This window comes from Trachemys scripta, chromosome 5 (assembly GCF_013100865.1).
Source record: "Trachemys scripta elegans isolate TJP31775 chromosome 5, CAS_Tse_1.0, whole genome shotgun sequence".
In the NCBI taxonomy this organism is placed as follows: Eukaryota; Metazoa; Chordata; order Testudines; family Emydidae; genus Trachemys; species Trachemys scripta.
This window is the reverse complement of record NC_048302.1, coordinates 125,669,785-125,727,505: the sequence shown is the minus strand read 5'-3', so window position 1 is coordinate 125,727,505 and position 57,721 is coordinate 125,669,785. Positions and strand designations below refer to the sequence as shown.

Below are 57,721 nucleotides of genomic sequence, written 5' to 3'. Positions count from 1 at the left end.
TTAATGCAGTAGAAAAATTTTGCTATCTTTCTCTTGTTTTTAATATACACCTCTACCCCGATATAACGCGCCCCAATATAACACGAATTCGGATATAACGCGGTAAAGCAGTGCTCCGGGGGGGAGGATCAAAGCAAGTTTGATATAACATGGTTTCACCTATAATGTGGTAAGATTTTTTGGCTTCCGAGGACAGCGTTATAGCGGGGTAGAGGAGTATTTATAAAACCTCTTTTTATTGCCTTTTATGTTCCTTGATAGGTGTTAACTCATTTTGTGCCTTAGCCTTTCTAATTTTGTCCTGAACATGTTTCAACACGAAAAAGGTTTTCAGAAATGCACCATCTATTAAAAAAACTAAAAACCTCATGACAAGAAAGACAGGTCTGAACATGTTGAAACATGTTTGGGCTTTTCTGGACGTGCCTGCCTGGTTTAGGAGGTACATTTCTGAAATGAAGCTACACCATAATTTTGTGGGGTAGGTAAGCATTACTACTGCCTTTACAGACTATATTTTCCTATACTGGTTTGCTTGGTGGGGGCTGTGCTTTGATAGGCTTTGCCCAAGATGAGGTTATATAGCTGTTTATTGATCTGTTTGTATGATACCGGGCCCACTACTAGGGAGCTCCATCAAAACACACTTCCTACAATCATTTGCAACTGACATTTATGACACTTTCTCATTCCTTCCTTTTCTTGACATTTATTTAAACCACATACTTTTATTTTATTATTACAACATACCCCATTTTGTTCCCAAACCACATCTAACTGATTTTTGCTCAACAGGATTTTGTAATTTGCTGAATGGAGAAGCCTCTTTCCCCTTGAGTTGAGTGCTCCTGGGTTAAAGAGAGGCACTGCAGTGCATATCCCAAATGTGATGATATTTAAAACACAAGTTACCACTAATTTCTTTTATTTTTACAGTTCACTTCATTTACGGTCTAGTTCACAAAGTCTTGACTTCTCTGGACGGGGTCATTAAAGATGCACCCTGGGAAGTTCTCAAATTGTTTCTGTCTCAGGTAGGGCTTGATGATTCCGTGCACAACAACTCATACCATTGAATGCAGAACAGTTTTACGGTTACAGCCTCGCACAAACTCGATACCATATTTGTTCCTCAAAATTAGATAGTACAGGCCTAGAGAATAAGCATCTCTTTTGGCATCCTGTTGAATATCTGGTTTTGAGCCTGGGCAAAACCAAAATTGGCCCAATTTGTTTACTTCTTCGGAGCTGTCAGTGTTCAGATTCCCTCAGTCCTCTGAAGAACAATCACTCAGCAGCTGAAAAATGTACAGTAAGAAATATGTGAAAGGCACCTTTGTATTTTTTTAATCATGTGCTTTTAAAACCTTTTACTTTGTGTGGCAAGAGACCTCTTCAGCTTGCAGCTTTAAAAAACACCAAATTGCCTCTATATGGGCTCAATCCAAAAGGCTCTACCGAGTTGAACTACAGTGGTCAGGTCCCCTCCAAGCCCCTACATATTCTTACATACAACATACCTGTGACTGGTCTCTGTATAACTCTCTCCATTGGAATTACTTGGGGTCTCCTGGTTGGGATGTGTGGGAGTTGCAAACAAAACTTGGGTCAGTGGTCTGGCCTTGTATTTCTCCTCTGCAGTGTCCTGCAAAAACAACAAGGAGTCTGGTGACACCTTAAAGACTAACAGATTTATTTGGGCATAAGCTTTCGTGGGTAAAAACCTCACTTCTTCATGCATCTGAAGTCTTTAAGGTGCCACCAGATTTCTTGTTGTTTTTGTAGATACAGACTAACACGGCTACCCCCTGATACTTGACACCTTGCATTGTGCTGGTGACCGTATTCTTTGGCTGCTAACGTGTCTCAAATACCATTTGTGTCAACAATATATTTGTTTCTCCAATTCCCACAACTTTGCCTGTATAACATCTCTTCATAAGCCACTTGACTGCGGGTGTTGGCCAGGGACTTTAAGGCTCTTCCATCTTTAATCAGAAGTTGAGTTTAAATGGCCCATCCTCTTTTATACAATGGCTGCGGAATACTCTTAGCCAAAAGTTTAGGGCTAATGTTTCAAAAGTGCATTGTTCTCCCTCCCTAAGTAAGGAGGGACTTCTGTTTTAGGGCATAGGAGGATGGGCACTGTTGCACCCTTACTATTGTATTATTTGTACATCTTATACTTTCCCGAGTCAGTACTCTTACCGAATTAAAACCCAAACCAAACCAAGTTATGTGATAAAAAGGTGCTGAAGTTAAACAAGTGGTTAATGCTTTTCCCTATGATTTAAAACCATAAAATTAAAAAAATTGTATCCTAAAAAGCCATAAATTGACTTCGCCTGACTGCATTGGGCTGAATAGGCGAATCTCTGGCCATGCTGTCTTCACTAGACAACCACAAACAAGACGAAAGAAAACCCGCTGCATTTCTTTGCTGGCCATACTGTAAATGTTGATATTCAGAGGAGAATTAACAACCACCCAGGCAACGAAACAGTCAGCCTTACATAAAATGGCGCATACTTTTATTTTGCAGGCTACCTGTACAAGCCACAAAATAAACAATGAAACCAACAAGCAATAAATGTCCTAAGCAGTGTCCTAGATCTCTTTGCGTTTTCATGCTTAGCGACATTACATTTACTGGACTTTACCAGTGTAAATATTTACCAAAATAAGCCAACTTGTACCTATAAGAAGGAAGCCCCTGTACTTTTTATTTGCATCATAAGGCCTCCTTTTAATCATAGTCAAACACCTCTTGATGGCTGTGGCTAACAAACTAAATGTGGAAGCCTCTAGGCCCACAAACATACTGCCTTCCTGAATAACCATTTGTCAACCACAAAAAGCATATGGATGCCCTGTTCCTCGGACGACCCCTGTGTGCTTGTGCATGAGGAATATAGGCAGTGGGGTGCCTGGGCTATTACAGAGTAGCCCAGAACCCCTCTTAAATCATACCCTCTTTCACTTCAGCTGTTGTGATGGTGTAAGGAGTATTAACCTGGTAATGTTGCGTGGGAGTTTTACTCGTGTACTGTCTTCTGCTGACATGGGGAGTGCCTCTGTTTCCCTGGGGTACTGCACCATACTAGATGGTGATGGGAAATAAGGGTGTGACTTCACTGAGGGATGATACTTGACGGGCAGCAGGTAAACGATGATAGCTGCCCTTCGTAACCTGAGCCCAGGAGGGGGTTGGGGCCAGGTGACACCATCAGCCCGGGGCAACTGGACACAGGCTGGAGGAGGGGTTGGGGTGTGTGGCTGGGTGAGGCAGCAGGAAGGGGTTTCAGTTTGGAGCTGGCTGGAAAGATGCGGGGAGGCCCAGAACCTGGGTCTGGGCTCCCCACCCCCGAAGAGGGACCCGATTGAGGGGTCCTGTTTTCTGTACCTACAACCATGACACTCAATAACAGACTTAAAGTGGCAATTCTTCAATAAAAAAAAGTTCAAAAACAGACTCCAACGAGAAACTGCAGAACTGGAATTAATTTGCAAACTGGACACCATCAAATTAGGCCTGAATAAAGACTGGGAGTGGATGGGTCACTACAAGAACTAAAAACTAATTTCCTCATGCTAATTTTCCCCCTACTGTTACTCACACCTTCTTGTCAACTGTTTGAAATGGGCCACCCTGATTACCACTACAAAAGTGATTTTTTCCTCCTGTTGATAATAGCCCACTTTAATTGAATTGTCTCGTTAGAATTGGTAAGGCAACTCCCATCTTTTCATGGACTATGCATATATAGCTTCCTCCTGTATTTTCCACTCTGTGCATCTGATGAAGTGGGTTTTAGCCCACAAAAGCTTATACCCAAATAAATTTGTTAGTCTCTAAGGTGCCACAAGTACTTCTCGTTGTTTTTGCTGATACAGACTAACACAGCTACCACTCTGAAACCTGTCACCATGTAGTTTAAAGTAACTGATACCAGCACAGAACTTGCTATGAAGCCAAAGCATCTTTGAACACCAGTCTCTGTATTACGGCATTGAATCACTTTAGTACTACAGGGCAAATAGCTTTAATGGGGCGAGGAAGGATGTGGCTTACAACAGTAGGACTGTGCCGTGCTCAGTTTGGGTTGCATGTAAATAGGCTTCTATAAAGCTTTTATTAAACTAGCTCATGTCTTGTCAGCTCCATGAAGGAATAGTTCAAAAATAACTCGTGGTGGCTGTGGCTGGCTGCTTTAAAGATAATCAATGGCTCTTGTTCATTGTAGACTTCTTTTATTATTTGCGGTTGGAGTGTGCATCCTTTATACCCAAAGTTAAGTTTTGGCCCTGAATAATGTGACACACAGAAAATGTACTACATGGGCCCTGAACATATAAAGGATTGCTGTTCGTTACCTGTAGCTAACAAATATTACTGATATATTAAGTGGAGAGTTGGAAAATTCACTGTAGGACTTGTAGTGAGGGAGGTGCATGAAGTGCAGCCAGATGATTTTTGCATTGTTGTGTGCTCGGTTTTTTACTGAGAGATTGTGGGTTTTGTTTCCTGTTCTTTGTGCCCTTAGCCTATCACATCGGGTGGCAGCTCCCAAGGGGGTTTCTGTGATCCAACCCGTCACATGGGCTTCCTCAGTGAAACAGCACATCAGATGCCAAATGGATGGAAATAGGATGAGAGATGTATAGAAGGAGGGAGAACCAGCAGATAATAGAAGGTGCCGGATTCCTCTGGGCCACGGGGGTGCTCAGCCCCCCACCTCTATCCCGGGCCCCACTCCCATCCCACCCCTTCTCCCAAGCCCCCTCCCCGGCCTTGCCTCTTCCCACCCAGTTCCACGCCCTCCCCCGAGCATGCCCCCCTGCTCCTCCCCCCCAGTGCCTCCTGCATGCTGCAGAACAGCTGATCGTGGCAGGTGGGAGGCGCTGGGAAGGTAGGAGTTGATTGGTGGGGCCACCAGCAGGCAGGAGGTATTCGCGGGGGAGAGGCAGAAGAGGGGGTAAAGTGGCTGCCAGTGCTAAGCACCCGCTAATTTTTTTCCATGGTTGCTCCAGGACTGGAGCACCCATGGAGTCAACACCTATGGATAATACTTAGTTCTCCCTCAGTGCAGGGAACTGGACTAGATGACCTATCAAGGCCCCTTCCAGTCCTACATTTCTATGGTAGCTAAGAGCAGAGGTGGGTATTAGTTTTCATTGGTAGGCTATTTACTGACCAGCCTCAAAGAGAGGCTCCTTCAGTGCGATATGGGAGACTGCTAAGTTTTTAAAGTTGTTCTAAAAACTAAAACACAGTGCTTGCAATTAGAGAGTAACACAGAGCGATGCTGGCTCTCACCCTGGGAAAGAAAGAAAAGCACAATTTTATGCAAAAGCATCTGTGCCTGCTTAGAATTTGAGAACCGCTGCTCGACAGGCACCACATTGTGTAACCTAGGTTGCAGGGGCCGGGTGGCAGAGCGGCGGCAGCCTCGAGCTGACCCTTGACATGACCCCCGCCGAGTGGCTGCCAGCCGCAGCCCAGAGCTTGTGGGGCCGCCAGCTGCTCTGGACCCTCAGACCCCTGCCTCGCGGGGCTGGCTGGCTGCCCGTTCCTGTCCACCGCTGTGTGGCTGCCCCGGTGTAATGATGCGGTTCTGGCAGGCCCCAACTGAGAGTGCCAATTTAGGACAAATTACTAAAACAGGGCAGTTACAGCCCAAGGTTGGGGTTTTTCCACCTCTAAGGCAAACCAAACCAGCCAGACTAAGAGGATTCTGGTCTCACCCCACTGGCTAACCACAAGTCACAAAAGCAATTTCCTTAGGCACTCCAGTTTCCCAGTATCACCACCAGTGCCACTCGTTATGGGGACAAATGGTTATGAAAACCAATACCCCAATAAAAGAAAAAAGGTTCTCCTGATCCCATAGGTCCAAGCCCCAGTCCCAAATCAATATACAAATCACGCTGTTGCCAATCCTTTAGAATCTAAAATTTAAAGGTTTAATCATTAAAGGAAAAGGATATAGATGAGAGTTAGAATTGGTTAAATGGAATCAATTACATACAGTAATGGCAAAGTTCTTGGTTCAGGCTTGCAGCAGAGATATAATAAACTGCAGGTTCAAATCAAGTCTCTGGAATACATCCCCCGCTGGGATGGGTCATCAGTCCTTTGTATAGAGCTTCTGTTTGTAGCAAAGTCCCTCCAGAGGTAAGAAGCAGGATTGAAGACCAGATGGAGATGGGGCATCAGCCTTATATAGTCTTTTCCAGGTGTAAGAACACCTCCAGGGCCGTCCTTAGCCATAGGCAGAACAGGCAACCGCCTAGGGCACCACGCTACCTGGGGGCACCGCTCTGCCCGGAGCCCGGACAGACGGGAAGCAGTGGAGCATGTAAGAGCAGGGCTGCTGGGTCCTAGAGAGAGCCGAATGCAGCACAGTCTGAGGGAGGGGATTGGCTGCTGGGGTCTCTGGGAAGGGAAGGGGAGGGGTGGGGGAAGGAACTCACCTGTGAGTGTGACTCTTTCCCCCGGCGTGAGGTGAGGCAGGCTCAGCAGCTCTGGCACCAGTATCCTTTGTTGTTCCCAGGGCCGGCTCCAGGTTTTCTGCCACCCCAAGCGGCAAAAAAAAAAAAAAAGCCGCGGCAGCACGATTGCGCCATTCCACTCTTCGGTGGCAATTGGGTGGCAGGTCCTTTGCTCCAAGAGGGACTGAGGGACCTGCCACCGAATTACTGCACTGCAGACCCAGACGTGCCGCCCCAATAGCGGTTGGAGTGCCGCCCTTTGGTATTGGCAGCCTCAAGAACCTGCTTTTTTAGCTGGTGCCTGGAGCCGGCCCTGTTTCCCACTTATTCTGTAGCTACATCTGTCATGCTTCCCCACTCCTTCACAATTCTGCAGTGCAATTTCCTTTGTTCCCCTTGCTTTTATCCATAATGGCTGTTCAGTAAAACCACTTTTCCCTGGCTGATGGAATTGATCTGCAAAGGGATTTATTAAATGCAGCATTTGTCAGAGCTGTTTTTTAAAAGATATTTAAACCCACTTGCTTTACTCAAAGGGAATATTTGTGCTTATGCTTGTGCATCCAGTGTGCCTTCTTGGTGGCTAGTAAGAGGTAATAAGATCACAATTATTCCTTTGAGGTCATGGATTAGTCCAGGAAAGGAGAGACTAATTAGGTGGCCCATGCTAGGAGATTCCCTATGCATCTACCAGAGGGGGGGAAGAGAAGAGATGGAGGGCAGGGAATAAGTCAGTTCAGCCTGCTTATGGAGCTACAGCAATAACTGCAGTTGTGTATCCAGTTGTGTATCCCCCCACTCTATCACTGAATTGTTTTCTTCCTAACCAGGACTCAGATTCTATTCTATTCATGTTCTTAAAACAATGCCCATCCCTGACTTATGTGAGCCCTGGGGCCTTGACAATTTGTCCCTTATATGGACTAACCTCATTCCTTGGATTTAAAGCAAGTTATGTTAAATGATCACATTAATTTACATTTTGATAAAACAGCCAAAGTTTTATGGGTGGGGTAAAACATAGGAGTCCTGTTAACTTTCTATAGCACTTTATGCTCTAAAAGAAGTTGGTGCCTAACTTCCCTTAGGCTACCACTTTTTCACAGAGGCTTACAAACATGCTTTATTTGGTTATGTCGACTGAACTGTAAAAACCCAGCTCAGCCCTTTGGCCTCCACACCAGTCAGCTGACTCCTGGGACAAGGGACCAGGCTGGATCAGAGGTGCTGGAACAATTTTTATAGTGGGGTGCTGAGAGTCAGTGAACCAATCTGTAAACATAGGATGGAAACCACTTCAAGCCAGGGGGTGCGCACTTCAGCACCATGGGCTGGAATGGTGGTGGTGGAGGGTCTGGCTGGAGTCAGGGGACAAAGAGACTTGGCTGGGGCGGCGCATGACTACCATGAGAGGCTGAAGATCCTCACTGGAGTGAGAGAAGATAGGAGCCCAAATGATTGGACAACAGTATATGATTCACATAAAATAGAATAAAAAATAGAAAAAATAATACATTTATAAAAAGTGCAAAATAAATTTAAAATAGTAATAATGAATAAAATACAAAAATATTAACAGACTTAAAAAAAGTAAAATAATAAAAACTGAAAAATAAAAGAATTGTAAAATACATAAAAACCATAAAAGGGGAAATAAAATTAAAAGAAACTTTATATATATAAACAACAATAAAATAAAAAAGGAAATACAAGTAAAATATATTAAAAAGGTAAAAATATAACTATTAAGAAAAAACACACACACAAAAAGAAAGAAAAAAGAAGTACAATTGTAAAACCGAGGGCGAGAGTCCATGGGGCTTGTGCTCCTATATCATAGGTGAGGAGCTCTGGTGTGTGCCCCCATGTCCTCCTCTCTGTCCCCTGTGTGGACAGGGCTAGACAGCAGTCTCACTCCGGCCATGCGGCCACCCCAGCCTGGGAGTGAGGGGCGGCGCCCTCCCGGGCTTCCGGACCCACAGACAAAGCCCGGGGGGAACCACTCCCATTTATACTTGCTGGACACAAGGCTCTTACTCGTGTTGGACAGGAGGCTAAGTGACCCCCCTGTTATACACTGAGCAATGAGGGCTCCCTCCGTGTGGGGCAGAGGCGAGACCCTGCGCTCGAGGGACGAGGTAGCTGGTGGACAGACCCCGCCGGAGCGGGGAATGTCAGCAGGCGCCACTCTGCCTTGGACGGCGTCATCTCCACTTGAGCAAGCAAGACTCCCTGCAACCGCCAGGCACCTCTTCTGTCACTGGACGGTGACCCTGACTCCGAGAGAGACCCCCGGGAGAGCGAGAGAGAGATGGGGTGTCCCTCGGCTGGGCCCCCTGGGGCGAGATTCAGCCCAGCCGCAGCGGGGTACACGGGGTACTAGGTGGAGAGGGGAAGGAGAGAGAGAGCCAGGCTGGAGGCCTCCGGGCTCTGCTCCCCTCTCTGCACCAGCCTGAGTGGGGGGCCTCAAGGCATTTCCAGCGTATACCGAGCTCACCCAACCTTGTGTCATGGGTCCGGGCCAAGCCTTCGGAATGAGGGGAGAGAAAAGGGCAATGCTGCCTCTGCCCAGGCTGTGCAGGGAATCACCCCGCCCTTCTGGAACTACCTCTGGGGACCCAGCTGGGATTGTAGCTCATTGAGACTTCCAGAGCCTGGCCCCATTGCGGTCACTCCATGAGGTAGAACAGAAACACCTGCCTTTAAAATTCAACTGTATCTAGGGTGACCCCACTTGTATTTCAAGTTCCGTAATAGAGGACACTGCTGCGGGGGGAGCGGGTATTTTGGGGTGCTGGAGGGGTGTGTGTGTACTGGGAGATGGTATTTGGGAGGTGCTGGACAGAGTATTTGGGGTGTGTAAGAGAGGGAAAAACAGTCCCAATTTTTGGGTCTTTTTCTTATATAGTCTCCTATTACCCCCCCCCCCCACCCCCTGTCCTGATTTTTCACACTTGCTGTCTGGTCACCCTAGGTGGGGGTAATTGGTGCCTATATAAGACAAAGCCCCAAATATCGGGACTGACCCTATAAAATCAGGACATCTGGATCTGGTCACCCTAGCTGGGGAGCGCGTCTCTCCCCCGGGCTGGCAGCGATCCATCTCATCCGGGGGGAGCTGCGCAGGGCAGGATGAGCTGCGGTGGCTCCATGGGTGCCCCGTCCCTGAGATCAGATGCTGGGCTAACGTCACCATGGTCCGTGGGGCTGGCGGTGGTGCCCATTGGTGTGTGATCGGACCTGAGGGTTTTCTGCTGCTGTTGCCACTCTGCACCCCAACAGGTGGATTTTGGGGTCCTGCAGTTTTCCACCTATCTCCTCCTCTATTGCAGCTGTGGGCCCAGCAGGCTGGGGGTGAGCCAAGCATGAAAGCAGGACTGTGTTGCCATTTAGATTGTCATTGAACAACTTTGTTTGCCAAAAATGCTGGCTAACAATCCCTGAATTCAATTTCAATATATTTTTTAAAATCAATATCTTAGCCAAAACCAGAAAATTAAGTTGTTGACAATTATTTGTGACAGGTTTGGTTTGGGGCAGGGAGTGGGCCAGTTTTCATCAGAGAAACAAAAAATGTTGACTGACTTTCCTATAGCCTGTTACTGCTAAACAGAGCCCTCCAACAACTGTAATATGCTCATCCCCTTGCTAGTGTACAGAGCAGGGGTCGGCAACCTACGGCACACGTGCCAAAGGTGGCACACAAGCTGATTTTTGATGGTACACGGCGGCGGGCTGAGCGGCTCAGCCCACCTCTGCTCTGGGGTTCCGGCTGCTGCCCCATTGCTAGCTGGGGTCCCAGCCGCCGGCCCCACTCAGCGCCTGCTGCTGGCCGGGGGACCCCCAAGGAACCCGAGGCTGGCAACGGGCTGAGCAGGCCGGCGGCTGAGACCCCGGCTGAGCCACTCAACCCGCTGCCGGCCTGGGGTTCCATTCACTCAGCCGGCAGCGGACTGAGCGGGGCCGGCAGCAGGCTGAGCGGGGCCGGCGGCAGGCTGAGCGGGGCCGGCGGCTCGGACCCCGACTGACAAGGGGCCGGCAGCCAGAACCCCAGAGCAGCAGCAGGCTGAGTGCTGCCGGCACCCCAGACTGGCAACGGACTGAGCCGCTCAGCCCCCCCTGCCGGTCCCGCTCAGCCCGCTACCGGCTGAGTGAATGGAATCCCAGACTGGCAGTGGGTTGAGTAGGGCCAGTAGCTGGAGCCCAGACTGGCAGTGGGCTGAGCGGGGCTGGTGGCTGGAACCCCAGACAAGGATCCCAGGCAAGGATCACACTAAACTGATAAGATCTGCATTTTAATTTGATTTTAAATGAAGCTTCTTAAATATTTTAAAAACCTTATTTACTTTAAATACAACAATAGTTTATTTATATAATATAGACATAGAGACAGACCTTCTACAAATATTAAAATGTATTACTGGCATGGGAAACCTTAAATGACAGTGAACTTGGCACACCACTTCTGAAAGGTTGCCGACCCCTGGTATAGTGACCATCTGTTGTACTAAGATTCTCTTGCTTTTTTCCCGGTGAGTCAGGATAGCTTTTGCCAGCCCAGAGGTTGGGCAGCCAATGTCTTACGTTTTCACAATGTTTTGTCCAACTTTCATAAAGTCAATACATGGTTAATATGAGTTTAAAAGGCCAGGGACACTTCCTTGTGAAGAATCTGTGTAGCAGATCGTGCTAGAGCTGTGAAAATGTCAGTTTTTGATGGAACTTTAGAGGCAGTGATTTATCCTGTCTTTCTGGCAGTGCCCAAAATGTGCTGCTATGGCTCGCGTCTTTCCAAAGAAAGATAAGGCACAATAGGACTTCTGTAACATTTCTGTGCTGCCTTAATCTAGAGGAGATGATTCTGTGCTGACTTCATTCTGGTCACTTTGTGCTTTACCTAGGAGTAAAACTAGGGGTTATATTTCCCCACTGCTTGGAAACTCAGCTTATTAAACTGGATAATGCCATTGATCTATTTACAGTAGAAGGTTGATATAGAGTTGTAACTAACATTAAGACTGATGCCCCCTATACATTTAAAACTAAAAAGTGGCTTTGTAAAAATGACATGGGTTTCCAACTCTACCGTGTCTCAGTCAGGGCGGAGCGCCTTGTGAGGGGTCTTCACACTAGATCAAGGTCACAGCGCAAGAACCTAGAGAGCCTCGTGAAGCACGGTGATAGTTTTGATTTAAATGGACTTGAACTGAACGAAGATTTGAGTACACGGCAACCAATGTTGCCACATGCAAAATCAGTGATGGACTTGTACAGTTTATTCATACCAGCAAACTTGTTGACATATATCCTAATGTGTACATTGCCACTCGTATTCTACCGACAATTCCTGTAACAGTAGCATCAGGAGAACGGAGTTTCTCAAAACTAAAGCTCATTAAAAACTATCTGCGTTCTACAATGAGTCAGGAATGCTTGACTGGTCTTGCTATTCCTGCAATCGAACAAGACATCACTTTGTCTTTGTCATACAATGACATTATTACTGCTTTTGCAGCCAAAAAAAGCCAGAAAGATTGCTTTTAATTAAAAACAAATCCTTGTTTCAATACCTCTTCATATAAATTTCCAATAAAATGTTGACAAATTAAAAAAATTATATTATTTGCATCATTCTGTCAAATCAGAATTTTTTCTATAGCGCTACTTCTTTAGTGCTAGTCCATCAGCATCACAGTGTGCTTCATTAAGTTAAACTGGGTTTAATAACATGCATGTGGCAAGTTTTCCAATACTGTCAGCTTATGTTTGTGTTGTTAAGAGCAAGTCAGGCACAGGGGCACCAGTTTAATAATCCCGCCTAGGGCACCATAAATCCTAAGGACGGCCCTGAACACCTCTTTGTTCTTACTGTGGAAAATTACAGCAAAATGGAGTCTGGAGTCACATGGGCAAGTTCCTGCATATTTTGCTGAGTTACAAGGCGTATTTGCCTTCTCTCCATGGGTCAATTGTATAGCTGATGGTCCTTAATGGGCCATCAAGCAGGCTAGGCAGAGCTAACACCAACTTGTCTGGGATGTCAACCAGAAGCATAGCATAAGTTTGAAATATAGACAGTATAGAGCCAATATTCACAACTTCAACTACAAAATTGATACACACATATAGACAGCATAATTATAACCAGCAAACCCTAACCTTGTCTAAGACACCTCATTTGACCCCCTTTATACAAGATTTGGTGCCACTACAGGACCTTGGTTGCAACCATGTTCTATATGGTCCTAGATTATATCAATAACGTCACACCCGGCCCCCGGAGCTCATGGGGCTACGTGGCTGCCCTGGTTCCCCGACCCCATAGTGCTGGGTGAATGGGCAGCCCGGACCCCTTCATACCAGGCAGCTGGGAACCTGGGACTCCGGCATGGGCTGACACGCTGTACCTCAAAATAACATCCTGTGCCCCATGTTCACCACTTTTATATGGTTATGAAATATATTTTGTACAAAGCATGCCTTGTGAGGTATCATTTGAAAACTCATGAGCTACTGAACATCATTATCCTGTTAATGTGTGTATCATCATTGTTTATGGAGTTATGAGATTTTGCTATATGTTTGCTACTCAAACATGTTGTGAGTCTGGGGAACGCTCACAAACTAGCTCCTCAGAAATAACAAAGGCCTTGCATGTCATCCCAAATGTCACATACAAAGAAGGTGCTAGCAAGAAATTTACAATACACCTGAGAGATGCTTCCAATCTCATGTACACAGGAGACTGCTTTGTCTATACCCCACCAGGAGGGTGTTCCTGAAGGAGAGGAGGAGGGTATAAAATAAGAGACAATGGCTCATTAAGCCCTGCTCTCCTCCATCTTGACACCTGGAAGCAAGAGTATTTGGAAGACAAAGAGTAGCACTGTTGATCTTGGGGAAGGGATGGTCCTAACTGCAAGGCTTTCTGATCAGTATGAACAGTGAACTGCCTGCAGCATCTGGTGGGGTCAAGAAAGTTGAATGCTTCAAAGTTTACCCAGCTTGGCAAAGTTTAGAATTTAGATTGTGGTTTTATCGTTTTATTTCTTTTTGTAACCAATTCTAAACTTTTATGTCTATATCACTTTAGTAATCACTTAAAATCTATCTTTCAGTCGTTAATAAGCTTGTTTTATTCTTTGATGTAAACCAGTGTGTTTTGATTGACCTGTTTGGGGAAATCTCTGCTCAGGGCTGGTGCATATTCATTTTCTTTGATTAAAATGACAGATTTATGAGCTTGCACTGTCCAAAGGGGTCTTGAGCAATGTAAGATGCACATTTCTGGGGTTCAAAGCTGGGGACATTTGTGGGTGTCTCCCCATGTACAGTTCATGAGTGGCTGGGAGAGTATTCCTGTAACTTTGTTGGGTGCTAATTGCTGTGACACAAAGCCTGGAGGGGCTGCATTTCACTAGCAGAGCCATGTAAGAGGTATCCTGAGCTATAGAGTTAGGGGGGCACAGCTTTTGCACAGCCCAGATTGTACCCCAGGTGATGTCACACCTTCTCTTTCTCCATTATCCTTTGTTGCTCTTCTCCTATAACTTTTTTTACATCAGTCTTGCATTTTTGACTCTCACTTACTGCACAAATGTCTGTTTTCTAGTCTCCTCTGTTCCACTCCTCTTCTCCACCACCTTCTCCTTCTACTTTGTTCTTATTTTTATGAGCAGGGAACCCCCCTGTAAATCTCCTAATTTTTGAACGGTGATAAAATGGCATCTTTGCCATTACACTATACCAAATCTTCATCCTTCCTCCAGACCTCAGTTTGCAGTAGCATTCTCTAAAAATGTACAAGAGGAGCTTCTTTCAATGAGACTAATTGCAGTTGATCCAATAAACTATATTACCTCACCCACCCTGTGTCTCTAATATCTTGGAACCAATGTGGCTACTACACTGCATACAATGAGACAAATTAGCATTTAGTTGGCAAGGGCAGATTTGGCTAAAAGCTAGTATGGCAGGGTTTTACGACATCTTCATTTTAAGGAGAATTTGAGACTCCATGCCAAACACCCTTTTAAAATATGGTTATAGTGGGGCTTTTAACGACTGTGTAAACATAATGGTTCTAGATTAAGTTCAGTTCAAAGTCAAAATGCTGTAAATCCTGTCTTGGCACTGATGGTCAGTCTTTGTCTTTCCAGCTCATGCATCACTGGCAGTCTTATGTTTCTGCAATCGGAATTTGGGTGACGAGTTTGTTACTGATGTGTGGAATGGAGCAAAATGTCCCATCGCTGTTTTGGCTGGGCACAGATAGCTTGCTTTTTAAAATAAAATAACCATTCTGTCACAGATTGTAGTGAGTACCCTCTTCTAGCTACCCACAAGGGCTGCTGTGAGGGGAACTAAGCCGCAGGACCAGGCTGACCCTGAGATATCCCAGTTACAGAAACACACCCCTCTTCCAGAACTTCACAAAAAAGGAATGTAGCTTCTGGTTTACAGTTTTACACTCTTGGGGGCACTCAGTAACTGGACAGCAGTCAACACACACACACTTTGCACAGTCTAACACCTTTATGCTCTGTTCCACTTAACCATGTAAAGCATGGGAGAGTACAGATCATATAAAACAATAAACACAAAACTTGTGTCTTTGTCTCAGGTTCCTGAACCTCCAAGGCATTCTTTGGGCTGGGGGGTCCATGTCTCTTGGGTTGTCCGGAGTCCTTGAGGCCATCTGGGTTTAGGAATGTGGGCAGGGTCCCCCACCTCCATGAGGCTTCCACATGCTGGGTGACTTCTCCCTCCTGGTGCCCCTTACCCTGCTTCGGTGACCTTGCTTTCTCCTGCCCCATTCTGCATCTTCCTCCTGGCTCCTGTTTCTATGTGTTTCTTTATTGAAACATCTCCTGGCCAATTCCACTCCTCCTACCTTCCTTCTTCCATCCAAATGAATCATCTACATTGTTTTTTTCTAAGACTGCAGCGTCTATTTTGCATAACCTTTATGAGGCATCATTAACCTTAAGTATTTCCCTGTGATTCTGTCTGGGATGTACATGCTACAGACCCTGCCCAGCACTGGTGGATCCCCTACATATACGCACTCATAATACAGCAGTTTTTCATAAGACGACTTCACAATATCTATCAGAATTCTTAAGTTGTACAGGCATAGCCCCATTCATCACACCAGATATTACTTGAAAGTATTTAGCAAGCAGACGAGCTTTGTGAAAAGGTACCATTTTACATAGTAACTTGCCTGACTCCATCTGCACTCTAATTTATTCTTAAAGGAAACTTCCACCTAAAGGATGTAAAAGTTATTGCAAATAGAGTGATGGCACCTGCACTGTTCTGTTCTATAAAGGATTTTTATAACACACTCATCACCCTAGTGTCAGAGCGCCTTCCAGTAGTGTGTACAATACTCACATTATTTAACACATCTGTCATATGGTATTAGTTCTCTCAGCCTCTCCCCAGAGGGAGAAGTGGGTGCGATGGTGTGTCTTGTCTTGAAGGGTTCTTTTTTATTTATTTGTTAAAATATACCTGTTCCTATGTGTTTATATGAGAGGAAGCAAGGTCGAAGAGATGTGCCTTTCACTGAAATGCAAGATGGTGAGGTTTGTGATAGGCCTTAGTTCCTGGGGGAGATTATTCCACAGCTGGGACCACACCTCAAAACACACTCAGGACTACTCCTCAGACAGACAGCTCCCTGTTTTAACTGACCACTTTAAAATTTCCCATAGTTGGCAGTTCGACATGACTGGTCTTCTGTGACAATGCGGTTCTGGTGGAACCCAACTGAGAGTGCCAACTCANACAGGACCTTGGTTGCAACAATGATCTATATGGTCCCAGATTATATCAATAACGTCACATCTTCTTAAAAGCTACATCTGATATTTTACCGATTCCTGGAGGTCTCCTGGGAAGTTGCTTCAGACAGGATTTGCTATATTTGTAATACTGAAAGGCACTAGCTGGTTTGACTGAAATTCTATATGCTTTGGTGTTTCAGAGAGGACAAAAGTATGCCAAACATATGTGGTAAAGAGAATGTCAATCTTCTTGGGTGAAGAAGATGGACAGATTATTTCCTGAGAAGTACGGCATGAATATATATCCCTTTGTAAGAGAAGACATAAAGAGGCATGAAACTGTGTTTATATACAGTCTCCCATTTGGATTTTGCACATACTCTGATAAACTTAAATTCAGGATCTCTTGGCACTCTTACTTGAGCATGACTAGCCAGAGAAATTGAAATCAAAACACTGTAAACATTGTAAAAAGAACAGGAGTACTTGTGGCACCTTAGAGACTAAATTTATTAGAGCATAAGCTTTTGTGGGCTACAACCCACTTCTTCGGATGCATATAGAATGGAACATATATTGAGGAGATATATATACACACATACAGAGAGCATGAACAGGTGGGAGTTGTCTTACCAACTCTGAGAGGCCAATTAAGTAAGTGAAAAAAACTTTTGAAGTGATAATCAAGATAGCCCAGTACAGACAGTTTGATAAGAAGTGTGAGAATACTTACAAGGGGAAATAGATTCAATGTTTGTAATGGCTCAGCCATTCCCAGTCCTTATTCAATCCTAAATTGATTGTATCTAGTTTGCATATCAATTCCAGCTCAGCAGTCTCTCGTTGGAGTCTGTTTTTGAAGTTTTTCTGTTGTAAAATAGCCACCCGCAGGTCTGTCATTGAATGGCCAGACAGGTTAAAGTGTTCTCCCACTGGTTTTTGAGTATTACGATTCCTGATGTCAGATTTGTGTCCATTAATTCTTTTGCATAGAGACTGTCCGGTTTGGCCAATGTACATGGCAGAGGGGCATTGCTGGCACATGATGGCATATATCACATTGGTAGATGTGCAGGTGAATGAGGTCCTATGATGATGTCACTTGAATAGATATGTGGACAGAGTTGGCATCGGGCTTTGTTACAAGGATAGGTTCCTGGGTCAGTGTTTTTGTTCAGTGATGTGTGGTTGCTGGTGAGTATTTGCTTTAGGTTGGGGGGTTGTCTGTAAGCGAGCACAGGTCTGTCTCACAATGTAAACGTGTTGTTGCAGGAAGTGGGGGAACACTTCATGGTTTGGAGCTAGACATGTGCTGAATCAGTTTGATATTGTTATTAAGTGTGCGTTTCTCTTCTGTCTGTTACAAGCTAATTTAGCATTGACATTGTTTGCAAGCAATGCTCCCTTTTACTTTTGGGGACTAATTAATTAATTCATTTATGAAGCTACGTTTGAAAGTACTTACATCAAAATTACTTATGTGGCTTTACATAATTAAAGTATGATGAATCAGAAAGCAAACTAATTATTTCAGTGAACCTTAGACACCAAATGCCACAGAACTTGGATAATAACAATAATGAGTTGAAAATTGCTGCAATCACAGATAGTGCTCAAAATACACATGAAATTGGTGCTGTACAAATACCTCAGGTAAACGGATTTTTGACCAGTCTAATCAAGGCTCTTGAAATAACCTGTCCCACCTCCTTGTTATTAGGGGTTGTTTATCAATAAATTTGCTTTTCCCGTAGCAAGGATTTCAAGTGAAAAGATAAGTGGATCTTCTAGTGTTAGGGTATGTCTACACTTGCAGAGTTTTCACGCAGTAAGTTTCACCGGTGATAGGGAACCGGTGAAAGTAAAGCGCTGGTTTGTGTACTCATGCCATTCCTCAGGCATCAGAGTGTGTTTACATTAGCAGCAGTTCCGTTGCCTATGAGAGCAACACTCTAAGACAGCTATCCCACAGTGCAGTTCTCTCCAGTTTGACGATGGGTCTTCTGGGAAGGATGTGGGGTGGTTACAGGGCATCCCGCATCCCTACACAGCCTCCTCTCCCCAAACACCGATCAGGTCTAGTAGCTCAGTATTGCTCCAAGCAGGGGATCGTTGCTCCGTGAGGCAACCACTGTCACCTGGCCAGATAAGTGAGCACTTGTCAAGAAAACAGGAAGGGGAGTTTCAAAGTTCCCAGGGCTTTACTGGGGGAAGGGTGGATGTCTGTTTACTTGGTATCAGAGCAGCAGAGCTGCTGGCCAGAGTGGTCATCTAGGTGGGGTATCCTCCGGAGGCTAAAAGCTCTGTAAACAGGAAGAACCTGTCTTCACTTGCACATCACTGCAAAAGCACCACCAGTAAAAGCTGTATGCCTCTCGTGGAGGTGATTTTATTTTTGCGGTGAAACTTTGGAGTTTCACTGCAAAAAGTCATTGGCAAGTGTAGACACTCCCACGGTTTTTGCGCAAAAAAGGGACTTTTTCCGCTTTAAGTGGCAAGTGTAGACATGCCCTTAGAGAGCATTCTGTTTCAGAGTTGGGATACATCACATTATTTACAACGCACCTGCCTCACTGGCACACTCTGGAAGCCACATCATTTAACAGATGCATAATAGACAGACAATAAAAATATCACACCTTGATCCATCGGTCCTTCAGCCCTCGTATAGATTGTGCCGATCACAACACAACTTCCATTCTTCTCGGATCCTGGCCTTCCTTCTCCATGTGTGGCCATGTCTTTTCACAATAAAATCTTCCCATCTCTTTGGAGGTCGGCCAAGTGGTCATTTCAGATCCTGTGGGTACCACTTGGCGACAGCTGCAGTCCATCGATTGTCAGTGAACCTCGCTATATGCCCGGCCCCTCCCATTTTACTATGCCTGCTCTCAACAACGACGTCCTGCACTCCACTCTGCTGTCTAATCAATTCATTGGTGACTCTGTCGGGGATTGAAATTCCCAGAATTCTTCTTTCCATCGCCCTCTCTGTGACAGACAGTTGCTGTTCCTCTGTATTTGTCAGCGCCCATGTTTCACTGCTGTACAACATTGCTGGCAGTACTGTTGAGTTGAAGAGGCTGGTGCGTGTTGCCTTGTTGATTTTTCCTTGGAGAACATCCTTGATAGAAATCAATCTGCTTGATTTCTTTGCGAGAGTTCACCTTCCTGATCCTGGTGCATGTTCATTTCTTGGCCCAAATAGACATATTGCTCAACTTCTTCTGTTTGCTCTCCCTTGATGGTTGTTTGGCTTTTGGCAAGGTATCAGACTGCATAAATTTTATTTTGGAGCGGTTAATTTTCAGTCTGACTTGGCTGCTTTTTGCGTTGAGTTCTCGCAGCATTTCCTGTAGTTCGATATTATTTTCGGCAATCTACACAATATCATCTGTGAATCTGAGATGGTTTAACTGCTCGCTGTTGATGATGATTCCACCCTTCCAATTCATCCACCTCATTACCATTTCGAGGCAGGCTGTGAAGAGTTTTGGTGAAAACTGTGTCTCCTTGTTTCACACCTTTCTAAACTGGAATGTGAAGGGGAGTATCAAAAAATTATATCTGTAGTGCAGTCAGAATTTGCTTCCTTTAATACTTTGACCAACACTTCAACAGACCAATAAGCATGTACTCTCAGTCCTTGTCAGTGAAGTTCGACATTCAGTTCACCAAATGAAGGAAGGAAAAGCCCCAGGTGAAGAAGGACTGACAATCAAAATGGTAAGAGCTGGAGACAAGACCTCTGGGAAACCCTTGCTCAGAGGTTTAGCCATTACTTGGAAATGCAGAAGATACCATCTAGCTGGAAGGAGTCCAACACCATTCTGCTGTACAAGAAGGGCGATCGTGAAGATCTAAAGAACTATCGTCCAATATGCCTGCTCCGAGTCTCACAGAGTCTGGATGAGGAGCAGCCGAGAGAGCAGGCAGGCTTTCAAAGGAATTTCAGCACAGTGGACCATATTTTCACTATAAACCAGCTATTGGAACGCTCAAGGGAATACAAATTCCCTTTATGTATTGCCTTCGATGATGAAAAAGCGTTTGACAGCGTAGAGATCAATGCAGTGTTGAAAGCTCTTGCAGAGCAGGGCATTGACACAATAAAAATATAATAAATAAAAAAACCCAGTTAAGATGTTCTAACTCAAAAGATAGATAAGGTTTGGGAGTGGTGGGGTGGAGGAAGAATAATATAGCATCAACAAAGGCCATCCTAAACACTCATTGAAATTAAAAGGTGACAAGTGCTATGTAAAAAATGGGACTTTTGTTTGCTCATTTTAATGACAAAAATAATGCTTTACTACTTTTTACTTTTGTTAGCCTTGCAGAGCCAGTAGAGTTGGATTTCTTATCTTCAGTACAATTGCTTCCTAAATTCCAATCCATTAGAACTGTGCAAACTCATTGAGGACATTGGGGTCCATCAGGGTCACTGTAGGGATAATTTTGACCTGAAGAGCCTTTTATTACAGGTGATGATGTACAGGAAGTTTGCTGTTTACCTCTCGGAGGCCTAGTTTAGTCAGCAGGGCACAACATGAACCCCATAATCCAATTTGTACAACTGCTTTTCAGAGCAAGGCTGCCCTTTGACGTTTGTTCTTGTGCCCATTAATCTAGAAATAGAATTGCCTGCCTCTCAAACAAGACAGAAGGCTGAATTCGGGGGATTAGGAATGAGGGTTACCAGGAGAGTCATTTATTGATTTATTTGAGCACAATACAAGTTTGTGAGCCAAATACAGCTCATTACTTCAATATTTAAAGTCACTCGTGCGGCATTTTAATGAAATTAGGTACCAGGCCTAGTAGATGTGTTTTGTTTCTCTCAATCTAAAAAAAAAAAAAAAAAAAGAGAGAAAGTGATTCACCAGTTCAGGGGTGCACAGACATGCTGGTAACAAAACTACCATACAGCTGTCCTATCCAGAGGGAGTCCCACGCTCTGAACATGAATATTATCCCGACAGCTTGTTTGTTGCTGTTTTTATTTAAAAGTATTGATTTCAGCTGGATTCAAGGAATGGTAAAAAATGAAGCCCTGGTAGGTAATGACAGGAGACTTATCACATGCCTGTCTTAGTTTTCTGACTCACATGAAACTGACTTTCTAATCAAGTATCTATAGTTTACTGTGTTGCATTTTTCAAAAGCAATCTGTGTTGCAGTACTTCTAGCTACCGTCCTCATAATAATAATAATATTGTGTACTCATATACTATGTACTACCTTTTGTCCAAGCATCTCAATGCTTTATATGCACTAACCATCACAACCCCCTATGAGTTTAATAACAAATAATTCATTTTGCTTTTGGTTTACGTGACTTGCTCGAGGCTGCAGAGTCAGAAATAAAAACTAGATTTCCTGACTGCTGGTCCACCACTTTAACCACTAAACTACATAACACGAAGATAGATGGCTGTGGTGATGGTTAGCTGATGCTGATTAGTTCATTTCAAATTCTAGATGAAGATTAACTAACTGCTTAGTGACTCTTTAAAGATTCATTATCTTCAAGCAACACCAGAAGTATTTTAAGTTTGCATAGTCTCTCTCCATTTTTCATTAGTGATCCATTTGGTAGAAAACCTGTCAAGTTATCTAGCAGTTTGATGTGAACACAATCCTATAGATAATGTTACTTAAAGTTACATTCTATGATTTTATGACCCGCTTTAGTTAGGGAAGGCTTTTTACACTTGCAGAATTGACTGCATCATCTATCACTTAATTCCAGTGGGCATGCATTTAGGTAGAATGCACCGGTTTATTACAGTGCTCAGCCTTCTATGTTATGATTTTTAGTATGGATCAGTGTCAGGGTTCCCTCCCCACTCTGAACTCTGGGGTACAGATGTGGGGACCTGCATGAAAGACCCCCTAAGCTTATTTCTACCAGCTTAGGTTAAAAACTTACCCAAGGCACAAATTCTTCCTTGTCTTTGGATGAGTACTGCTGCCACCACCAAGTGAGTTAGACAAAGATTCAAGGAAAAGAACCACTTGAAGTTCCTGTTCCCCCCAAATCCCCCCAATCCCCTTCACCCCCTTTCCTGGGGAAGCTTGAGAATAATATACCAACCAAATAGGTTAGCAAAGTGGGCACAGACCAGCCCTTGAGTTTTTAGGACACTAAAAACCAATCAGGTTCTTAAAAGCAGAACTTTATTATAAAGAAAAAGTAAAAGAAACACTTCTGTAAAATCAGGATGGAAGGTAATTTTACAGGGTAATCAGATTCAAAACCAGAGGATTCCCCTCTAGGCAAAAGTTTAAAATTACAAAAAAACAACAACAGAAAAACCCAAAACAAAACAGGAATAAACCTCCCTCTTAGTCTAGGGAAAAGTCACAAGCTAAAACAGAAGATAATCTAACACATTTCCTTCCTATTACAGTTTGTAATCTTAGATGCTTAGTTCAGATATGGCTTTAGGTTCCTCGCTGATCTGGAGAGGACACACAAAGAGAGACAAAACGAAAACCTTCCCCCACAGATTTGAAAGTATCTTCTCCCCTCATTGGTCCTTGTGGTCAGGTGCCAACCAGGTTATTTGAGCTTCTTAACCCTTTACAGGTAAAGGAGGGATTTTATGCTACCCTTAGCTGTATGTTTATGTCAATCAGTTTTTGCAATTACAAGTTACTGCCTGTTGTGGGCAAGAGCTTAACTGCCATGTTTTTATTTAAAATGTTTTAAATGCCATACTAGAGAAACTAGTGGGGAAATTATCTTTAAAAACTTTGAATTTAAATTTTGTGATCTCAAAAATGTGGATGATTATGGAATTTTAGAATGAGTAGTCAAAAATATGTCAAACTAGTGCCCATATGAATTGGCTATTTGACTGACTTTGGTGGATCGAGTGTCTTTTTGTGGGCTTGAAGCTGCTGATAGTGTATTCTGGTCTTATACTCAAAAAGCTACATTAAAAGAACATTATTAAGGTTGCAAAGTCAAACACTCCAAAATTAGGAAATGCCATAATAAAGGTTGCTGTGAAGCCTTATTTTGGTCCCCTTGTATGTATGCATTATGATACAGTCTTTAGTCTGTAGCCCGGAACTGGAAGAAACGTGCTCATTCCGTGCCCTCACCTCCCCAGTCTCTTTGCCAATATTAGTTCTCTCCCATTTCCCAGCTGCTTGTCAGTCCTGTTTCCTTCCCCCCTTCTTCCTCCCCAGCCCAATGATTCCCAATCCCATTCTCCTTGCCCAGCCAGTCGCACTCTCTCCCTAGCTCCTCCTCTGCTCTCAGTTCTTTCCATTCCCACACCCAGTCTTTTTTGCCCAGCCAGTCCGTCTCTGCTCCCTTGCCAGCCTGCAGTCTCAGTCTCTGCTCACTAGGCTCTGTGTCCTGGTCTACTCCCCCAGCCCTCCCACACAACACCCTAGGTCATCTGCATTTGAATCAGATTTCTTTCTCCTCCACACTGCCTGGCTGCTGACAGGAGTCGTTGAGAGCACTGGAAAAAGGCTCCCTGCTCTCAGTTCCAGTGCCTACCTAAGAGAAGCCATTACAGGGAAAGTCCAGCTTTGTCCCGTTAGCCTGGGGCTGGAGAGACCATTCTCAGTTGCTCTGTGGGACTGGCAAATGTATAGTCCAGTCAGTCATAGGAGCTGGGAGGGGATGTGGCATGCTCACTTGCTCTGTGGGGATGCAGCACGCTCAGTCGCTCTGCAGGGATGGTGCATGCAGTCTGGTCTGCTAGAAGAGCTGTGAGAATCTCAAGCATGCTCAGTGAGGATGCAGTCGTCTAAGATTTTAGCTGTTAAGCTCTAGCAAGTCTCTACAGAGCACATACAAACTGTGATTTTTTTCCCCAAAGGCTTATAACTTGGCCAAATTTGTGTGGATTTTCATGGAGATGGCAAAAGGCACGTCCCTGACACAAAGGCCATCTCCTGGCCGAATTTCAAGTCCCTGCTCCAAGCATGCAAATGCAAGAACTTTGCAAAGAAAAATTTGCCAGAAATTTTTTTACATTGAATGTATTTTTTCCTAGCCTCGTTCTCAGAAATTGCTGAACTACTTTGGCTGGTCTGCTTCAATCCAGTGTACTTAGCTTTAAATGGATACTGTCAGCTAGAAAATACAGTCAGTTTCAAAAGGGGTGCAAACTAGTTTCAGGTCCTACACCTGCTTCTGCGTCCCCCCAGCCAACTGTTGCAGAATTATGATTACATATTCCTGTTTTTTAAATGCTGATGGTCTACCTTGTTGCCATGGGAACAGAGGCAGGTGGATGGGTGAGTGATTATACACAAAGTGCTGTCACGTGTTCAAAGTAAACAAACTAAACAGATAAAGAACCTCTCTCTACTCTTAAGTATTATATGTTTAAGTAAATTCAGGTATTTGTGAATTATGCATTAATGTAAATCGCTTGTGAGGAGATGTGGACAGTCTTATGTTTTAATATTGATGAGCGAGGTGCTATGCCTTAGTACCAATTTGCCCTCTCAAAGTATTTAAGTTTCTCTGTGTTTAACTGATTTTTTTTCTCTTTAGTCACTACGGGTGAGACCATTTTTTTCAGGAGTGGGGGAGGAAGGTGGCTGAGAAAATTCCTATCACAGTGTGACCAGATCCCGGGGGTACAACCTGGAACTGTGGGACTGCTGTGCTCCTTTAACTCTCCAGCCAATGTAGTTCTTTTAAATCAAGGGTTAGGCTTGTTTATCTTCATATAAGGTGACCTGTATGTGATTTTTTTTTTAATATTCCAAAGTTTTATAAAGCAAGTACTTTTGAGAAACACAAAAAGGAAGGCTTGTTTATCTTCATATAAGGTGACCTGTATGTGATTTTTTTTAATAGCCCAAAGTTTTATAAAGCAAGTACTTTTGAGAAACACAAAAAGGGAGAAATTAACCCCAATATTCTATACACACGTGCATGTGCACACTAGCCCATCCATCCCACTTAAGCTGTATAAATCACTCGTGTGTCCTTTCTTTACTGGGGAGAATTTCATCTGAAGTCAGAACATTTCAGAAGGCAGAGACAACACGGAATAAGTAATAATAATTGGAAGATATATAAACAGTACACAGGTGAGAAGCAAATATTTCAAAACTTAAAACATCCAACTAAAGAAACATGGTTGTATATAAATAGGATTATCTTCTCCACCAACGATTTCAGGGAAAAGTAGTGTTTAACATCATATCAGCAGGTTGTGGGTAAATCCAGAGATTCAAATAATTAAACCCTTTGTTCAATAATAATCTTAACACCTAGGTCTTATATAGATTCCTTGACAAAGCAGAAGTTTTGCCTTTTAACAAACACTAAATTTTCTTTCTTTTATGAATTGAAGTAATGCACTAACGTTAGATTTGAAAATAACACTTTAGTTTTAATATAACTAAATTTTAAACATCTAACCTTCAAAGTGATGGTCCTGTTTCCAGCAAAGAGACAACAATTAGTTGTACAGTCACTGGTGAAAGTTAATACAATGAAGCAAGGTAATAGATTTCTTCATAATAGTAGTATAAGACTATGCTAATATTCTAATGCAAAGATGGAATGCTACAAAACTGATAAAAGAGTGATAAGTTGCATTCTAAATATGTGTATTTTTCATTTAGAATGTACCTGCAGCTGGGATCACTGCAATTGTTCTGGCCACAGATTTATGTGATGAAGTGAGTTTAGCAGGCTTTGGATATAACCTTGGTCAAAACAACACATACTTGCACTGCTGTGGCAATTTTTGCATGGCTGCCATGAATGGACAAATGATGCATAATGTGACAAGTGAAACAAAATTTCTACAAAAATTGATTAAAGCAGGGTTTGTGAAGGACCTCAGTGGAAGACTAAACTGTGAATTCTGGCTTTTTTTTTTTTTTTTAAATACAAGTAACCTAATTGTTAGAGGGCTTTCCCTTCACCCTCTCCTCTGGTTCTTGTCACGCAGACAGAAAGCAGAAGACCAGAAGTACAAAGTGCAGGCAATGAGATGTTAGTTCCAAGCAAGCACTCTGACACCGCAGAGTGTTTATCCCGTGTCCCCCTTCCCAGCTCTGATGCCGCAGAGCCTTGCCTGTGTCCCCATTCCCACCACCTCCTTTTTATCAGGCTCAAGTATACCTGCAATGCATGCCCACTGTCCCACCCCTCACAATTTATGGCCATGTTACGTTTTGGGGGGTCTTGGGTCTGGAGTCTTTGTCCCACCTTTTTTGTATCCCATGGGAGGGATGAGGAATGAGGTTGGGCTATGGTCAGGGACAGGCATTTCTTTGGCCTTTTAGTGTTTTATACCTTCCCCTCAGTCCTGCCTTGCTCTTCCTGACTGGTTGCTTGACTTTGCCTTGAGATAGGAGTTGAGGCAGCCTTTCAGTGTATGCTCATATATTACACTTCCATAACACTTTAACTGCTCTACCCCTTATCTCTTCCATTATATTAACAAACCCATCTGGCCAGGCAGAAGCAACACACATAGTGTCTTTGTCCTTTGTTCACATATATTAGTATAAGATATAAGAGTATCAAAAAGTCAAACCCAAAATTCTATCTCAGGCAAACAAGCCTATATACTAACAATAATGACTGGAGCTTAATGACTGGATTTTAAAGGTTCCTGCAGCCTGATCTTGGATGGTATTTTCACTGCTCTCATTCTACAAGCACTCTGAAGAACTGCTGATCTTTGTTTCCCTAATGCTTTTTAATGTCAAATTCAGGTGCTGTACATACACACACAAAAAACACAGAGCAAGCTCTCAGGGGAAGGGAATCTAAGCATAAAAGACAAACCACAAAGGGATTCTGGTCTATTACTGGGACTTCTAGGCACTATAACAATAAAAGTAATAATAATAATAATTGATAATAAATAATTAAAAATATATTAAGGCCAGTTTTTACTTTTGCATATTTTTCCTGGATAAGTATAAATACAATCTGAAGTTGAGAGAGATTCACTTAAAATATGTCATGATTTAAGCTGTCTGAAGAAAAACAAAAAAAGTTTTTATATATAAATCTATAGATATAGATATCTATCACTGCTCCAATTTAATAGTTGACAATAGATCTCAGGCAATCTAGAAAGAGGAGACATTATTGATAATAATGCCTCATTCTCCTTTCACTTATGGCAGGTTAATTCCATTAATTTCAATGGCGTTATTCTTGATTCTCCCTGGTGCAAGTGAAAGGGGCATGAGACTCCTACTGAACAAACAGCCAGTGTGTTCTCCAGCTTCTTGAGGCTAATGTAGATGAGAATATATTTATTGTCATTGTAGTGTTATCCTGAGGTTTCTAAACATGTTTATATTAAAAATACTGTACCTATAATGGGGGCTTAACAAATTTGCGGAACAAGCTAAAGTAATCTTGTATCAAAAATTTTCTTTTATAATAGCATGTAGATAATAGGAGACATAGATGCATATTCAGCATTCAGTACAGGTTGTATGCTTTTTTCACTGTTACTGTGTGTGATTTTTTTAAATCTGGGTGTATAGAACGTGTTAATTTTTCAACTTTGAGTGGTAGTAGGTTGCAGCATCTGTCACCTGAAAAGGGACAAAACATGAGATTCCAGCTGATCTTTTCAATCTTAAACTATTTAAATTTGTGGGTTCCCGCCACTCTACATTTCTTTTTAGTAGGGTTGTAACCTATGTATATATAAGTCTTTAAGTAATTCTAAATTCAGATTTGTGGAGTTATTTAGAAGATGGCAAAAAGATAAACCTAAGAACAGTTCAGCAATTTTGGCTTGAAAAGGTATTGACCTTTTCAAGGCCAAAATTTTCAAAATTTTCAAAAGCCAATTTGCTTTGGCAAATTTTTACAATAATTTTGTACATGCAACATATGGATTACTACTTATTGCTGTGTGCATATAGCAGTGATACTCAGGTTGATTTCAGCTGGAGGCAAGCCAATGTCAATTTGAGATTTTGAATGGTAGCATTATATGTGATTAGTTTGTACAGTGCTGTGAACATGTAAAATTACTCCTGGGGGAATTCTGCCCCACTGCGCATGTGCAGAATTTATGTCCCCCATAGATTTCTTTGCTTCCCTGCAGAAAAATGACTTTCTGATGGGGAAGCAAAGGGAAGCCCCAATAGTGATCATGCGACCCTCCACAGCAGTACATTTAGGGTGCCCAGGGCAACCGGCAGAGAGGCAGGGGACATGACTGGGGAAGACCAGGCTGGTGGCTCCTACCCTGTGCTGGGCTCAGCTGCTAGTCCTGGCTAGGCTGGGGAGAACAGGACTTCCTCTTCCCCTTCATGGCATCTGGGGCTGGGTCAGACCAACCCCCACATTTCTCCCACAGCTGCAGGAAGCTCTGCAAACTCCCTCCCCCTTGCTTCCTGCACCCTCTCTTCTCAGCTGCAGGTGGAGGGATCCCTGTACAGGGAACTGCTCCCCCATCCATCCAATCCCCATGCATCCAGATGCCCTCATACCCAGACCCTCCCACCGAGCCTCAGACCCCTGCACTCAGAACCCCCACGATGAGCCCTACTCCCCCTGCACCTGGACCACCTCAATGAGCCACTTGCACCTGGATCTCCACCCCACTGATCCCCAACACACCCAGCCCCACCGCTGAGCTCTCTCCCCCCGGCTACACCCAGACCCCACCCTCCTGATCCCCAACCACCTTAACTTGGACCCCACTGCAGAGTCCCATTATCTTTGCACCCAGAACCCCCCAACAAGCTCCTGTGCATCCAGATCCCCCCAGCACCCAGATCCCCCACTGAGCCACCCACACCCAGATTGCCCCACACAGAACCCTTTCAACCCACTTCTGGATCCCTCCACACTAAGCTCCTTCTCACTTGGATCCTACCTTGCTGAGCCTGCCTGCCCACACCTGGTGCACCTGGCATGGAGGGGCAGAGCCCTAGGGTGTTTCTGGTGCAGGCTTGGTCCTTGTGCTGTGTCAGGATTGGGTGCAGCCTCACTGCTGAGTCCATGGGGAGGGGAGGGGAGCTGCAGAGTGATCGCCCACATCTGGGCAGCCAGTGGCCTGTGCTCCCCAGTGCCATGCTGGAGCCTCCACATTTATTTGACAAATACAATTTCAAAATTTTAAAATATTGTGCGCAGAATTTTTTTTTGGTGCAGAATGCCCTCAGGAGTATAAAATACTAAGTTATGTAAAGTGCAGGCAAATGGAGGAGTGTAAATATGGAGTGAGAACACTCTACAAAGCATCATTATTCTCCATGACCAGGCGGTAACCCAATGGCATTCAGATTGGGGATGGTGACCCACTCTTGAGCTTTTGGGAGGCTTGGAAAGAGACTGAACAGAAGACCAACCTCTTCTGTCAGTGAGTGCCTGCTGATAATTTTGGATTCTAGTGCTGCATCCTGGTCTTGAGACAAGCTGGCATGGAAAGGAGAGATATACGAAGAAGAAGCATGAGGTAACTTTTGCCACCAAACCTTGAGTCCTTCATCAAGGCGAGGTACTACTACCTAGCCAGTTGTTCCCCATTTTGAAGCTGCGGCATATGATTTTTTTTTCCTTCCAAAGTGAAGCATTTTTTACATTTGTCTTTGTTGAATTTCATCTTGTTGATTTGAGACCAGTTCTCCACTTTGTCAAGGTCTTTGGCATATATGGATCAGGCGCTTTCTGAAGACTTCTGCTCTGGGCAACAAAATACAGAATGGTAATCTGAACAACTTGTTTGTTTCGGTAGTTCGAATTCACATATGCACCCCTTTTTATGTTTACCAGCTGTATGCCTACAGCTCACTTACGTAATGGTCTCTAGTCATAAATATGCTTTAAACAGAGCCAGAAAAAATCTTTTCACGTGTGGCTACAGTTTTGCCTTTTCTCCTGGGAGGGATAAATTGTTTAAAGAGAAGACATCTAGCGTTTGCCGGAGTTAGTCCTCCGGCAAGAGGGCAGATGGGCAGCATGTCAGCTGCAGAGATGGCCTTCAGCATCCCCCTCTAAACCTTGGGGAATTTGGTGGTATTAGCTCATGAGGCCCTGTCAGCAGCATAAATTTACATGTGGTTCCCCTCTGTGTTTTGGAACAGCTTTTGGGAAGGGAGCCCAATGTAAATTTGTACTCCCAGGCACCTGAGTGTGAATAAGAGACAAAGGCCTAGGCCCTCAAAGTAGGTGCTGTACTGCCCTTGAACTCAATGGGTTTTAGGTGCCTAAATACCTTTGATCATCTGGGCCAAAGAGCCTCCATCACCTCAGATAACTGGGTTACGACACTGGAACCCCATGTCCCCACTCCTGGGTGTAAGAATTCTAGGGGACGCTGTAGTCCAAACACATAGCATTTCCCAGCCCCCCTCCCCGAAGTACAACCTACCTGGGACTTACGGCTTTCTCAGGGCCACAGCACATCAGTGGCGGGTGTGGGAGTAGACCCTAGGGCTGGATACCCTGTCTCCGACCTTAACCACTCGTCCGTGCTGCTTCAAGTTTTCTGGTTTAATTTCGACTCACTGGTCCTGGATTTCCTTCCTCACCAGTAAAACTCTGTGTGTTACAAGTCAATGGAGAATCAGACTTGTAGGGTCTAACCTATTAACTATAGTTCATCAAATATTTCAAATAACTAAAGACAAATTCCAGTTATTTTTCTTACTTGCTAATGCACTGTTAATGTGATAAATTTTTGTGGTTTAACAAAGAAATTTTGTTATATTTGACTCTGATTAAAGTACTTGTGTGTATAATAGTTGCACTTTTCAGTCCACAACTTACACTTAAAACAGACCTGTGCTCCTTACAGGCCTTTGGGCTGAGAAGGACAACAAAGAGTTACACACGGTATCAAAGCTTTGTCTCATGTTTGTCTCCAGCTGGCTGGAGCCTCTTCTATTTACACCAATTGTCTGTCTTGTGGTCAGGCCAAAACCAACTAGTTTCTGAACTTCCGTGTGTGTGAGACCTGTGTCAGCACAAAGCATTCATAATCAGCTCTGCCTTTCCCACCCTTCTTGTGTGGCTACCATCCTGACTAAAGCAGTGTTTTTCAAACCGGGGGTTGTGACATGTAAGGCAGTGGGTCGCCTTGCTCTGGTCAGCACTGCCGACCGGGAAGTTAAAAGTCCTGTCGGCAGTGCCTACCTTTTCCGACACTGCGCTGCGCCCCAGAAGTGGCCAGCAGTGGGTCCAGCTTCTAGGCAGGCGGACCATGGGGCTCCAAGCGCAGCCCCCGCCCCGAGCCAATGGGAACTGGGGGGGGGTGTGCTTACAGGCGAGAGTTGTGCAAAGCTGCTTGAGCGCCTCCGCCTAGGAGCCGGACCTGTTCCTAGCCATTTCCGGGGTGCAGCGTGGTCCGCGGTGCCAGGACAGGCGGGAAGCCTGCCTCTGCACCCCGGCTGCACCGCAGACCAGGAGGCGCCGGAGGTAAGTCTGTGCCTCAACACCGTGGCCCAATCCCCTGCCCCAGCCCTGAGTCCCCCCCAAACTGGAAACCCTTCCTGCACCTCAACCCCCCCATCTCCACCCCAGATCCTGCACCCCCAGCCCAGATCCCTGACCCCCGCCTGCACTCCAACCCCCTGCTCCAGCCCAGAGCCTGCTCCCACACCCTGAACCCCTCATTCCCGGCCCCACCCTGCAGCCCTCACCCCCGCACCTCAACCGTCTGCTCCAGCCCTGAGCCCCTCCCACGCCCCAAACCCCTCATCTCCAGCTCCATTGGGTCGCAGGCATCAACAATTTTCTTCAACTGGGTCCCCAGAAAAAAAGTTTGAAAATCACTGGCCTAAAGCAATAATTAATTGTGTCACAGACAGTTCTGAGTGGTGACTTGCCACAAATCTGCTCTTTTTCCATGTTCTGATGCTGTCTGCGGTACTGTGGCAGGAGTAGGCCACATACGCAATCATGTGTCAATCTATTAAAACCCAGTGTTACACATGATAGTTACTGAAAGTGGTCAACAAGAACACCACATGTTGCGCTGCACAGAGAAAAAGAGCCGTGGCAAAGGAAATGTCAATGTTTCCCCCACACGCACGTCTTTTCTAAAACAGAAAAACCCAAAGCACCAGGAACTTTTAATATGTTTGGAAATAAAACTCACAGCCAACAGCAGTTCTGAATGCTCAACGGCTTTCACAGCAGCGAGAGTCTGATTAAATACCATGAGAGTCTGATTAAAAAGTTCTTTGACATAAATGGGATTCTTGGACTTTGGATCAGGCCCCTGTGAGCCTGATTCTGCCAAGTGACATCAAAGGGAGTGGAGGGAATCAACTGGGTGTAAAACTGATGCTTCTAGGGTCTTTCGTTCCATAATCTCATAGGAATACTCTGAAAGGCAATGTGCTGCGCTATACGTGTCCAAAACAGCTTTGAGTAAATTGGATTTTTTTTTACAGGGTCGAGGGAGAAAGGAGGCGAGGGCATGGGTATATTCCAATAACGGACAAGCACCAGAAATGTGGTTTGGATTACTCCCTGCCCCGTCTGGATGCTCATCTAAAGCTCTGCATTTTCCCTCCCACTCCGATTCTCTCTCTTTCTCATTCCTCTTAGTGCCTTGGGAAAACATCAATAAATGATTCTTCTCTTTCCCGCCCGCCATGCCCATTACTGAGGTTCTTGTTGTAATTTAGATTGAATGTGCTGCATTTGGATGCATGGCTTTGTCTATACAATACTTGTTTCTGGTGATCAAAGGGTCAGAGGGAAGCCTTCCCAGGGTTTGTGGGTTTTCAGTAACTTCTTGAATTGAGGACACAGCGGTTTGTTGTGCTTTAAATAAAAGACTTATCTGGGCATAAGTGGCAACATGAAAAAAGAACAGGAGTACTTGTGGCACCTTAGAGACTAACAAATTTATTAGAGCATAAGCTTTCGTGGACTACAGCCCACTTCTTGCATCCGAAGAAGTGGGCTGTAGTCCACGAAAACTTATGCTCTAATAAATTTGTTAGTCTCTAAGGTGCCACAAGTACTCCTGTTCTTTTTGCGGATACAGACTAACATGGCTGCTACTCTGAAACATGAAAAAAGACACATATGTGAAGGAGAAGAAGGGAGCTGTTGGGTTCAGAGGCTTGGGCAGAAGGAGGCTTAGGTGGAGACAATGGCTATGTAGGCTAAAGCAGAGTTGGGAAGGGGCTTGAAGGTGAAGATGAGCCTAAACTTGGTGAAAGAAGAGGAGCAAGCACAGGGTTTCATGATTGGAAGAATATGATTTTGTTGGGGATCATGAGCCAGGCATGAATTCCAGAGATGCTGAAGCCAAAGAACATCAGAATGGCCATATTGGGCCCGACCAATGGTCCATCTAGTCCAGTGTCCTGTCTTCTGACAGTGGCCAGTGCCAGGTGCTTCAGAGAAGATGAACAGAACAGGGAAATTATTAAGTGATCCATCCCCTGTCATCCAGTCCAGCTTCTGGCAGTCAGAGGTTTAGGGACGCCCAGAGCATGGGGTTGCATCCCTGACCATCTAGGCTAATTGCCATTGATGGACCTATCCTCTATGAACTAATCCAATTCTTTTTTTGAACCCAGTTATACTTTTGGCCTTCATAACATGCCCTGGCAATGAGTTCCACAAGTTGATTGTGCATCGTGTGAAGGACTTCCTTTTGTTTGTTTTAAGTCTGCTGTCTGTTAATTTCATTGCGGGACCTCTGGTTCTTGTGTTATGTGAAGGGGTAAATAATACTTCCCTATTCACTTTCTCCACACCAGTCATGATTTTATAGACCTCTAGCATGTCCCTCCTTAGTCATCTCTTTTCTAAGCTGAACTGTCCCAATCTTCTTAATCTCTCCTCATACTGAAGCTGTTCCATACCCCTAATCATTTTTGTTGTTCTTCTCTGTACCTTTTCCAATTCTAATGTATCTTTTTTGAGATAGGGCGACCAGAACTGCATGCAGTATTCAAGGTGTGGGTGTATCATGGATTTATATAGTGGCAAGGTTTTAGTGATGAGCTTAGATACAGGTCAGGAAGTCGAAGATAATGATGGGAAGGTTACCAGTCCGAGGGATGGGAAATATAAATGCCTTTTAAAAACATTAGGCACCATGTTAGCTCAGCAGCAGTAAGTTGCAAAGCCACGTTCTACTGGGAGATGGCCTTGACATGTCTAATATTTATAGCACAGCAGGGTTGCAGCCTAATGGAAGCCTCTGGGTGATACCATAAGAATACTAGTAAAATCTGAGCTAGCAGAAGCCGTTGGATTACACTTGGTCTCAAAAAAGGAGAACGGGGTATAAATTTGCACTTGTGAAAAGCATTGGCATGGCGGCCCGGTGGTGAGAGAACAGGTACCGAATGGCCAGTCCCTGTGCAAGCTTCCTCCTGCAGCTCCACTAATGTGTATCAACCTTGTTCTGGAGGGATCACCGACCTGGTCAATGACTAGCTCAGTCTCCAGGCCCATTCAGTCACATGCGTCTCCAGCAAGGGTAAAGAGATTCCTAGTCTCTAGGGCCTAGATATATGTCTTAGACTTTTTTTTTTTTTAAGTGGATTGTTCCAAGGTGGCATTTTAAACCTCGTCAGTTCTTATACAAGAGCCTGGGAGGTGTCTGTCCCATATGGGCTGCAAGGAGATGGAGAAGAGCTATTAGATCATCCAGTACAACCTTAGCTGCTATGATCCTATGGAAAGAAAGGAGAAAGGAACTCCAGATCTGTTTTGTCACACCTTCTTCTAGCAGTTTCTCCCACCCCTCCTGTTTTCAGGATGGGCTGAAGGGGAGCAATTAGCCTATTTCTTTACTACTTTATAATGCAACAGGGGTGCCATTTAGTTGGGGCAGGGGTGGTCTCCTGCTTCCCTCCCTTCCCCCCAAGTTTCCATACAGGAGGCCTGGGCCAGGCACATGTCCTACCCCCAGATGAATCTAATCTGCAGCACAGCCTGAGTGTGGAATGTGAGTTCTACAGAGTTCTATGCATCCGATGAAGTGGGCAGTAGCCCACGGAAGCTTATGCTCAAATAAATTTGTTAGTCTCTAAGGTGCCACAAGTACTCCTGTTCTTTCTACAGAGGAGAGGTGCGGCTCCCAGCTTGTGCCCCTGGGGCAGGGAGTCAGTATTTTGTTGTTAAACAGAGGCAGGGTGATTAAGATAAGAAAGGACTGGTAGTTAAATTAAGGATCAGGAAATCCTTAGATGAGCCTGTAAAACAGGAATCCCTCTGTGGAGGGTGGGGTGTTGACAACAGAACACAGGGGCCTCTGAAGAAATACAGCCAAGGTTATATTCAGGCTGTGTACCCTCAGCTTATGTCAGCCTGTGTCGCTCAGGGTTGTGAATGAATCACTCACGTGAGCGACATAAGTTACACCGACCTAAGCGCTCGTGTGCACCGCTTCTCCCACCGCCTTAGCTTTTGCAGCTTGTAGAGGTGGTTTTATCTATCCGCGTTGGCAGAGCGTGTCCTCACCAGATGTGCTGCAGCAGCGCAGCTGGATCGGTACAGCTGTGCCACTGCAGTGCTGTACATGAAGACATGGCCTTAGAAAAGAGGGAGATGGGAGGCGAATAGGTGAAAAGAAGGGGCCAAAACCCAGGGAAGGGCTAGCAGTGGTACAGAGATGTTCCCACTCTACCTGTGGTACTTATGTGGCCCCATTACTGTGATATCTGAGTGCCTCACAATGTCTAACCTATTTCTCCTCACAGCCCTCTGTGAGGTAGAGCAGTGCTGTTGTCCCCATTGTACAGATGGGGCACTGAGGCATAGAAAGTAAAGGCCAGATTTTCAAAAGTATTTAGGCACCTAGTGGGATTTTCAAAAGCGCTTAGACGGTTAGGTGCTTTGTAAAACCCACTAGATGCCTAGCTGCATCTTTGAATTCCAAAAAAACCTTTGAAACTCTGCCACTAAGGCACTGACCTGAGGTCATACAGGAAGTCCATGGGGGAAGTAGAACCCAGGTCTCTGAGGGCTAGCTCCGTATTCACGGCACCAGCCTATGTCTCTGCTGCATGCTGCCAAAAAGGGGACTCTGCTAGTTGGGAGCAAAACCAAGGCGACCAGTTCTCTGAGGGCTTGTCTTCACTACCCACCCGGATCGGTGGGTAGAAATCGATCTCTTGGGGATCGATTTATCGCGTCTCGTCGGGACGCGATAATCGATCTGCGAATCGACACGCGTACTCCACCAGCCCAGGTAGGAGTAAGCACCGTCAACGGGGGCGCCACGGCGGTCGATTTGCTGCCGTCCTCACAACGGGGTAAGTCGGATCAGATACGTCAAATTCAGCTACGCTATTCCCATAGCTGAATTTGCGTATCTGAAATCGATCCCCCCCCCCCCCCCCCGTAGTGTAGATGTAGCCTGAGACTCCAGCACACGGTCCCAGGAGGTTGGCGTGGCTGTCATGGTTGACAGCATGAAAAGCAGCACAGAGGTCAGGAAGGACGAAGAAAGAGAGAGAGAGCGTGAGAGTCACGTGAGAGGAGATCACTAAACCCCCAAGGGGTGGCAGGCTCTGCCCGAGGCTGGGCTGTAGAGCAATGGCTGCTGGGCAATTTTACATTTTAACTGAAAACCATTTTGGTTTGTCATTTTTTGTTCTGAGTTCAAGAAAAGGAAGGAATAAGGAAGTGTCATATGAGTATCAGATGTGCTTATGCCTCAAATTCTTAGGGTTTCCGCTGTATTCAGGCCAATTCCAGAACAAAGAACAGAAATTGCCTCTACAGACGATTATTATCATGATTTGTATTATTCACTGGGCACCATCTGTGTGCTCAGCACTGTTCAGAATATAGCAGAAAATGTAGTCCCTGAGCCAATGTGTATAAAATGTGTAGCCCTGATAAGATGGCTCAGACATTTAAGTATGAAGTGTATTGTTCTTGAGCACATGTTAATATCTATGAGTGGAGGCACTGACAGCTATAGAAGTTTTACCTGATTAAGCACTGGAAGATTTGACCCTCCCCCTCCCCCCCCCCAAGTTTCTTTTAAGAGGAAGAGCTGCCCAGAGCTCCTCTGTCTGTTTATTTTCCTTTCCTGCCTGCAGTGGCCCTGATATACATCAGAAGACTCCATTTTTTTCTCAACTTTAAAATGTGGAGTTTTTTTGGTGTTTGGTTTTAGATATTCTCCTGTGAGAACTGCAACTCACTCAGTGTAGTGTTGTTATACCAATAGAATAAAAACCAGCAGGATCTTATTAAGAGGGATAAGGCAAAGATGCCACATTTATTGTAAATATACTGATAAAGCAAAAGATAAAAGTAAACTATGTTGTTTGACTACTTATTTCTTATACACACACACACACACATACATATATATATAGAGAGAGAAAAAGATTCATTCACACAATTATTTATTCAAGTTCTGTAAAGGTGTTATAGTTACCAGCCTAGAAGTTGCTCATGCCAAGTTACTGGCCAGGTATCTTGGTCATGAGGATGGAGCCGAGTCTGTGTCAGGTGCACCTGATGCTCCTGGAGGTTGGCAGCAGAACCAGAAACTCAAAGTCATCAGTCTTTAGAGTCCATTCTTATAGGAATTAATTCCTATGTTAGTCTATGGGAGCTGTTTCATCCTGCTGTTGCTGACTCAATCAGCAAATGGCACATTCCTGTCCAAAGTGGCACATTCCTGGTGGCTCCACACTGTCCAAAGTTTGTGTTTCTCAGCCTTCCAGGTGATGGGGTGGATCCCAGTTTACCCTCCGGGAGTTTCTGGTCATCCACTTGACACATTCTTCGGCCTCTGGATACTCCTTTTCTAGGCCGGCACCTCCCTAACCATTCATGTATACCAGTCATTCATCAACATACATTCCATATCTTAACCATATTTTAATTTACTGTCTCCACCACTTTCGGGGTGTGTGCTAATTGATTTGAAACTCCCGGCCCTTTAATCACAGAGGGTGGGGGTCTGTCCTAGCAGCCCTTGAATGAAGTGAAAGTCACTTAACAGCTTATAGTGTTTGTTTACATTGTATCAATTACTTCAAGAACAAAGTCAGTTAACTTGTTTGTAAGTTTTACATAGTAGTAAAGTATCTTTCACAGGATAGATATAATCAGTGGTTTCTACAGACAGTAGCTTACAAGTTTTAACAGAAGACCCAAAAGATTTTTGTACTTGGTGAAACTGTTGGATTTTAAAGTGTGGGGGACAAATTATGAGGGGGTCACTGTCACTTGGGGGAAATCACTGTTAGTACCTTCTTTTATATCCCTACACTGTTGTGTTTAAGAGCCTTCTGGAAAGTAACTAGCCTTTAAATAGAAATGAAAGAGGTTTTGCCAACTCTCATGGTTTTGTCATAAGTCTCATGATAATTGTTTTTTCTTAAAGCCCCAGCTCCTGGAGTCAAGTGAAGATGTGATGATTTCAGCCTTCATTCTTAAAGAAAAAGTAAGTTTCTAGCCTTCATGGCTGTGGAGAAAGCTTCAAAACGTAGCCCCAGTGCACCCTAAAGGCCCAAAAAGCAGAAGGCAAATAAAACGAACACAAATCTATTGTTTTTAAATAATTTCAGGATTTTTAAGCCAATTTCATTTTTGGTGAGCCTGATTCATGATTTTTGAACATTTGGGGTGGGCAATATTGTGAAAGTGACTTGAAAGTGTCAGTTTCACCTCCTGTTTAAAGTCAGTTTCTAGTCTATTATTTGTGGTGAGGTAACATCCCTAGAGCACCAGGCAGGTGCAGTATAAATTCACGGGGCCTTGCCCTAGTAGGATGTTTCCAAAAGTTTATGATCTATTCCAAGCTTGGTGACTGCAAAAAGTAAGTAGCCTAAATGATAGAAAGTAATCTAAATATTGGGGGGGGGGGGAATTGTTGTATTCAAAAGTTAGTAACAAAGTAAGAATATACATTAAAATTTTAAACCTAACCAGTGTCCTTTAAATGACTTGCCAAAAGATGTCAGAACATGTTAGTATTGGAGCTGAGAGGGTCTAATATTTAATTTTCTTCCTTTATATAGGAATTAGATACAGTGCTCCTGTCAGCTAATTTCTAAGTTATTATCTTTAAAAAAAAAAACACTAGCGTTTTCAGGTGCCTATGTAGCCCCTGGAATCACAGTTAAAGTTGCCCCTTTGCCCTCCATGAAAATCTGAAATGGCGCCCCTGTTCAAACGTCTGGGCTATAATGGAGATAAATCCGCTATATAACAGGCCTGAAGACTCAATGCCTCATTTCAAAGCCCAGGGCTGTTATGTTTCTTGCAGTCCCGTCAAAGTGGAGAGTCTCAAGTGGTTTAGAGAACGAATTCCAAGTAGAACTCCAGAGAGTTACGGCTCTTTAACAGGGCAGAGCATGTTTTCCTCCTAACATGTTTTCCTCAGGCACAGAAAAGGCATGTAATTTACATTTATGGGATGTAATGGCAATTGAAAGTGAATGCAGAGCACCACCTGCTGCCTGACCGGAATACTGCTAAGAATTTTGTAACATGGGCAGGGATAGGCGCAATATCTTCTTATACTGTAACTCACAATGTTAGTGAAGTAGGGCTGAGAGAAAGGAAATACATGACAGATCAGGGGTTCAAAAACTAGATCAACAAATCCTTTTCTCACTCTCGCAAAATAGGCATGTGGCTATTACCTGCCACTTTGGACACTGTCCAACTAGAAATGAGCCCCGAAGAGCTCTGTGAATGAACCGTTTGCACTTGTGTGTTGCACTAGGTTTGTAAATAACTTTCCATAGCCCGGGTCTGGCGCTTACCAACATGAACCAAAGCATTTTTTATCACGCTAGGGCCTTGCTTCATGTGTGTGAGTGAATATGGCTCACAGGTGATTCCATCCTTCAGGGCCCACTCTCAGTTTAACACAATCTTTGTAATCAATACCGGAAAAAAGGGTAAAGAATCTTCTAAATGCTCTTTTAAAAGAAGCCAGGCCTAGGTAGTTCAGTGCTCTGTGCGTGGGGATTCAGGCTCCCAGCTGCCTTTATTAATAGTCACGCTTATTAGCAACTAAGATTTCAATAGTGCCTTTCATCCACAGATATCAAAGTTTTCAACAACCTTCTGAAATTTAGTTAAAGGCCAAGATTTCCAAAAGCAAATAGTGATTTGGGGGGGCCCCACTTGAGACACCTTAAAGGGGATTGGTATTTAGAAAGTGCTGAATATTCACCCTGTGAAAATCAGCCACCTTCAAGGTGTCTCAAGTTGGGTGTCCAAAAATCACTGGTTACATTGGAAATGTTGGTCAAGAATCACTTCCCCCACCACTGCCATGCAGCCTCCTCGGGGGTGGAAGACACGACAAAGATAAAGCTGCTGAACAGAGGTTCTCAGAACTTTTTAGTGTGGCCCATCTCTTAATTGGCAGCTTGGCTTGTGGACCCCTCTCTCATTTGTCATCAAACATGACACCTCCCTCCATCCCATGGGGTTCATCTGCCTTCTCTGTGACAATTGCAGCAACTGCTTACATGGAGAAGAGACACTAGGAAAGTATTTAATGTAGCATCTGGAAATGAAGAGGTGGACACTAGTGCCCTTTGACCAGCCTGCTCTGCACGGCCAACATGCTTGTGTTTCCCAGACAATCAATAGTCCATGGGCCATGCTATGGGAGCCACTACACTAGAAAATGTCCTTTAGGGACTAATCCTGCACTGACTGGAAGATTGCCTACATGCTCCTATCAAGTCTTTTTCCATCTCCAATTTCTGTGAGGGCAGCAGTTTAGGATAGGATGTGCAGAGGATACTGTATCCAAGGGCCAGCAGGTTAGCGAGACGTTTGCCACTGTATCCCTGCAAACAGCAGCCACGCGCTTGCTTCTCCACGTCTCCCACCGGCATCATGGCCCTTCATCCCATGCCTTTCCTCCTGCAGGGAACTCCCAACCCAAGTTCCTCAGTAAAGCAACTACAATGTTGTTCAAACTCCACATCTGCTGATAAGTTGCCGGTCATTAATAGCTAGGCAGGTGGCTGGTTATTCTGCCATTATTATTCCTAGTTTATTTAGACTTTTAACAAAATTCCTTTGATGTGAGCGGTGCTCATTGTCCCTTAGCTAGGATGTGTTCCTGTCACTGCTACCCCCTTCCCATCAGTAGTCCCTTTCACATGCTTGAGTCTGGTCTCTAACCTCTCTGGGCCAGGGACTGCCTTTAAATATATATATATATATATTGGAAGTTTTAACAGGTTTACACATCATTGCCATGTCAATATCAGAGCCAAAATGACAGACAGTGAGCGTGTGTTAACGTGAATGTAATAATCAGATCTCGCTTGGTACCAGTTTAAAAGAGTGAGCCTCTTTCCACTAACCGGGGTGTGTTGTTTCTGGTGATTTTATTAAACTGAGGGCAGCTTCCGATTACACATTGAGTAAACTGGGCATTTCTACCAAATGTTATTATTTTAAAAACTTGACACGTGTGGTGGTTTTTTTTTTCTTTTGCAGGTGAATGGAATGTGTCTGAGTACTGAATAAATGATAACCAAATATCTAAGTAGCTGTTTGTCCTCTGGGATTGCCTTTTAATGTGTATTTGTACAGCTCCTAGCACAATGGGGCCTGTAATCCTGATTGGGGCGCCTAGATGAAACTACGAATGAAACCACAATGTCTATTACAAGCATGCTGTAATACTGGCTAGATCTGAACACTTGTAGTGTGGAAAATAAGCCAAACTTTGCCAATTCATCCCATGTGAGCTATCAGGTAGATAGGTACCTGAAACCCTGATGCACAGAGATGTGATCTGAGCACAGGATCATCATTGCCTTTTCCCCAGATGGCATCCCACCGCTATCACTTTCCAATGTACTGTGCCTATCACATTCAATGCCTGTGCTTAGAAAACAAAACCCTCAGCCTGTGTCCTCGCTTGTAGCTGTACGAGGATGTTATTCCAGCTCCTCTTTAGTTTCATAGGCACAGGCAAGGAATAGTTTATTAATTCACACATGTATAATCCTAGCTTTGGCCCCATGCTGGACAAATCTGCAGACAGGCTGAGGAGTGAATGTGCAGGGGGAACCTAAACAACCCTTATGGCTTGAGAGGTGGCCCTCCCAGGGCAGCACTGGCCTGTGGAGGGTACTATGGGGATGCAGCATTTGCAGCATGTTCGGACTGGGAAGTTTGCTCAATTCACAGGTGGCAACATGTTGCTCTAGTCCTCGCTTCCCTGCTAGTTAGGGCAATGTGGGATGTTGATTTGAGGCGGGTGAAGGCTTAGGCGCCGACTTCCCCCCTAGCTGGGGGGTGCTTGACCATCCCTCTGCCCCAGGCCCCACCCCCACTGTATTTTTTCAGTAGTCGCAAATACATCAAGTTGCTACTACAAAGTGCTGCTGTTTTCTGGAGGACTAACACAGGCAACTGCAAGCCAATGTACCGTGATTCCTTAGCTGGGGTAAATCGATATAGTTCCACTGAGCTTCACTGATTTGCATCAGATGAGGAACCGGCCCCACTGCATCTTTGGCAAGTCTCACTTCTCTATCTATTCCTGTCAGTGCTGCTGGGTCAGATGTCCCTGAAGAATTCTTTTACTGAAGGTGTTTAAAGAACTTCCTCCACTTCTCCTCCTCCAACAATTCCTGAGTTTTCTGTATTATTTTAACCTGTAATTGTTTAGGGGGAAGGAAGGCAAAGATCAGTGGTTAGGGCACTAAACACTGGGCCATCAGGAGCTCTGGATTCTTTGTCCCAGCTACTCAAATCTACAGCACAAGATTTGATTAATTAGTATAGGTAATGTGCTTTGCTTGCCTGAAAGGAATTTTATGTGTGTGAGATATTGTATTAATTATCATTATTTGTATTACAGTAGCGCCCAATGGCCCCAGCTGAAATCTGCTCCCCATTGTGCTAGGAGCTGTACATAGTATTTTGAATATTTCTGAAATAGGCCTGTATCAAAACCTCTGATCAGAACTGCATCCATATCCAAATTTTACAATTGCCACTTATCTTTATAATGGGCCAAAATTCTGGATCCCAAACACACCTTGAACTCTGAAGAGTTTGTGATCCAGAGGCTGAACAAGCCCCTTTTATGTGGCCTTTGAGTGGAAATGTAGGGTTTGGTCCCGTAGTTTCAGTGGCAGTTTGCATGGTAAGTTAATGATCATTATAAATCTGCACAGGGGTCAGGAAGGAAATACTTCCCCCGCCCCTCCCCCAGGCCCTGTGCACAGCACTGCAAATACGGCAAGCTGCAGCAATAAGGTTTATATCTTCTGTTGTAGCATTGGCCATCTGGCACCTCTGCTCGGGATGCTGGTCTTGATGGATCAATTTGACCTAGTCTAGCAAATGCAACTGTCTGTCCCTGGATTAATGCACCATTGCGGTACTGCCTTGTCATCATTAGCTAGACCAAGCCTGTGATGCTAAATTATACCATGACAACTGCATTGTCAATAGAAAAAAATAATTTCAGTTGTATATGACACTAACAATGACTTGTGTATAGTGTATTCTGTTTGCAGGGGGAGGGAGATGGGAAGGAGGCAGGACTGGTTTCTGGACTTTCATGTCTGATTAGAGCCAAGATAAATGAATGCCTCCCAGAGGTGACCTGCACAGGCCTAACTCATTTCCCCCAGCTCCAGTTAACAGGGTTCTTTATATCAGTCGCAATCTCACATTTCTTCTTGATAATACAAGCTTGTCACCTGCAGGTCTCTGGAGGCTAATCCTGCTCCCATTAGAGCTGATGGTTGTTTTTGCAATTGACTTCAAAAGGAACAGGAGCAAGCCCATTTTAGTCTTAATCTTGCAGGTGCCTATAATTAAAAATTTTCGTCTGTACGTAATTTTCATCTATACATTAGTTAGCTCCTTACATATGTCGATGCCAGGTGTCGGAGCTTTGTGACTTTGTGAGGATTTATGCTTCTGATTGGATGCACCGCCCTCATCTTTAATCCTCTGTGTGTATCTTTATCAGATCTCTCTCTTTCTAAGCTCTGAGCAGCTTTTGTTCCTGGCAAAAAGCCTGATCCACCCGGGAAGTGCTAAGCACCTTGCAGCATTGGATCCAAAGTGACATTGCCTAATTATCTCCTTCCCTGCTTCCAACCTGATTCCTGAGCACACGCAGCCCAGACAGGTGAAAAGGTCAATTGCGAACAGCCTGGATTACCTCCCCAACCCCCCTACACACACACCTCCACATTCCAAAACTAGCTTGCAAGGGCTGGAATGTTACCGTCATTTCTCCGGTGGCCCACAAAAGACCCTGCTGCCATAAAATGATCACACCTGGTAGCCTAGAAACCACCCAGTGTCCCCATGAAGAGATGCTGATGTTCAGCCTAGCAGCTGGCAATAGTAAACATGCCGCGCCCCAAATGAAATGCATTCCTCTAAGGGCAGGTCTTCACTACGGGGGGGGCGGGGTCGATTTAAGTTACGCAAATTCAGCTACACGAATAGCGTAGCTGAATTTGACGTATCGGAGCCGACTTACCCCGCTGTGAGGACGGCGGCAAAATCGACCTCCGTGGCTCCCTGTCGACGGCGCTTACTCCTACCTGCCCTGGTGGAGTAAGCGTGTCGATTCGGGGATCGATTGTCGCGTCCCGACGAGACGCGATAATTCGATCCCCGAGAGATCGATTTCTACCCACCGATTCAGGCGGGTAGTGTAGACCTAGCCTAAGGCTTTAGGTTCTTCCACAAAGATGTTTCCCGGTGTCAGAGTGCCATGTAACGGGTGAGCCAAGAACAGAACATTTCTCCCCTGTTGCTGCAAAATACTGGGCAGAAGAATACACCTGGAGTTATTTTTTATTCTGGCTCTGACTTTTCTCCCTGTCATACAAGAATCTGGGACTTACCAAACTGGGTCAGAAATGAGGTCCATCTAGTTTGTCTCTGACACTGGCTAGCAGCATCTGCTTCCGTGAAAGGTTCAGGAACTCTGCCAATCTGCCTCTCACATTGTAGTTACTAAGTGATTCTAACCACTGTCACTTAGTGTCAAGATTCAAAATGCAACATATTAGATATAGTCGTCACACCTCACGGTGGTTGGTTTGGTTAGCTCAGGTTCCTTCCGGATGTCCTGAAAGATATGAAAAATCTGGTTTAATGTGTGCATTCTTTAATGTCAGTGATTGCAAATCAGGCTAACTGCCAACTGGGCAGCACCCATTGAAGGTGGGTTTAGTGTAATGTTTCTGTATGTGCATTTGTATAAACAGCAGCGATCTGGTTTATTGATCAGATGAACAATGGTCTGTAGATTCTTTAAAAAAAATAAACAACCCAAACAGACAGCAAGTCCAGATCGATAGGGCTTTGTTAAAAGTGCACCATGGCCCAGGGCAGTGGCACCATTTGCTATGCAAGAAACCAGAGAGAGGTTCTTGGATATGGTTCTCTAGTTGGCAGGCAACTGAATGTTTTCTTCCCCAATCCTTAATCATTAGAGATTGGCTTAAGTCCTGAAGCATGAGGTTTAATATCCTTCCAAAATTTGTCCTAATTAATTATGATAACGATATGCTTGAGAAAGAGAGCCTTATAGTTATTTGCATTGCAATAGTGCCTGGAGGCTTTATTCAGGGACCAGGACCCTATTGTGCTGGGCTCCATGTGCACACACACATACAAACCAAAAAGGTGTTTCCTGCCCTAACGACTTTACCAACTAAGTCTTTATAGCTACATCAGCACTTTTGTTGATAAAACTTTTGTCTGTCAGGGGTGTGAAAAAAACACCCCCCTGAGCGACAAAAGTTTCACCAACAGAAGCTATGTGTGGACAGTGCTATGTCTCCCGCCGACATAGCCACCGCCACTCGTTGGGGTAGTTTAATTATGCAGATGGGAGCGCTCTCTCCTGCCGGCATAGCGCGGTTACACGGGAGACCTTACAGCAGTGCAGCTGTGGTCTAGACTGAGTGGAACTCCAGGTGGTAACCCCAGACAGACCGGTGGTGCACAAGGCAACCCTTGAATGATTGTAATAGTGTTAGCAGCAGCGGTCATGGACACTTTAGATTGATTGATTGAATTTTAGATTTGAGAACTCCAGTCTTGGGTTTATAGGGCAGTATCAGCTAGTGCTTCTGTAAGCACTTTTGTTAAGGGAAAGGGGACAGAGAACCTGACCTACGGCATTTTTGATTTCACTGAAAAACCCATATGTTTAAAATTATCGCAGTCAACTTTTTCAGGGCCGAGTTTCACTTTAGCTTGAGGAATCCTGGGTTGTTTTTTTGTTTTTGTTTAGATCGTCTTGTCTAGCAGTGAACAGGGAATTGTTTGTTGGGCTCAGATAGGTATGTCCCGCCTACTCACTTGTTTGGGATTAAAGAACATCCTTCCTTCCCATTCATTGTCTTCTATGTTGTATCTGCTATGTAGCCGAGGTCAGCAGGTAGATCTTCAGTGCCACTATCACTGTGGGGAGGCTGAGCATGCTGGGGAAAGATGAGGTTTTAAAGCATGTTAGAAAGTTTGCTGCCTGCTTTTCAAAGCATTTTGAATGGGGCATTAAAAAGGCAAGAAATAAAGCCATAAACCCCTGATGCGCCTCATTTACAGCTGGCTCCATCTTTCCACTGGCCCCCGATGATTAAGAAACATGAATTGATGATGATAGGAAGAACATTTGAAGCAGGTTATTTTCAAGAGAGAATTTGGGGAAAACCTTTAAACACCCTAGTAGTTAATAAGAGATTCAAAGTTTGGCATAGACACTCCATCCTATAAAAGTTCCTTGGACAGCTTGTGGGATTTCTTTCCGATGGGCAGTGGGAGACCTTTTTCCCTTTTCTGTTTGCTGCTGTTGCTAGCATCGCTTGAGTGAGTGTTTCTTTTCCTTCAGACTGTGACGTACCTTTCATTGTTCAACGCCCAAATGTGTGGCCTTTAGAATGTGAGATGATGGACCCAAAATAAGGGACGTGCCAAAACAAACAACAGTGATGAAAGAGTAAAATGTTGTGAGTTTCTTTTCTTTAACAATATAATGTTTCCCGTGATCACTGTTTAAAGACTTTTTGGTCTCAGCTACAGCAGTATAAATAGATCCATGATTCCTGATGTCAGTAATTTCCTTTTTGAAATGAGGTAACCTGTATTGCACAGGGTATCCTAGATGTCCCATTGATTTAAATAATGGCATTATAATATTTTCTGGGTTGTTGTCCATCTCATTCCTTATACATCCTAACAGTTTGTTCGCTTTTTCACACAATATGTAATTAGACTGTGAAACTCATTGCCACAGGATATCACTGAGGCCAAAAATTTAGCATGAGTCAAAGGGAGATCACCCATTTCTATGGATAACAAGAACATACCGATTTATAATAGTTAACAAAAGTTTTGGAAAGGAGATAAAACCTCATGTTTCCCTAATCATTAAGGATTAGGATGAGACCTTCATGGGGGCGGGGGAGAGGGAGATTATCCCATGACGGCTACTGTGGGGTTCTTGCACCTTCCTCTGAGACAGCTGGTAGTGGCCAGGTGAGACAGGATACTAAACTTGGTGGACCACAGGTCTGATTCAGTCTGGCAGCTCCTATATTCCTAATTTACAGGGCTAACCAGGTCAGTAGCTAACAATATGAAATGTGGCCAGAGACTGGCTGGTCCATTGCTCATTAATATATTCAGTATCATTATCTGTCAGTGCAGAGTGACCATTGCACACCTTCCAGCGGCTATCAGATCTGGGGCAGTTAGGAAGGTTCCTGGCTGTGTAAAGAAATGGTTAAGACTGAAATACCAGCCAGGCACCATAAGTAAGGTTGCTCCTGAGAAATGTAAGAATTGTGGGACACATCCTCAGAGGGCATAAATCAGCATAGCGCCACAGAAGCCAGCTGAGGCTCTGGCATTAATGGTGGTGTAAGTGGTGCTTTTGGGGAGGAGGGATAGCTCAGTGGTTTGAGCATTGGCCCACTAAACCCAGGGTTAGGAGTTTGATGCTTGAGGAGGCTAAGAGTAAGAAGTTGGGGATTGGCCCTGCTTTGAGCAGGGGGTTGGACTAGATGACCTCCTGAGGTCCCTTCCAACCCTATGGTTCTATGATTTTGTGCTAATGCCCTTTTAAGAATCAGCAGCAGGTTTGTGGGGGACAGATGTAATGGTGAGGCAGGTTCTCAGATAGGTGTTCTGTAGCAGTGCAGGTTTTAGGAGCCATGTTTTAGAGCTGGAGCTACTGAGGCACAGAGAGGTTAAGTGCATTGCTCCAGACCGCAGAGATAGAGCTGGGATTAGAACTGAAGGAGTTCCTGACCGCCAGCCCTGTAAGCAGGCCACAGAGCCCCTCTTACTGCAGTTCTCTGGTGTGGTCCATGGGCCATTCCCAATCTCTGACTCCCAACAAATGAGGTGAGCAAGCAGAAGAGGCTTAGAAAAGAATGGAAGGAAGGAAAGAGAGAAATTCTCATGGGCCAAATTGAAGGAGGACAACAAAGAGCCTCCATAGGCTCCATAATTACCAACCAATTAAATGCCAATCCTCTTGGCACTAGGAAGTATTTCTCCCACCCATCAGTCATGTTATTTCCACCCAGTGCCACACATTTACCGGTCTAAACCATTGTTCCTAGTGAGGACCAAACACAAACTTATTGTGCAACAGGACAGCGCTGGGGGAGCGTCCGCAGACATCACAGGCACATGGAATAGAACTAGCAGCCCTCTGTTCCTGACGTACAAGCCTCTGCCCAGAGTGCAATAAGAACAGCTCTGTGGAGGTGGAGGCTGGGAGGACGGGTTGAGTTTATTGGCCTAAGCATCCGGCTTGCAGTAGCTAAACGTTATTGCCCACAAATTCCTATCCCAGCAGAGTCCCAGCCTTGCATGATAAACTGGGTTCTCTACAGTTTATTGTGCTGGGTCTTTCAGAGAAAACCCATCTGGGTTCTGTCTGCTCTGCATGGATGCTAACAATCCCTGAAAGCAGGGCTTGGCCCTATGGTTGTGGGCAAGATTTCCCCTGGTGCCATTGTGCTGGTGCCTGCTGGTTGTCTCCTTGGCTGCTGCCCTCCACCTCAGTTTGTGCTGCACATTGTGGAGTTTGTAAAGCACATTGGGATCTTTGAAAAGGAAGCAATAGAAATGTATTATTTTATTATATGCACCTAGGCAGAAACAATCTATTCTGCCCAGCAGATGGCAGTGGTACACAGACACACAAACTAGTGTACTTCCATATAATATTTTGTACATATCTAGCATCACCTCTTATCCAGGGACTTCAAGCCATTAAGATTTAGCATATGCCATACACTTAAATGCTTTGCTAGATTAGGCCAGAGTGCTTAGGAGCTTGCAGGATCGAGTCCTGGTTTCTTATCTTCCCAGCTGATGAAGAAAATGACTGAGGCTTTGACCCATAAAATCAGAGCTCTGTGTAACTATTTGGCTAAGCTGGGATAGGTTGAAAGAGTTACTGCAGGCAGTTAACTTCCACACTTCTGATTCAGGGAGCATCTGTCTTGACACAAGTGATTTTGGGGGAATGTTTTGGTGGAGCGAAAAAACAAGGTGAAAACCTACAGTTCTTCCTCAGGTCTGATTTAGAACTTACTCAGGGGGGAAAACTGCCAATGACATTAACAGGAGTTTGAAATCAACAGAGCGAAAACGGAGAAAGCACTTAGGGTTTTTCACTTAGACAGAATTCTCCATAGGTGATGCTAGGAGAAAAACCACTGCTCTACAACGTGCAGCAAGGTGAGGTTTCTTCACCAGTCTCCTCCTCCTCCCTTTTGTGCCTTGTCTGTAACTAGCTCCTTTACTTAAACTCTGCATAATGACCAAAACAACACAAAACCCATCTGATCTACCAGAGCAGGTGTGAGAGACTGTGTCTGAAGACCTGTGCTCCGGGGAAATTGAGAGACTGGGGGCTGAAATGAACCACCAAGGCTGTCTAAAATAATCCGTTAAAATAGGAGAGCATCTATTGCTATACATTAACAGATTCACTTGCAGAGGGCATTGCAAAATGTAAAGCAGTATCACTTTGCACTCTAGTCTCCTCAGATCTTGCAAGCTAAGTAATAAGTAGGCTGTTTAAGATTTGCATGGGAGACCTCCAAGGATGTCAGGTTGTGGAAAAATTAGTGCTGGGAATTCAGTAAGTAGCATTTCCTTCCTGAGTCAATGTTGAATGAATGTCCAGGAACAGGAGATGGCATTCTGTAGCGCAGTCATCCTGGCACCCGTCAGCAGTAAGAAAATATTGACAATAGTAGAGCCTGGAATCCTCTCTCCACAGAACGGGACCAATGCAGAGTGCATGGTGTCAGCTGGCACAGGTTGCTCTTCTGTTAAAAGTCAACAGTCTGCCAGGTCTGTGCCTCCCTCAGAATGCTCCTAAGTGAAAGAAAATGGGTGTCTGTCCCCCTGCGCTCCTCCAGTAGACAATATTATTGCTACTGTGGCCTGTAGCTTCAGAGGGAAAGGAACTCTCTGCCTCCCTCTGTTGGTGAACACGGGAAAGAACGGCCACAGAGCAGCTTCATTTGCATAAGTGTTCTACCCAGAATTCTTTCAGAGACACTTTGGGAGCCCCCATAACTAGTTGCAAACTCAAGGCTGGTCGGGAAGGTGGAGCTGAGGAAAAAGGGAGTAAAAAGGTACCTAACTGGTGGCAAGGAATGCATCTGCAGGGAAAGGAGTCAGCTAACAGGTCTTATGTGCTACTGGTTCCCCTCCCCTGAGGATCCTGGGCTGTTGGGAGGGCTTCATGATTAGAGATGTAGAGGACTTTGTGACAAGAGCTCACGCTGAGGTGACTCCTTGACAAGGTGTAATGCAAAGAGGGGTCTTCACTGAAGCCACAGAAGACAGCTACAGAGCTGAGTGACCTCTGGTGAGACCCCTCTTACCTAGCCATAAATAAAGCTGAAATCACTCTAGCTGGGTTCAGTGATGGACCAGCAGGCCCAGATTGAAGAATTCTGGTGCCCCCCCCAATTTCCTTAAAGTAGACAGAGCATGTGATATACAAGACAATAGCCATCTTCTTCCTTCCCCCTAGAACAGAGCGGGAAGGCTGTGCCCTCCTGGGAGGCATGCTGGCCTTGTGGGGGGCTGTGGCCAGCCATCTCATGGTTCGGTGGTTATGGCAGAAGTGTGGGAGGGCCAAGCACTAGACTGAAGCTCTACTCATTCAGGTTTGGCTCAACCCCCTCCACCTTCATGACAGGGGATAGCCTGGCCAGATCTGAAGGAGTGGCATTGTGACCTGGTGCATGGGGTCACAGCGCTGCTCAGGTTTGAATGGTGGGGCAGCCAGGCCAAATTCGAAGGAGTGGCGTTGAGACCTGGTGTGGGGATTTTCAGCAATGTGCAAAGGTTTTTTTTTACCCCTTGTTTTGTTTTTCCAAAGGCCAGGGTGGCCCCTGAGATGGGAGCCCTGTGCAAAGCTGCACTGCCCAAAGGACTGGAGACAAGTCTGTCCAAGAGCACCTCAGGACTCTGGGACTGTACAATCCACTGACACCAAACCCTCAGTGGGGTTTAGTGCGTGGTGAAGGGGGAAGTGACGTGGTAAAGAGACATTTGTGTATTGAATATTAATGCCAGTGGGGGGGACCCGAGTTAACAGACTGAGACAGATGTCTTGTTGCTGTCTATTTCCAAGTTGATTCTGTTCCCTTTCCCTCTAGTAAAGTTTTCCTTGCTTCATGCACAGACTCAGTGCTTGCTAGAGGGGACTGGTGAGCCTGTCCAGGGAAGGTATTTAGTGATCTCAGAAATTCTGAGTGGGTCTCAAGCTGGTGGTGTGTTTTAGTTTTAAGAGGGACCCTTAGCTATTTGAACTGGCCCACACTGCTGCTGACAATGCCTGGCAGCCAGGTTACACTAGGATCAAGATTACTATTTGTTTCATTTTGAGTTGGAGAGGGAGAGCGCTAGCAGCATTGGGTCAGTGACAGTGAGGTCTGGACTCCAGATGTGCAACAACTGGCAATGCAAGATGGGAAGATTATTTGTAGAAGAAAATCTTGGAAGCCCAGCGGGGTGGGAAGTGGGATACTAACTTTAAAATTAAATTCTCAGCCAAAAAGAAAGGAATTTAGCTGTGGTCCCCATCAGACCAGGCTCCTGCATAGATTGCTTCTGCCACCCAGCCAGGAGGATTATTGAGAAATGGGCTCCAACAGCAGAATTATCCAACATGGGGGAATTCTATATTAGACCTTGTCTTGACAGATAAAGAGGAACGAATCACAAAACTAAAAATTAATGGTAACTTAGTTACATGTGATCATGACTTGATCACATTTATAATGTGCAAATGGAATAAAATCCAGACCAGTGATACATATACTTGGTGCTTTCAAAGGGCCAGTTTCAAAAAGCTGACAACAATTATGAGCCAGATCATCTGGGAGGAAGAATTTAACCATAAAAATGTGAATGATAATTGGGAATTGTTTAAGAACGCTTTACTAGATGCCCAAAAAGCCACAAGCAAGGAAGAAGACCATATTTAAAGAAATGACCTGGTCTAGAGGGGAAGTGAAGGCAGCTATAAGATATAACAAATGGAATAAAGGGGCAGTTGATAGTAAAAACTATTAATCAGAAGCTAGAAATTATAGAAAATTGATAAGGGAAACAAAGGGACACAAGGAGAAATCTATGGTCAGCAGAGTTAAGGAAAATAAGGAGTTTTTAAGGTATACCAGGAACAAAAAGAATCCTAACAATGGTATTAATTGATTACTGGATGGAAATGGTAGCATTATCAATAATAATGTACAAAAGGCAGAAGTGTTCAATACATTTCTGTTCTGTATTTGGGGAAAAACACATCTTGTAGTTATATCATATGGTAACACACTTTCCATTCCACTGATGTCTCAGGAGAATGTTAAACAGGAGCTACTAAAGTTCAATGTTTTTAAATCAGGCCTAGATAACTTGAATCCAAGAGTTTTAAAAGAGCTGGCTAAGGAGTTTTCTGGGCTGTTTATGTTGATTTTCAATAAGTCTTGGAACATTGGGGAAGTTCCAGAAGGCTGGAAAAAAGCTAACATTGTGCCAATATTTTAAAAGTGTAAATGGGATGGCTCAGGTAATTATAGGACTGTCAGTCTGACACTGATCTCGGGCAAAAAAATGGAGTGACTGAAATGGGACTCAATTAATAAAGATTTAAAGGAGGGTAATTTAATTAATGCCAGTCAATATGGGTTTATGGAAAATAGATCCTGTCAAACTAACTTGATATCTTTTATTGATGAGACTACAAATTGCTGTAATATATTGAGACTACCGTAAGGCATCTGACTTGGTATCATATTACATTTTGATTTAAAAAATAGAAAGATATAAACTTAACATGATACATATTATATGCATTAAAAACTGGCTAACTGATTGATAGATCTCAAAATATAATTGTAAACACGGAATCATAATTGAATTGGTGTGTTTCTAGTGAGGTCCCCCAGGGATCAGTTCTGGTGTCTGTCTACAATTCAAGAAGGATGTTGATAAATCCGAGAGGGTTCAGAGAAGAGCCATGACAATGATTAAAGAATTAGAAAACATGCCTTATAGTGATAGACTCAAGGAGCTTAATCTATGTTGCTTAACAAAGAGAAAGTTAAGGGGTGACTTGATTATAGTCTCTAAGTATCTGCATGGGGAATAAATATTTAATAATGGGCTCTTCAGGCTAGCAGAGAAAGATATAACATGGTCCAATGGCTGGAAGTTGAAGCTAGACAAATTCAGACTGGAAATAAGGTGTACATTTATAATGGTCAGAGTAATTAACCAATGGAACAACTTACCAAGGGTCATGGTGGATTTTCCATCACTGACAATTTTTAAATCAGGATTAGAGGTTTTTCTAAAATATCTGGTCTAGGAATTATTTTTGGGCAGTTCCAGGGCCTGTGCTATACAGGAGATCAGACTAGATGATCACAATGGTCCCTTTTGGTTTATGAGTCTACGTATCTATGAAGGTTGTGCATGTCAGGAAGCATTATTACAGAGATAAGAGGGACAGACTGTGGCCAGTAAATGCAGAGGATCTATTGTTTCTGAAAGCTTAGACTTCCTAATTGACTCACACAGATGAATGTGAAATTAGTAGGAAGTTCAGCAGCAAGTCAATGGGAAGATATTTAAATGTAAAAAGGAACTTCTTCTGTGCGTAAGCATCACTGAGCCACAAAAACCAGATCCTCACATACAGGTGGACTTAAGGGCTTGTCTATGTTACCCCACAGTTCGGACTACGGGGTGTGAATTGCAGCATGCTCCAAAGTGTTGAGCTGTAACTCCCCCCTGTGGATGGCGCAAGCGTGACCACATTTGAAGAGGTCTGCGTTAATGCAAGCTAGGAATCTTTTAGCTGGTGTCTGCAGCATCCACACAAGGGAGTTACAGCGCCACACTTCGGTGCGCACGTCTATTCACATTCCCCCAGTCCGAACTACGGGGCAGCGTAGACATGGTCTTAGATGGCGTTGGGTCTTTAGAATGGTATGCAGAACCTTTCGCCACAAAGTCATTTGTGTGGATACAGCCTGGGACAATAGTACCTGAAAACTGCTGCCATTTGACAGGTGGTCAATGTCATGCATTGTCAAGATCCCAAAACTAGACTCTACTAAGGGGCCTGAGGGCGTGTTTCTAAAGAGAAAATGAAGGTCTGCTCTAAACTTAAGTTTTGCCAGCATAGCTGTGTTGGTTAGGAATGTAGGGAGAGGGGGATCACATGATGTAGCTGGGCCAGCAAAAGCCCCAGTGTAGATGCAGCTATACTGTCAAAAAAGTCCTTTTTGTGGCACAGCTTATTTCATTTGGAGAGCTGGTATAAGCTATGCCAGCAAGCCCTGTCGAAGTGCAGACAAGGCCCAAGTATTTAACAGTCCCACTAAGATAACTGCATAGTTTTTCTTCATGTTGTATGTGATATGCCCGTCACTAAGGGTTGTCTTGGTTCTTTGATGAGGGTAATGGCTGTAGATAGTAACTTTCTTACTGTTAAAAGCGACAAAGAGTCCTGTGGCACCTTATAGACTAACAGACATATTGGAGCATAAGCTTTTGTGGGTGAATGCCCACTTCGTCAGACACAGTGAGTATTCACCCATGAAAGCTCATGCTCCAATACGTCTGTTAGTCTATAAGGTGCCACAGGACTCTTTGTCGTTTTTTACAGATCCAGACTAACACGGCTACCCCTCTGATATTTTCTTACTGTTACTTTCTCTCTTCACATTGTTCTTCCCTGAATTGTAAAGACTAGACACCAGGATGAAGAGAAATCAAGTTTATTTTTAGCTCTATCGTACAAAAATTACTGGTAAAGTACACACACACAAATGGAGAGGAGTAGAACCCCTGCAGAGATACAGTGATCAGCACTATAGATAACCCATAGGTAAAGGTATATAGCCATTACAGGGGAGCACCTATAGTTAAAGTTACTACTTTTTCCAGTATAGACCTTGTTTTCAGTTGCTTGTAAGTTTGCCAAACTTAAACCATTCAGGCTGAAATTTTCCATGCTGGATGTTTGCCTCCGGTGGATTTTTTTTAAAATAATCATTAAAAAAGGCTCCGCCGTTGCTCAGAATGAGGTAGGGGAAATTATGTTGTTTTTCCACTGTTAAAAAAAATAAATTCTTATAACTATTTTGTTGAGGAGCTCTAGAGCTTCCATGACTTGGAGCGGGTACTTGAAATGTGGTGGGGGGAAGGAGAGGTCAGGGATCTGCCTTTTGCCTTCCCTGTGAAAGTCCACCCAAATCTAGCCAAGTTATGACTTTGTGAATCTGTTTTCACATACAGGCTCAGTAGAGACTAGCTAGAATTTGTCAACTGAATTCTCTGACGCTTCCTTCTAGTTAGCAGGAATGAATGAATTTGGGTGGATAATAGCCAGAAGAACATTTTGTTTGGCCACAGAAGAGAATCGGGCAAGCCCTTACAAGGGAAAGTACAGTATGTGGGCACATATGTTTAATATCTATCAGCAAGTACAGTAACAGCCTAGAATAATTTGGCTGTATCATGTCACATGAGAGAATTGTCCTGAAATAGGCTGATACTCTTGATGTTATTTTTGCCACGCTAGACATTGTAGCCCTGACATCCCATGCTGCTGGATTATGAGGGGCTATCCTCTGGATCATAACACACCAAGGGGAGGATGCTTCATTTCAGTCTGCAGGAGGGGACGCGTTGAAAGGTGAACTGCAGAGGTGCTTTAAAAACCAAGCAAGTTTGGAACATGACAGAAGAGAGTAGCATGGGGAATCCGCTCTGGTCCAAAACTCCGGGACTCAGTGCACAGACTGAGTAGAAGGGCTGCGCACTAGTGGTCCATTCCGGGAGTCCTTCCCCTCTGATGCACAACCGCTGCACAGCCACTACACCGCTCCTTCTGAGCTTGCTGTTGCTATGACATGGATGCGACGGGCCATGTGTCGCACACAGACTCTTCCTTCTTGAGATGAGTCTTGACTTGTTAAACATTTCCAAAAAAACCCATTCCCGATGGAAACTTGATTCCTTGCATGACGGTTCTCCAAAGCTCTTATTTCTCCAAAGGCTGGCTATGTGCTCCGAATTTTAGCCTCAGTGCAAGTATTCTGTGTAGAAGTTTTCTGTGCTGAAGTTGTAAATCAATTATGCCTGCAGCCCAATAAGCTCATGTAGAGCCTTTTGGCCCCAGTGATCACTATTTATCCAAAGCCTTGAGTCTCTGTGTGAATTTCATGTCCCCAGCTCCTAGGGTGACCAGATGTCCCGATTTTATGGGGACAGTCCCGATATTCGGAGTTTTTTCTCACGTAGGTGCCTATTACCCCCCACCTCCTGTCCCAGTTTTTCACATTTTCTATCTGGTCACCCTACCAGGTCCGAACAAACTTTAGCAGAATAATTGTTAAATGCTTAAACCATTTTATTTTGCAGAAAAGGATTGGTAAATATGAAGGAAGCTTTAGCCAGATGATTTTTTTTAAATGAGTCTTAATTTTGAAAGGTCTTTTCTGTCTCTTGCTCATCTATTTTAATTTTTTAAGAAGTTTATAAAAAATGTCAAGTCTAGAGTTTTGTTTAAGGGTTAAATTGGGTGTGGGATGGGGGGGGGGCAGAAGCTGTGATGTCTTCTACAAGCCAAGCCCTGCCCTGTCATGACCTCATAGCGAGTTACCGCTCATAGGAGACTATGCAGGTCTTGATAATGAGGGCCTCTCTTCTTTCGGTGTGCTTGGACTAGCAGTGAAGTTGTCAAAAATGTTGATATTTAAACTGCTGTTATTAAGCTCTAGTTTGTTTTTATACTGCACATTAAACATTAAAGCTAAACACAGTAAGGACTCATATGCATTTGGCAGGTCAAAATTCAGAGACCAGGGCAGAGCTTAATTTGTAATGAAAGGGATGGCGGGGCTCAAGCAATTTTTTTACTTTCATGACTGATGCGGCAAGCCCAGAGGTGCTGGGGCTTTGTACGACCAAACCTAGA

At 44.3% G+C, this 57,721-nt stretch overlaps 2 pseudogenes; one reads left to right on the top strand and one right to left on the bottom strand.

Annotated features, from left to right (window-relative positions):
• Nucleotides 1-2,320: 2,320 nt before the first annotated feature.
• On the bottom strand, nt 2,321-2,841 carry LOC117878370 (annotated as a pseudogene).
• Nucleotides 2,842-16,053: 13,212 nt separating this feature from the next.
• Nucleotides 16,054-41,689, top strand: LOC117878369 (annotated as a pseudogene).
• Nucleotides 41,690-57,721: the final 16,032 nt, after the last annotated feature.